Consider the following 70,252-nt stretch of genomic DNA (forward strand, 5'->3'; position numbering starts at 1 on the left):
ATTTAAAATCTCAACTCGATTGATATCGACATTATTATCAATACACTCATTAAGTATAACAACTCTCCTTATTTGCGAACCCCCATCATCATTAGACATTAGATCTTCCGTATCAATCCAAATTCTATTATGTTCTAAGGGGCATAAATGGCTGCCACAACTGATACAAATTAACGCCTCTGCCATATAACCGTAATAATCCCAGTACATTTAATATCCTATCATCATCACCCTTCTCCTCATTAGCTCCAACCGACAGTACTAAATTCTTAACTGCTTGGAGAATTCTATCCACCTCTTTGGTACCAGCTTCCTTATTACCACTGAATGTATCCATGGAAGAATTCATATCTGTATCACAGCCACAGTATTGATTAATCTCACTGGATCGAATTCATTAACATAGACACTGTACCGCTCATTCCCAACTTGTATAATCTCATCAATACGATAAGAACAATTTGTTATAATTTGTATATTGGCTTTCATAAAAGAACTAGGTTGCAAAGTCCCTTAATCAACAGGGACGAATTCATCCCACCTTGCCTAAATATTCTGGAATGTAAAAACATTCCAAGCATGAATAGGAACGCCCCTACAGGCAAGCCACACTCTTCGACTCTCTACCTTAATTTTATCCGACCACCACTGCTTATGCATGCAGCAACTATCTAGGATGTCCCACTGATTTGGTTTGACAAACTCCAACATCTCCACACTCTCGAACACCACCAGGATCATAGACCCAGATAGTCTCAAAATCGTTGCTCCCCTAATACCTTTTTCATTTATATCTTTCTCTAATCCTATAGAAATGTCTGCAACACCCAGTCATACTTCTATGGAAAACATGAAGTTTCTCCACATCTATCACACTTAGAATGATCTTTTCGTCATCAGCTATAAATTCATACACCTGGAATGATCTTTTCTTCGATGTGGAGTATCCTTGCGATATTCATGACTTTGTAATTGTAACACCCCAAACCTGGCTTATACGTTATGGCCGAATCCAGAGATGTTACAAGGTAGGGTTTTGAAAATAGAATCATTTCATCAAGTCATTCAAGTTTCATAATTCATATATGTTTATAACTATTTTCAAAAGTGTTATTCAATTTATTTATTTATCAAAACATAATTTACAGCGGACCCTTAAAACCGTTATATTTTAGAAATTTAGTTCATTTTTGGGAAAACCTTTATTTTCGCAAAACGGTATTTTCCATCATGCATCGCAATGAAAGAGTAAATAATAAACTCCAACAGTCCGGATAATCCTAAAAATTACAAACTCACAAATGAAGCCAGAATTATAAATAAATAAGAAAAACGTAATTTACTAAGTAAAATAGTTCTCAATCAAGTGGTCACTGTTAAGCCTCCATCACACCGACCCGTCTAAGTCTGTCAATTACCTGAACAAAACAGACAAATAGATGTGAGTTTTCGTAAACTCAGTGTGTAACCTAACAGAAATAGACATGCAATACATACAGTGAACTCATACATAGTCAGATACAGATTCAGGTTCGGACCTGAGCCCTTTACAGATTCAGATAACAGAATATATATGTAGATTGGAAATACAGAATCCTACCTCCATCCTCTACACACAAAATCTGATCATCCCATCACACCATATAAGGTTAAAAACACCCACTCATCCCTACACACCATATCGTGCCATTACAACACATGTCAGATAATATATAGCCAAGCTGCCAGAATATAGGCGAAAGTCGCCATATAGATCACTTCCTCCATGTATACAATCTCACTCCAAATACAGATACAGAATACAGATATAGCAAATAAACATGCTTATCATGCTTGTGTATAAATATCAGATATACTTATAGCAGAATAATCAGACATGCATAACAGTGTCCTACTCAGAGCATACTATCAGAATAACAGATCACATAATCTAGGGTTTGGTTAGCCCTTACCGAACCTACGGTAGGCCTACAGTCGATCGGAACGACCCGTGCGATCCTAGGGAAAATTTCAAAATTTTTGGCCTATATGCCCGTGTGGGCCCACACGCTCAGAGCGGCCTTGCCCGTGAAACCCACATGGCCTAGCCCAAAAATCCACACGCCCGTGTGCCCTACACGATTAATCTTGGCCTAGCCCGTGTGGCCCACATGGCCACACCCACAACATCACACGGCCATGTCTCGTGCATGGCTGCACCTTTGTCAGACACATGGTCGTGTCTTGCACATGGCCATCCACACGGCTGGCCACACGCCCATGTGGCGTCAACAGTAAGCATTTTTGGCATTCACTAAAACTCGATTTTTCACGTTTTGGGGACACACCTGGTACGGTTTGGATGCAAAAACAATCTCAAGCCCTTTGAAACCTAAAAATAGTGTAACGCCCCCGTACCCGAGACCATCGCCGGAGTCGAGCACGAGGTGTTAACGGACTTAATTCATTAATTAAACAGCTCAAACAATTTATTTTTAAAATTTCCAGACAAGCTATCTAATTGTATCACATTCGCTTAAAAATTCATATCTCGAGTTCCAAAACTCGAAATTAAGATCCGTAAATTTTTCCTGAAACTAGACTCATATATCTATCTACTAATTTTTTTATAGAATTTTTGGTCAGGCCAATAGTACATTTTATTAGTTAAAGTCTCCCCTGTTTCAGGGTTTGGCTACTCTGACCCCTGTGTATTACAGATCAGATATATCCCTGTCCATAGTTTCAATGACTATGCTGTTTATTTATCATAAAACTAGACTCAATAAGGATTTCATACATGTAAGTTAAAACTCCTAATTGTTCTTGTACAATTTATGGTGAATTTTTAAATTTAGAACAGGGGATTCAGAAATTACTCTGACCCTGTTTCAGAAAAACGTAAATACTTCATAAAATGCAACTCTTTTACATATTTTGTTTCTTCCACATGAAAATAGGTTCATTTAGATTCAATTCAATATTTTATTCATCATCTAATTCTATCTATACTATTTTTAGTGATTTTTTAAATTCACGTCACTGCTGCTGTGTGATTCTATTTTATAGCCAATTTCACCATTTTATGGATTTCCATAGATTAGTTAGCACATAAAGCATACATGTTATCAAATATAATCTCGATTAGCCACTCCAATAGTTAATCATTCTCAAACATTTTCATGCCATCCATGAGCTATATCATAAGATTATATACACAAAAGGATTATAATGCTATACATGCCATATTCTCAAAATATGCAAGCCACCATACCGAGATGGTCCGTTGATAGTGTGAGCGTGCCTCCGACCGTCCTGATCTCCAAACCGGCTTGTCAAAACTACAAGGAATGGAAGGGAAGGAGTAAGCATAAATGCTTAGTAAGTTCACATGCAAATAACAAATAACTTAACAAAGCAATTATACCAACCAACATTAGCATAATATCACCAATACATATTTCACATTTCTATTCATCATTCATCGTCTTACTACATTATTGTTGTCGTATCAAGTCTCAACCCGAGGGTTAAGTACATACCTGTCCAAAGTGCCCATTCCACAACACTTACCAATACGTCACTTGCATCTTAAGTATTCTTCCATTTCACTAGAATTTTACCCGTTGAACATATCGGAATATAACTCGGATACATGGAAAGTTTGCACATAAGTGCCACATATGTAGCCAAGCTACCATGTAACCCGCCCATAAGGCAACTCGGACTCAACTCAATGAGCTCGGGCGTTCGCATCCATAAGTGAACTCGGACTCAACTCAACGAGCTCGGATGCCTAGTTACATCTCACGAACTCGGACTCAACTCAAAGAGTTCGGACGTTCGCATCCATAAGTGAACTCGGACTCAACTCAACGAGTTCGGATGTTCGCATCCATAAGTGAACTCGGACTCAACTCAACGAGTTCGAATACCTAAATATCCGAATCTATTCCTAAGGTTCAACGAGACTTTCCTCGTTCGTACTCCTTTACCATTCTCCTTGGAATACCAATAACGATACTTCGGTAGTCCGTCACATTTTTCACATAATTCATAAAATTTTTGCATGTTGTCCAACAATGACCACAAAGCATAGAATTGCATGATAACAATCATAATATCGTATAAATAACATTAAATGATTTAAAATAATGATTATATTACAATATTTACATATGAACTTACCTTGTATGCGAAAATGGTCATTTTTACCATTTTGTCCACAACTTGGTATTTTGCTGATTTTAGCCCGAATTTCGATTTTCCTTGCTCTATCATTTCAAATATAGCCTAATTACGACTCATATTATTCAAATCAACCCAAAATCATATTTTGGAAAATTTATAATTTTACCCCTAAACTTTCACATATTTACACTTTGCCCCAAATCTCGTAAATTAAACTTCATCCTATTTTCTTATGTTTTATGATATGCTGATCATTTTTCCCTTCTACAGCAACATACAATTCTCACTCTAACATGTACTTATGAACATTAGGTATTTTTACCGATTATGTCATTTTAGTCGTTTTTACGTAAAATCACTTAGCAAAAGTTGTTTAACACAATCTCAAGCTTCATATTCTACCATAAAACATCAAAATTCATGCATATCATTCATGGGTAAATTTTTAAATATAAACCCTAGCTCAAAATATTGGTAGAAATAGGTAAACCGAGCTACGGGGATTTTAAAAATGTAAAGAACTTTAAAAACGGACATAGAAATCACTTACAATCAAGGCTTAAAAGTGTTGAAACCCTAGCTATGGTGGAGAGAAAAATTTGGCAGCAACTTATGGAGAAGATGATCATTTTTGTGTTATTTTTCCATTTTATTTCATTTAATATTCAAATGACCAAAATGCCCTTATTTATTAAACTTTCAAAAATTCCATCCATGTCCAATTTTCCATAAACATAGAAATTGGTCAAATTGCTATTTAAGACCTCCTAATTAATATTTCAAAGCAATTTCATACTAGAAACTTCTAGAATGCAAGTTTTGTAACTTATTCAATTTAGTCCCTAACTTCAAATTAAGCACTTTATGCGTAGAATTTCGTTACGAAATTTTCACACAATCATGCAATCATATCATAGACCTCAAAATAATCATAAAATAATTCTTTTTATCTCAGAATTGTGGTCCCGAAACCACTATTCCGATTAGGCCTAATTCGGGATATCACAAACAGAGTACCCAACACTGATTTAATAGATTGATTAATGAATGCAACATAAGAATCAACATGGAACTGACTTACCACCAATGAAAAACCACCCCTAACGCGTATTAAACAGTTGAAGTGCAATTCTCTGCTCCACAATCTACTCCTAAACACGAATTACCACTAATCAATCACTACAGAATGTTATCGCTAAAATCCCAAAAGTTAACGACAACAGTGTTCTACTTACCAAACCAAAAGGAGAACCTGACAATTCCAATAGCACGATCGAACAACGGATTCACGAGTCGAATCGAAAGAGAAATAAAATAGAGGGATGCCAGAAAAAGAGAAGAAAATGTCAAGAAGGGGAAAAACAAAAGAAATTAGACGTTAGATTTCTTTAGAGGAGAGAGAATTTTTTAGCAAAAAGAAATAAAAATAAGAGATATCCCACATATCTCTTATTTTACTTCCACTAACCCACTACTCATAACTCTCTCAAAATTTTAGCTCTACCGAAACTCTATCAAACAACCAAGCAAAAATTAACATCCATACTTGCAAAGAGATTCAAACACAGAACCTCCAACACACTAACTCACCACTCGAACAAGCAGGCTTATTCTAAAATGAATTAACAAAAAATTCTATGTAAGCCCACTCCACAAGGGTAAAGGCTTGAACCAAAAATAACAAAAATTATCAAAAGTGAAACTTGAACCTAAGACCTCAAACACACACTCAAAACCCTTAGCCACTAAAGCAAATATATATTCATGTCAAATATTTACAAAAATAGAAATAAATTATTTAAGGCATTACAGTAATTGGTGATTCTTCTTAATACGGTGTAGTGATTTTTTCGAGCCAATTTTATATAAAAAAAATTTTCCAACACATACGCATCTAATAAAAATTTTAAGTTATTTAAAAGAATTAAAATTATATTTTTATTTAAATATCATATTACTAGTTATATACTCATCCTAATCACCAATTCTTATTTATAAGCTAAAAGTGTCCACGATTAGGCTAAGGGCTTCTATACATTAAACATAGTAACATATTAAATTTTATTGTATAAAAAATATTAAATTTTAATCTAATTTGAGCTATACAAAATATCAAATTATTAATTTGATATTTTAATAATAAATATAAAATATATAAAATTGAATAATTATATAAAATATTCAACAAATTTTTTTTAAAAAAAACCCCGCAATACGTGGGCGAAGTTGCTGTGGTGGAAATGAAAGTGATTTAAGACCACTAGAAAAACAATAAATGTGGGATTCATCCTTTTTCCTCGATAACTACTACAACCTCAATGCTTATATAAATGTATCTTAATTATTCCATTGCATCAAAAACTCTCAGGGTGCGTTTGGTTCGCTGTATTGGATTAGAGGTGTATTGGGATTAGAGGTGTATTGGATTAGAGGTGTAATAGCTAATCCACTGTTTGGTTGAATGTAATGGAATAGAGGCGTAATAGTAATCTTGTGTTTGGTTGAATGGAATAGAGGTGTAATAGCATAATGAAAAAAACTAAAATGACTAGAATACCCTTAGCATAAAATTGTTTTGGTAAATGATTATTGTTATTGTTATTTAAATTTTAATAAGATTATTATTATCAGTAATAAATAATTTAATCATATTTTAACATAATTATTATTAAATATATTTTAATTAAAATATATAATTTATAATAAAATTCTTAATAATCAATATTCTTATATGAATTTACTCAAATCATAATATATGATACTATAAAATATAATTTGAAATAATTAATATTAAATATATTTTAATTAAAATATATGATTTAATAAAATTCTTAATATTAAATATTCTTATATGAATTTTCTAAAATCATAATATATAATACTATAAAATATAATTTAACATAATTATTATTAAATATAAGTTAATAAAAATATATAATTTATCATCATACTATAGATAAATATTGAAATTTGTCACTGTACTTTATTTTTATTTATATTTGCCGTTATTTTTTTAAAAAATGAGTAAATTTGTAACTTAATTTTTATGTTATTGAATTTTACCACTAAAATTTAAATTTTATTAATTTTTGCCACTAACTCTTATTTTTTAGTTAAACTCTTATTTTAAATTTATATTGAATTTTTATTTTTTAAATTACAAATATCTTCATTTAACTTAACGAGTAAATATAATTCTTGACTTTTCTTTCTCATCATCTAAACAAAAGTACAATAAACAAATTGTCAAAAAGAAACCCAAATCCAATAGTTGGGAGATTCAAAAGCTTTCTCCAATAATGTGTTTCTTCTATAAGAAACAATGCTTATAAGCAGCTTGTCAAAGCTCAAAATCTATTTAGTCCTATGTCATACATCCAATGTCATTTGTATATATGCTCCCTCACATCAGCACAAAACACAAGACTCAATATGAAGCATACATGAGAAGAAAACAGTTGGATTGAGTTAATGAAGTACATGCATCTTATGTGTTTTTCTTTCTCAGGGAAAACCTTTCGAGAAAAAAGAAAGTAGAAAAGGAATTAAAAAAATGTTGGTGAAACATTTGAGGAACATGCAAACAAGGTATCCTACAGCTAGTAGTGGTGATGAAATACTCTGCAACAAAATCAGCGCATCTTATAGAATTGAACTCTCGAAACCACACAACGTCGTCCGCTCAATGAATATTTAACCATTATATCAACGTCTCGGGGATTCTTCTTGTTTGGTGCAACAGTCATGCTCCCAATTATTATCTCCCCTTCACAGATGGTTAACACATCCTCTAGATATAGGACTGTTTGCTTCCAATGGGTAGCTCGCGATCTTGGTCCTGCATTTTGTATTTGCCATTAGCCAAGTACCAGTCCAACCCTTTAACCTACAGCTTAATTGCAGAAACCTTATGAGCCCTCAAACTGATATATATTGCCGAATCTTGATAAGAAGAAGCAAAGGAGAGAAAAGGGGTTTTCCAGGAATAAAAGAAAATGAAAATGAATACCTTGAAAACGGCATAATTAGAAAACAACATGCTCAGTTAGTAAGCAATAAAGAATATTTAGTTTAAATGACAGGAAGGAAGTCTAATTCATTATGCACTCCTTTGTGCTAATAGGAACCATTTCATAGTCGAGCATACCAACAATCAGAAACAGAAACTTATATAATATCCAAGGCAACACCAATGTTCGTGAAGAGAATTCAGAATTATGAACAGCCAAAAACAAAACTTGAAAATAACCTACATAAAAGCGTTCAATGTTATATTTCATATTTACTCCAGGCTAATGTTATTTTCTCCACCAATTTGAACATAAAGCCAATTTGATTAGGAAACTACTTTGGAGGAAGATTGGTAGTAAGTTGCTCAACTCAAGACTGGGAAACGGATCTCTAGATTCAATTTTGTAACACATGCAAGTTTACCAAGTCTACCACTCATTTCACTACACAAAGACACCCTGAAAATATTGCATTCGATCATTTCACAAGAAAATAGATTGATAATCTAAACATCCATCAGTATTGCAAATGATAAGCTAGAATTGGCAGAGATTTACAGGTCCATGATAGAAAGTAAAGCAATCCAGTATAATAGAACCATAAAGCCTCACATAGAAAAGAACATATATGATATTAAAATCAATAAAAACCTGGGAAGAGTTTGTCCCAGCGAAGCATGTCCTCTTCATCACCAGTTGAGTACAAATTAGTAAAATTTGACTCGAACTCTTCATCATCCACATCGTCTCGTGGTTGCACCTCCAATTCATCCATCAATTCATCATCGGTCTCCTCATGCTTCCCAGCCAACTTTAAAAATTGACATCTTTGTTTCCTGTGTTCAGTCAATGGAGTTTTAGGATCCGCAGAAGTATTCTTGGTTTTGTTATCAACAACAGCTAGGATCTGTCTTGCAAATTGATTTGCTTGAAGCATTTCACCCACTGTTTCCCCTACTAACATTGCTGGTAATGACATTCTCCTACATTCACCTGCATCAAAAAGGTTGGATAAATCCAATTATTTGCCATCTTAGCTTGCTCAACGAAGTTGAACTTTGAAAAAGATCATTTCATAAAAAATTAGCTTATAAAGGAAAGCTAGTTTAATTGGGTTTAGGGTATATATGTATCTAACCACACTCAAGTGCAAGAGAGTACAAGAGGTAGACAAATATGGCATTCTAAAAGTTACCTTGTAGTGGATATTTATATAGGAAATTCAAAATGAATGATAAATTCAAGAAACAATGCTCAAGAGAGGGACAGGACTTGCTTGTGGACTAATATAAAAAAGATAATTTAGATTAAAATATCATATCTATAGTCGACTAACTACTGCAGTAGAAATTAGGGGTGTAATTGAGTTGAGCCAAGCTCCAATGTTGATAAGTTTGAGTTTAAATTCGACTTGAAATTCGAAACTTGATACTTGATACTTGATTTCCACATATGCTAATTTTCAATCAAACCCCAGTATTAGGGGACTGCTTCAACGAGACAAGGATGTAGAAAATGAGCATTAGCATATGTACAAATGTAATAAGAAAATGGACTTTGGTCTCCCCTGCAACAACTCTTTTTTTTAAGTAACATCAACGAATGGGCATCAAGGTGGTTTTTTTTCATAAGAAAATGTAATTAGAAGGGAGAAGAGATTTACAAATACAAATATTAAACCTCATATCATCAAATACAGATTCGAAGGTTAGGGCAGACAAGGTTAGGGAGAAGAGATTCAATTTCTACAAATGTTGAATCTTTCGTCATAAAAAAACATAAAAGGGAAAACATGTTGAAAGAATGTTAGGGCAGACAATGTTTACCTTGATTGAATTGGGATTCACTGCATTTGAAGTCACTGCATTTGGAGATAATTGGCAGACAATTTCAAGAGACTTCCCTACTCACTGCATTTGAAGAAAACAAAAAAACAAAAATAAAGAAACAATATTTCAAGAACAGATCATTAAATTCATGGTATATATAAAGAAATTTAATTGAAATCAAAGGAATAGAAGAAGGGAGAAGCATACTTGGGAACCATTGCTGCTATTCTCTGTTACTCTGTTACCTCATACGATTCGTAATTGAAGGCCTTGTTGAGGGTTGTTAGGGTTTGTTAAAGGGTTGGTCAGGATAGAAGCATGAAAAGGAGGGAGAAGGTTGGAAGGAAATGGAAAGAAAAATGAAAAAAAGAAGAAGATGTTTCAGACGTGAGAAAGAAATGAGAAATGAGAAAGAAATGAGAAGACGGTTGGGGAGGGTAAAACAGACTCTGATTAGCTAATCCTTACTTTTGGAAGGTATTAGAAATCAGCGTTGAAGCAGAGAAAATAAGGAATACCTCCGTAATGTAATAGGCCCGTATTAGGGCAATACATTGAACCAAACAAGGGATTAAGTGGGCCCACGGAATAGGGGTGTAATGGCTAATCCATTACATCAAAAACTCTCAATCTCTCTGATTAGCTAATCCATTACACAAAATGTGGGATTCATCCTTTTTCCTCGATAACTACTACAATCTCAATGCTTATATAAATGTATCTTAATTATTCCATTGCATCAAAAACTCTCAATCTCTCTCTCACACACATATTCACACTTTTAATAATATTTAAAATGGAGAAATCTTCTCGTTTGGTGTCATCTTTAGTCCTTCTTATGTTGATTCTCCTAGCAATAGGTTTCTCTTTAATTTTTTTTTTCAAATTCTTGTTAATTTATTATTTAATTCGCTACAAATTCCAAATTTTTCATACAAAATATTTGTATTTAACATTCTCAGATGACCACAAATTTAAGCATGTCAACTCTTAAATTATATATATACATATAAATTTGATATTCACTCTTCGACAAAATAGTAACCGGTGACAATTAGTATGAAGTTACCACATTAACTATATAAGTTGGCTATGGCCCATTTTTCTTTGAGTAGTTTTATTATTAATTCTTTATTTAATATATGTGCATATATTAAAGCTAACCATCCCATATGCTTAAATATATTTTTTATTTATTTGACATTCACTCTTATAATACTTATGCATCATTATGAAATAAAACAGAGGTGGGACCTATGGCAGTGGAAGGTAGAACATGCGAGACTAAAAGTAGTGAATACAAGGGGATATGCTTATTTGATGCTAATTGTGATAGTATTTGCAAAGTAGAGCCGAGTTTCGATGGTGGGCATTGCCATGGCTTTTTTCGCAGATGCTACTGCACTAAACCTTGTTAAACAAGCAATCTATTAGGATTTCTTTATACTTAAAAAATTTGCTTTATTTACTCTTGTTATGTGTGTGCTTGAGAGTTGAGAGAATAAGATCAACAACATATTGGTGTACATTGAATTCTATTACTATTGAATATATCTATAATTTTTATGTTCCATATGAATTAACTTCTAAATTAATTCTCTTTAATTCTAATCTTTCTATTTCTTCTTGGACTATTTGTTTTAAAATGTATATAAGTAAGACTATATGCTTGAATTTGAGACTTATAACTTCTAAATTAATTCTCTTTAATTCTAATCTTTCTATTTCTTCTTGGACTATTTGTTTTAAAATGTATATAAGTAAGACTATATGCTTGAATTTGAGACTTACTTATGAACCATGCCAAATTTGATGAAATTTATATAATAATTTTTTTATATTGAATTTCATGGTATGTGATAAGCTAGTTAATTACGTATCTTTAAAAGACAAAACAAGCCACTACCTTCTTGAAGCTCAATTCAATCGGTAAAATTACAATAATTCATTATTGCATATTGATAGAGTATCACTGATAGAGTAGTTGTATATTGGTAGTTGTGGTTTGTTATCCAAGTGGTTAGTCTGTTACTCAGAGCAGTTACTAAGCTCTCTTCTATAAATAACAATCTTGATGTACAGAATAGGAAGGAATGAATTTACAAAAGCAATTCAAGGTTAGTTCATTCATAAAGTGTTTAGTCTAGTTTACCTTCTATCATGGTATCAATCGCCTAAGATCTTGGTGGTCGCTTCCGCTCCGTGTTCATAGATCCGTTGGTTGATCAGCCTACTGGTGCTTAGCTTCCTACTTCTGCTTCGCACTCTCGCCTGGTCTATAGCTTCCCTCGTCATGAGATTGCTAAGCTAGATGAGTCTAATTTCGTCCAGTGGCAGCATCAAGTCCGACTTATTGTTGATGGCTACGGTCTTCAAGGGTTCTTGGATGGCTCAGTCACTGAATTGCCGAAGGTGGTGGCCACAAACGATGGTTGTCTTGCTCCAAATCCAGATGTGGTTTGGTTCACGCAGCACGATAAGCTGCTTGCCTCGTGGCTTCTATCCACGGTGAGCTCGTCTCTTCTCTCTTATTTCATTTCGACTAAATCTGCTTGTGATATTTGGAGTGTAGCAAGTCACCTCTTCGTCGCAACCTCAGTTGAGAAAGTTTCTCAGATCCGTCATGATTTACACGCGGTTCGGAAGGGCAGATCTACCGTCAAAGAATATGCGTCCAAAATCAACACTCTTTGTGCCTTGCTTGTGGCGTCGGGATCGGCCGTTTCAGAGGCGGAGAAGGTGGAAGTTCTTCTCGAAGGTCTCACCTCTGATTTTGATTTGGTCTTTATGGTGGTTTCGGCCTCGTCGGAGCCCTTGACCTTTTCGAAATTGGTGGACATTCTTATGGCCTTCGAGCGTCGCCAGTCCCGGGTAGTGCGTGATGTGCCGTTGGTTGCACATATGGCTCAGGTTCCTAGTGCAGTGCCTGATTATGATTCGCGTGGTGCTCGTGGTGGTCGGATGCCGACTGGGTCACGTGGTGGCTGAGCTTTTCGTTCGTGGGTGCAGTGTCAGATTTGCAATCGGCTTGGGCATGTTGCCCAGCGGTGCTATTATCGCTTTGATCGCGACTATGATGGACTATCGGAGGCCGGTGCTACTGGTGGTGGTAAACCCGTCCGTCTGCATCCTCTTGCACAACTACTTGAAGGAGGGCAGTGGGTTTGGCAACAGAACCCGATTGCTGGTGATAATGGTCAGCCCAATTGGGCTTCATACTCTATTGGACCGACTAGTGGGTTTTATGCGCCTAGGCCGTCTGTGTATGACCATGTTAGCAGACCACCCGTAGCAAAAAGGATGCATCCGGATTTGGGCTTGCATTAAGGGCGTGATTTTTTTGATTGACATGGGCCGAATGGTGCAGGCCGAATATTTAAGCCAGCTGGGCCTAGTGGTCCGTCTTCAGCTCCTCGGGCTCCCTATGTGTCTCAGCAGTCCCCTGGGTCTCCGGTTGTGCACTGTGTTGGTGTTAATGGCTCCGTTCCGAATGCTCCTCCTGAGGCTCCGTGGCGTACAAAACCTCGTGCTCTAGTTTTTGATGTTGATAATTCTCGGCGTATTGGCTTGCCTCGAATACCGGACTTTTATGCTTCTGATTTTTTCGATCCGTCTCGATACGATTCTAGCTATGGTAGTGTTGACCCGTATGGTACTACGCCTACTGGAACTGCTTCGTGGTACTCGAATTCTGGAGCGTCCAATCATGTTTGTTAGAGTACTGCAGACTTGAATGCTTCAACACCGTATTCAGGTACATCTAACCTTTTAATGGGTAATGAGGCTCCTACCAAAATTTTATCTATTGGGGACACAGTTATTTCTGCTAATGACAAATTATTACGGTTGTCTAATGTGTTGTGTGTTCCGACCATTCGCAAGAATCTTTTATCTATCTCGCAGTTCGCTCGGGATAACAATGTGTTTTTTGAGTTTCACCCTTCCTATTGTGTCGTTAAGGACATCCAGACGGGGGAAACTTTATTGCGGGGCCAAGTTCGTGACGGGCTTTATCAGTTTTCAGTTGACTCATCTCTTTCCTCACCACCGGTGTCTATAGTTCACAATGTTGATTTTCCAACCAGTTCGCCATGTGATGATAAGTTCACTTTGTGGCATAATAAACTTGGTCACCCATCATCCTTAGTTGTTAATGATGTTTTGACTAAATGTGGTATTGTTACCAATAAAAAGTCTCTTTCTGATATGTGTATTGCTTGTAAAAAAGGGAAATCTCATAAACTCCCGTTTTCTCCGTCAACTACTGAATATAAGGAGTTGTTTGAGTTAGTTGTTTCTGATCTGTGGGGCCTGGCCTCAGTTGCTTGTGACAGACATTTGTACTATGTTTCGTTTATCGACATGTACAGTTGGTTCACCTGGGTTTATTTGATTAAACGTAAATCACAGGCTGTTGAGTGTTTTTCTCAATTTCAGAAAATGGTCGTCACTCAGTTTGGGAAGCCTATTAAGACCTTCCAGAGTGATTGGGGAGGTGAGTTTCGGGCGTTTGCCTCTATCCTTGCTGATCATGGTATTCTTCATCGGCTTTCTTGCCCACACACTTTTGAACAGAATGGGTTGCTGAACGTAAGCGTCGGCATATCGTGGAAACTGGTCTCACCTTGTTAGCTCAGGGTAATCTACCTATGCAACACTGGGGTTATGCTTTTCGCAGTGCTGTTCATCTTATCAACAGGCTTCCTACCCTGGTTCTTCAGGGACAGTCTCTATATTAGAAACTTTATGGGAGTGCCCCAACATTTGATCATTTTTTGGTTTTTGGCTGCTGTTGTTTTCCGTATCTCCGCCCTTTTCAGCGTTATAAGCTTGATTTTCGCTCTCAACCCTGTACTTTTTAGGGTACAGCTCTCAACACAAAGGATATTATTGTCTCACTCCAGTAGGGTCGGTGATCCTTTCCCGTCATGTGGTGTTTGATGAAAATCGATTCTTATTCTCTTCTCCTACGGTGTTTGATGCGGCTACTCCATCGACCAGTATTACATATGTTCCGCTTGTCTGTCCACCCTCTATTCGTCGTGATTCTTATTCTATGTCTGAACCCAGTCGCAAGGTTATCACTCGAGAGGTGGTTCGTGCTGAGTCTCTTTCTCCATCTGATACTGAGTCTACCCCTTGTTGTCTACCACCGGATGTTCCTGTTGCTTTCCCACCGGGTATTTCTGATGTTTCCCAGTCTGATTCCAGTAGGTCCTCCTCTACTCCCACGTCCTCTGTAGTCTCGTTACCAGGTCCTTGTAAGAATACGCACGCTATGGTTACCCGGTCCAAGACTGGCATTTTTAAGCCCAAGGTATTGGCGGTTGAAACTGTTGAGTTTGAGCCCTGTTCTGTTGATAAGGCAATTGCTCATCCAGAGTGAAAATTAGTTGTTCAAGCAGAGTATGATGCGCTCCTTGCTAATTCTACATGGGAGCTCGTGTCGCTACCTCCTGGACGGAAATCAATAGGGTGCAAATGGTTGTTCAAGATTAAGAGAAAGCCTGATGGGTCTGTTGATCGACGAAAGGCTCGGTTGGTTGCTAAGGGTTGTGCTCAGGTACCGGGGTGCGATTTTAAGGAAACTTTTAGTCCAGTGGTTAAACCGGCCACTATTCGAGTCATCTTGTCAATTGCAGTATCGAGGGGATGGCCACTTCGTCAAGTCGATGTCAATAATGCGTTCTTAAATGGTGATTTGGATACTGAAGTTTTTATGCACCAACTTCCGGGATTTGTTCGTTTTGGGGCAGATGGAAAACCTCTTGTCTGTCGATTGCAAAAGGCTCTGTATGGTCTTCAACAAGCACCTCGAGCATGGTTTGACAAATTAAAGCAGTTTTTATTGTCTGTGGGCTTCACTATGTCTCGGTCTGATGTATCATTATTTGTTTGGTTTGCTTCAGGTACTACGCTGTATGTTCTAGTTTATGTCAATGATATCATCATTACTGGTAATGCGTCGATAACTATTACTAGTTTCGTTGACCAGTTACATGTTCTTACTAAAAGATATGGGGGATCTGCATTACTTTCTTGGGGTTGAGGTTACACGATCTTCCTCCGGTAGTGTTCATTTGTGTCAGAGGAAAGATATTCGGGATTTGCTTGCTCGAAGCTTACTTCTTCATGCGAAGCCCATCCACACTCCTATGATTAGCTCGACTCAGTTGTCTAAAGATGATGGTGACTGCTTGAGTGATCCTACTGAGTATCGAAGTTTGGCTGGTGCTTTACAATATGTGGTACTTACAAGTCCTGACATTTCGTATGCTGTGAATCGTATATGTCAATTCATGCATAGTCCAACAACTACACATCTGGTTGCTTTAAAAAGGATCTTGCGGTATCTATGTGGGACACTTAACTATAGTCTTGTTATTCGTTCTTCTTCGCGTTTGTCTCTTGTGGGATATGAAGATGCGAATTGGGGGCTCGATTTTAATGATCGTCGCTCCACTTCCGGCTTCTGTGTCTATTTTGGTGATGCTCCAGTCTCTTGGTATTCCAAGAAACAGCTGGTGGTGTCTCGTTCTACGGCTAAGGCAGAATATCGTGGTCTTGCTATGGCTATTAGTGATGTAACCTGGCTCGTTTCCCTTCTTCGTGAGCTTCAGGTTCCGTCCTCTGATCCACCTACCATCTGGTGTGATAGTTCTAGTTTTGTTGCCGTTGCTGCTAACCCTGTTCTTCATTCTAAATTCAAGCATGTAGAGCTTGACTTATTTTTTGTTCGAGAAAAGGTCGCCAGGGGTGATCTTCTGGTTGGCGAAGTTCCTGCTTGTGATCAGGTTGCCGATGTTTTTACCAAGCCTCTCTCTGTCACCTCTTTCACTTATTTTCGAACTTCTCTTCGAGTCTTTCCGGTGGAGAAGATGGATGCATGATAGAGTATCCCTGATAGAGTAGTTGTATATTGGTAGTTGTGGTTTGTTATCCAAGTGGTTAGTCTGTTACTCAGAGCAGTTACTAAGCTCTCTTCTATAAATAACAATCTTGATGTACAGAATAGGAAGGAATGAATTTACAAAAGCAATTCAAGGTTAGTTCATTCATAAAGTGTTTAGTCTAGTTTACCTTCTATCACATATCCAAAGGTTAAGATAGAGGAAAAGGTCTGATGGAACTAAATCTTTTTCCTGATCAACTCCTTTTGCGTGGCATGAAAGCATCCAACACCTTTCCATGATATCCAAACAATTGCTTCAACCAACGCCAATTCATCCTATCTTGAAGATTACTAACAAAGATCGTAACACAACCCATCATCCCTAAGATCATCCATCTAGTTTTATCTCACTTCCTTCACCGCCTCCTATTCTTTTCCTCTTTAGTTCATGCTTTTGGCTGAGTTTCAGCGACTCGTTCTTTAGCTTAGCTTTGTTGCAGGTATTAGAGGTTGGCTTTCTTGACAGTCCTGTCATTGTCCATTGATATGCTACTATTTTTCATTGACCCAACGAGATAACTCAAAGACAACTCCATCCTACCCAAATAATATTTGATACATATTTTACTCTTCAATTAAATCTAAACATATATCTTATCACTAGTCTCACTTGTTCGCTCCATTAATTAGTACAAAATGTACTCTCGTTCAGTTTCAATTGCTGTTCTATTCCTGTTGGTGCTTCTTGAAACAGGTCAAATAAAAAATACATTTATATTTAATAATCACTTATTCGAATAATATATATATCACGCGGTTTGATGATAAAATTATGTGAAATGAAATAGAGATGGTACCTATTGCTGTGGAGCGTGGGACATGCAAGACTCCAAGCACTAAATTCGAAGGCATGTGCCTAAGTTTTGCTAACTGTGCTAATATTTGCAAGTTGGAATGAGCAAAATCCGATTCGATTCGAAAATTTTAATAAAATTTTCAAATTTTGAATTAAATAGTTTGAGTTATTTGAGTTAATCAAGTTATTTGGATTAACTCGAATAAAAAAATAAGTTTTTCGGTTTAACTCGAATGTGAATTACACAATTCGAGTTATCCGAAAATCCGAGTAAGAAAAGGCAAAACTATGTCATTTTGATAAATGTTTACCTTTTCTAAAGTTTAAAGTCAAAACCATTAAGTTAAAAGGTAAAATTATGTTGTTTTGATAAATATTTACTAATTAAGTTAAAATGCAAAACCATTATATTGTTTATGTTTTAAAATAATTTTATACTTCGTTTCCTAGTTAAATAATCGATTCATGTAAGCGCAACATTGAGTACAAATAATAAGATTCGTTAACTCGACTCGACTTGACTTAAAATTTTTTTGACTCGATTCGATCCGATTCGAAAAAAATTCAAATTGAGTTCAGTTGCTAAAATAGGATTCGTCAACTCGACTAATTCGAAATTTTTTAACTCGATCCGACTCGACTGGATCGAATGCTCACCCCTATTTGCAAGGGGGAGCTAGGTTTCAGCGGTGGACATTGCCAAGGCTTCCGTCGTCAATGTTTTTGTACCAAGTCTTCTTAGATGTGCAACCACTTATATTTCATTGTGCTTATTATGTGTGTGCTTGAGAGTTAGAGAGGATTGAGATGTCTTCAACATATTTTGTATATTAATGTTAAATGATCTTTTATAATGTTTTTGTTTCATATTGAAATAAATTTTAAATTAATTCTCTTAATCTTTTTTATTCCTTTTAAAAATTAATACCTGTTTTTGGTCGATTAGCGTCAAAAGTTGTGATTTGTTTATGAATAATATCGAATTTGATGAAACTCAAACAATAATTGCAAATTGTTTGTTTAAAGTTTGATTCGTCTACTTAAATTATAATTTTACAATCAATCAAGTCAAATTTAATGAAATTTAAATTAAAGAGATATTTAGTTTAAAGTTGTTTCCTCAAAAATTGAAGAAATATATTTTGTTAATTATTTTTATTTAAATTTTTAAATAAAAACTTTAATTAATTAAATATTAAAATTAATACATTTTGATAATTAAATTAGTAAAATATTAAACTTACCACTTAACAAATTATGCATATGTAAATTAAAAATTATTAAAATGAAAGTTTGGTTAACTCCATGAGTTGTATATATTATAATATTATTGGTTGAGTTAGTTTCACAAGTTAACTCGACATCAACTTAAAATTGATGATAACACTATAATAAACAACTATAATCATTTAGTATGCTTAATTTGATGTATTTATACTCACAATTTAATTTAAATTTTTTTATATTTTAATATCATACATATTTCATTTGTTATTTTTAATTAGTTTCAAATTATACGTTTCATTATTTATTATATGTTATTTTTAAACACACCTCTATTCTATTTATGTGGTTTTCAAACACATACGCATCTAATAAAATTTTTAATTTATTTAAAAGTATTAAAATTATATTTTTATTTAAATATCATATTACTAGTTATATATTCATCCTAACCACCAATTCTTATTTATAAGCTAAAAGTGTCCACGATTAGGCTAAGGGCTTCTATACATTAAACATAGTAACATATAAAAAAAATATTAAATTTTAATCTAATTTGAGCTATACAAAATATCAAATTATTAATTTGGTATTTTAATAATAAATATAAAATAAATAAACTTGAATAATTATATAAAATTTTTAATAAAATTTAAAAAAAAAAACCGCGGCTAAGTTGTGGTGTAAATGAAAGTGACTTAAGACCACTAGAAAAACAACAAACCTGGGATTCATCCTTTTTTCTCGATAACTATTACAATCTCAATGCTTATATAAATGTATCTTAATGATATGCTTTCATTGCATCAAAAACTCTCAATCTGTCTCTCACACATATTCACACTTTTAATAATATTTAAAATGGAGAAATTTTCCCGTTCAGTGTTATCTTTAGTCCTTTTTATGTTGGTTCTCTTAGTAACAGGTTTTCTCTTTAATTTTTTTAAATTCTTATCATTTAATTTATTATTTAATTCACTACAAATTCAAAATTTTCCGTACAAAATATTTGTATTTAACATGCTCAGATGACCATAAATCTAAGCATGTCAACTCTTAAATTATATATATATACAAACAAATTTAATATTCACTCTTCGACAAAATAATAACTAGTGACAATTAGTATGAAGTTACCACATTTTTCTTTGAGTAGTTTTATTATTAATTCTTTATTTAATATATATGCATATGTTAAAGCTAATCATCCCATATGCTTAAATATATTTTTATTTATTTGACATTCACCCTAGTAATATGTATACATTATTATGAAATGAAACAGAGATGAGACCAATGGCAGTGGAAGGTAGAACATGTGAGACCAAAAGTAGTGAATACAAGGGTATATGCTTATTTGATGCTAATTGTGATAGTGTTTGCAAAGTAGAGCCGGGTTTCGATGGTGGGCATTGCCATGGCTTCTTTCGCAGATGCTACTGCACTAAACCTTCTTAAATGAGCAATCTATTAGGATTTCATTATACTTGAAAGATTGTCTCATTTCCTCTTGTTATGTGTGTGCTTGAGAGTTGAGAGAATAAGATCAACAACATATTGATGTACATTGAATTCTATTACTATTAAATATATCTATAATTTTTATGTTCCATATGAATTAATTTCTAAATTAGTTCTCTTAATTCTAATCTTTCGATTTCTTCTTGCATTATTTGTCTTAAAATGTATATAATTAAAGACTGTAGGCTTGAATTTGAGATTTACTTATGAACAATGCCAAATTTGATTAAATTTATATAATAATTTTTTTTATATTGAATTTCATGGTATGTGATAAACTAGTTAATTACATATCTTTAAAAGACAAAACAAACCACTACTTTCTTGAAGCTCAATTCAATTGGTAAAATTACAATAATTCATTATTGCATATCCAAAGGTTAAGATAGAGGAAAAGGTCTGACCTCTATTTGAGGATTTGATTCATGAGCGACCTTGATCGGTGCTGGCGTAAAAGTTGCATCAACAAATCATCATTTATTGTGAATCAGTATTTACAACAAAGGTTTCCATAAGGATTAATGTTGGCCCATCAAAGAGGTTGTCAATCAAATTTTGTCCAAACAGATTCACAAAATAAAATCATAATTTTATAAAGAGATAATATAATGGAGAACAAGATTAGAGTAGCTCCATGTGTAACTTAATGGCTTGGATTATGAAATGGAGACGCGTGGAGAAGAAATGAAGAAGAAGAATAAGAGCGGGAAATAAAGAAATAAAAAGGAAAAGATAGGAGGGAAGTTAAATTAAATTAAATTTAAAAAAATTAGACTCCTCATAAAGAAAAAATATAGAGATTAGGTGTATAAATTGATCTAAAATTTTTATTTGAAACTATAATTTAACGTGCCATATTCACTTGTTAGTATTCCATTAACGGTTCATTGAAAAAAATATAACAAATTAATAGTGTTAATAATCTTATTGTAATTTTTTAAAATTTAATGTTGAAATTATACTAAATATATAATGGTCGATGGTGATGTGGAGGACAAAGCAAGAGCAAGAGCTTTGGAACACAATGAATATGGCTGTGTTGAGACTTGGAGGGGAAAACTTGAACTCAAACATTCTTGAAGATATGGAAGTGATCGACAGTGGTTTTGAAAATGAAAATATCCGTTGGTTGGAACGCAGCTTGGTAGGGTGGACTGTGGAATACAAAGCATTGCAAGAAATAGCCAGTATTATGAATGAGATGATTGACTTGCTTTGGCGTTCCTTTGCATGCTTGGAACCTTGGGACTTTTTAGAACATAGCTCAATAGTATGGTGAGTGGTTAGGACTTAGAAGTGACTTAGACACGAGAAGCTTTAACACTTTTGTGAGTGGTAATATCCATGTTCTAATAACCCAATGGTTAGAATTTATGATATTTTACTACTGAAATGTTGAAACCAGATTTACAAGGTTATAGTTGTTATTCCAATAGGGTTGGAAGCGTGTAAATTATTGTACTAAAAAATCACACAAAGTTCATCAATTCCCAAGAAAGAGAGGTGGATCACAAGGATCTCTTAAGTACCAAGTCTTTCCTTAGTCAGAATATCCCTTCTATCGCAATTTAATAGCACAATTAAATACTACTATTATACCCTCAATTATTGAAAGAAAAATAGGACAAAAAAGAACACAAGAGTTTTAACGAGGTTCGGTAAATTATACTACGTCCTCGGGCACTAACACCAGATGATAACTTCACTATCTCCAAAATATTACAAACAAATAGAATTCCTCAAGAATTCTCAAATGGGAGAAGAGAGAAAACTAAGTGAGAAAGAATAGTGGGATAATTTGAAATGAGAAATGAGAAGGCCTATTTATAGTTGAGGTTCAAGGACCAAATAATAAATAGCCAATTATCTCAAGGACCAAAAAAAGATATTATCCCATGCCAGAATTTCAAGTCAATTTTAGGTGCAAAATCTGCACCTCCTATTCTTGACATTTTAGTCAAAATTGATGGCTACCATTTAATCTTCATGCAATTTGTCATGCAATTTGTCAATAATCTCCCATGCAATTTAATGCTGCAAAACCATGCAATTTTCAACAATCTCCACCTTGAAGATTTGATTAGTATAAGCACATCTTCACATACTTCCTTCAAGTCCCCAAATCCAATAAAGCTATCTTTTGTAGTGCCTCCAAATGCGCTCATGAGCGCCATACACCTGAAGGTGCTCAAATTCTCAGGATGTTAATCAAGTTCAAACAATGATTGAACTTGATTGTTGTTACCACATTGGTCATCATATCTGCGGGATTATCTGCTGTCGGAATCTTCTAAAGTAGAATTTTTCCTTTTTCAAAGACTTCTCGCACAAAGTGATATCTTACGTCGATATGCTTGGTTCTTGAATAATAGACTTGATTTTTCGCTAAATGAATAGCGCTCTGACTGTCACAATATAGACTAATGTGACTTTGAACAACTCCCAAGTCTTCCAACAATCCATTAAGCCAAATAGCCTCCTTAACAGCTTCTGTAACTGCCATATATTCTACCTCTGTAGTAGACACAGCTACTGTAGACTGTAAGGTAGACTTCCAACTCACTGGGCTTTAGCAAGAGTAAACAAATACCCCGTAGTTGAACGACGTTTATTTAAATCACCAGCAAAGTCGGAATCAACATATCCAACTACAAACTGACCAAGTGCTTCATCCTGCTCAAAAACTAAACCAACGTCTATGATTTTTCGAAGATACCGTAGAATCCATTTCACAGCTTGCCAATATCTTTTTCCAGGATCATGCATATACATGCTCACAACTCCAACAGCTTATGAAATGTCAGGCCTCGTACACACCATCGCATACATCAAACTCCCAACTGCATTAGCATATGGGACTTTCGCCATATATTCTCTTTCGTCTTCAGTCTTCGGAGATAATTGAGCACTGAGTTTCAAATGAGAAGCAAGTGGGGGTACTTACATGTTTTGTGTTTTCATTTACACCAAAACATTGTAATACCTTTTTCAGATATTGCTTCTGATTCAAACAAAGCTTGCCTCTCTGTCTATCTCTACTTATCTCCATGCCGAGAATCTTCTTGGCCTCACCTAGATCTTTCATCTCGAACTCTCGATTCAACTGAGCCTTCAGCTTATCTATCTCTTTTTGGCTCTTCGAAGCGATTAACATATCACCAACATACAAGAGAAGATAAATGAAAGATCTGTCATGCAACTTTTGCAAATACACACAATTGTCATATTTGCTTCTTGTGTACTTCTACCTTCGCATAAAGCTATCAATTGCTTGTACCACTGCCTCGGGGATTGATTCAATCCATATAGTGATTTGTTCAGTTTACAAACCCAATTTCTACCACCAGCATATTTGTATCCTTCGGGCTGAGTCATATAGATCTCTTTTTCTAACTCACCATGTAAGAAAGCTGTTTTTACATCCAGTTGAGCTAGCTCCAAATTCAACTGTGTTACCAAGGCCAACAAAATTCTAATGGAGGAATGCTTCACAACAGGGGAAAATACATCATTATAGTCAATTCCCTCCTTCTAAGCGTAGCCTTTAGCTACCAATCTTGCCTTGTAGCGAACATCTTTCTTGCTAGGAAATCCATCTTTCTTAGCAAATACCCACTTGCATCCGATTGCCCTTTTACCTTTCGGTAATTGCGCCAACTCCCAAGAATTATTCTTCCGGAGAGACTGCATTTCTTCATCCATGACGCTTTTCCATTTGCCACTTTCTAAGCTTTGCATTGCTTCTTGATAAGTGACAGGAATATCATCATCAACAACGGGAAAGGCGTAGGCTACCATATCAGTAAATCGAGCAGGTCTACGAATTTCTCTCCGTGGCCTTGCAACTGCAACTGGTTCTGGTATACTCAACGGTTCTTGGGTCAGAACCTCTTCATCCTCTAATTCCTCCATTGTGGCTGGAGAATTAGACTTATTAACTGGGCAAATCCTCACCTACTCAAACTCCACCTGTTTTGGAGTACACTCTACCTGTTGTGGAGTATCGCTTGTCTGAATATCTTCATCTGCTACCTTTTTCAATGTGGCAGATTCATCAAAGGTAACATCTCTGCTACATATAATTTTCTTTGTGTCTAAGCACCAAAGACAAAATCTCTTTACTCCAGAGGTGATTCCCATAAATAGAGCTTTCTTTGACCTCAGATTTAATTTTGACTCCTTCACATGGTAATATGCAGTGGATTCAAACACATGTAAGGAATCATAATCTGTAGCCGGTTTTCTAGACCATACCTCCATAGGAGTTTTTCTTTCTAATGTAGATGATGGTAAACGATTAACAAGATGGCCAGCATATGTTACAGCCTAAAATTATATTTTTATTTAAAAATCATATTATTAGTTATATATTCATTCTAACCACCAATTCTTATTTACAAGCTAAAATTGTCCATGTTTATGTTAAGTGCTTCTATGCATTAAATTTAGTAACATATTAAATTTTATTGTTTAAAAAAACGTATTAAAATTTTAATTTAATTTGAGCTGTACGAAATATCAAATTATTAATTTGGTATTTTAATAATAAATATAAAATAAATCAACTTAAACAATTATTTAAAATATTTATGAAAATTAAAAAAAAAAGTCACAATACGTGGGATGGTGTGAATGAATGTGATTTAAGACCACTAGAGAAAACAACAAATGTGTGATTCATCCGCTGTTCTCGATAACTACCACGATCTCAAGCTTATATAAAGGTATTTTAATGATTCATTTTCATCACATCAAAAATTATCAATCTCTCTCTCTTTCACATATTCATACTTTTAATAATATTTAAAATGGAGCGATCCTCCCGTTCAGCTTCAGCTTTGATCCTTCTTATGTTGGTTCTTATAACAACAGGTTTTTTCTTTAATATATTTTTAATTTTTTGTCATTTAAATTTATCACTTGATTCACTACAAATTCAAAATGTGAGCATGTCAAGTGTATTTGTATTTAACAATTCTTAAATTATATATATATACAAAATTGACATTCGCTCTTCAACAAAATAGTAACTAGTGAGAGTTAGTATGAACTTACCACACTAACTACAAAATCATGATGGGTGCCTATGGCCCCATTTTTCTTTCAATAGTTTTGCTATTCTTTATTTAATATATGTGCATATATTAAAGCTAATCATCCCATTTATTACAAAACTAGCCACCCCGTATGCTTAAATTGTTTTTTTATTTGACATTTACTAACATAATACATATATATCATTATGAAATGAAACAGAGATAGGAACTATGGCAATGGAAGATAGAATATGTCAGAGCAGAAGTACTGAATACAGGGGGATGTGCTTATTTGATGTTAATTGTGATAATATTTGCAAGACAGAGCCGGGTTTCACTGGTGGGCATTGCCATAGCTTCTTTCGCAGTTGCTACTGTACTAAACCTTGTTAGATGAGCAATCTATTATGATTTCATTATACTTAAAAGATTGCCTGATTTCCTCTTATTATGTGTGTGCTTGAGAGTTGAGAGAATAAGATACCACCAACATATTGGTGTACGTTGAATTATATTACTATTGAATACATCTATGATTTTTATGTTGCATATGAATTTAACTTTTAAATTAATTCTCTTAATTTTAATCTTTCAACTTCTTCTTTTATTATTTATCTTAAAATGTATATAATTATGACTATATGCTTGGATTTGAGACCTATGAACCATTCCAAGTTCGATGAAATTTCTATAATAAAATTTTGTTTGCTCAAATAGCACCGACTGCCATCCCTATAGAAGAGGGAGCGAGGATGGGGGGAGAGCATTCGGCTTCAACATTTAACTGACACCATCATGACATCTAATAGTTTAAAGAAAAGAAAACAGCGTTATATTGAATTTCATGCTATGTGATAAGCTAGTTAATTATGTAACTTTAAAAGACAAAACAAACCACTACTTTCCTGAAGCTCAATTCAATTGGCAAAGTTACAATAATTCATTGTTACAAATCCAAAAGCTAAGATAGAGGAAAAGGTCTGCCGTGTGTTTGAGGACTTGATTCATGAGCCATCTTGGTTGGTGTAACACTCCATACTCGGTCCGGTCACCAGATCCAAGTTACGAGATACTACCATAGAAAACAGAGAACACCACATGGAATTCAGACTTAAAAATCAATTAATCATTTCATAATCCACACAAAACATGATTTACGAACTAATTTGATTTCTAATTGAACTTATAAAAGCTCTAAAACAAGTTTAGAATTGAATGACGATCAAATTGAAACTTTTAAAACAAAGAAGGGCAAACATGGAAATTGAGGTCATACGGCCATGTGAAAGATTGTGCTTGTGTGTACAATAGTCACACAGTGACTATGTGTCTAGATCGTGTAACTAATTATGGCCATATAGTTTAAAAATTACCAAATCTACAGTACCCACATGGGCGTGTGTCCATGCTATGTGGAACAATCATATGCCATTTTAAGTGTTCATCATATATCAAGCAAGACTATAATTCAAGTAATGACTAAATGGCCACACAACTTGTATAAGAACCAACCAACAATCATGCCAAAACATGAACTAACCAATTATAATACTAATTATCCATATCATATAGAATTTCCTCTCACCAAGTTTAATAAACTAAACATTAAACATTATTACAAACAAGTCACATATTTCATTATTATTGGATCTGGTGCCTTAAGTGTAGTATTTTTGTCTAAGTACACTTGTAATTTTTTCTAATAGATTGATTAATGTTAATAAATTACATTAATAATTTTTATATTGTCTTGAAATGGTTTTTGCATGCAAAGCAAAATAGAAGCAAATGTTCCTCATTGGTTGTCCAATGTTTAACTAAGACTAAACGGTATTACGTGGTAAGATCGTAATGCGAAAAGATAACTTGTATTAGTAGATGAACCTAAAAATGTCCTTATTCTAATCAGAGATGAGCAAACCGATTGAAAGACTAATATGTTGTTTATCAAGTCCAATTAAGGAGATGTCTTATCTTGGGTATTGGAGTAGATGACTCCCAAAAGATAGAGACATAGATGCAACTGACTAGATTGACAGTTCATTAGACTGGACCCTAAGTAGAATAGATTCTGAATTTGTTTATGGATCTATTTGCTTGTGACGTTCATAGTGTGGCATACCAAAATCCTGAGTGGATGGCGGACTGTGTATGTATGACTCGTACACTTTGATGTAAGTAAAAGCATAAGTTTGAATAGATAAAGAACTGAAAGCTAGTGCATTGGGTGTAACAATGGAATTCATAGCTCGAGACATGGGTAAATGATATTCTTTCTTAGGCATTACATGATTGATGAAAAGTAAACGTGGCCACGAGTCGCTCGTCTATGTGATGGATGACTTGATCACTATTTGATAGTGATTGACTTTTCATTAAGGAAGATGTAATGGTTACCATGATATAGAATAGGATCATATTGGGAGAGTGAATATTACCTCAAAGAGATTAATGATATCCTATAAGGGAAATACACTTATGACAAAGTCATTAGTTGAGCATTGAATAGATGTTTTCATAACGGTATGTTGTTAGGGAGAGTTTAGTCATGATACTATAGTGAAATGACTTCGTGTGAAATGACTTTGTGACTAAATGAATTTATAATTAATATGCGAAAATTTAGGACTTAATTATAAATCATCTGAGTCCTAATCACATATGTCCAATCAATCTCTCTGCTAGCTACTTGAAACCAGAAATGAATTGTGTGTTGAATAAAAAATGTACATAATGAATAGAAATAGAGAAATGGAAAAAAAGTTTAGAACTGATTATGATTTTCTTCAAAATGGAGAAATGAAATCATTTGAAAATGAATTTGGATTTTTTAAAATGGAAATGGAAATGGAAATGAAAATGAAAATAAAAATGAGAAATAATTCATTTGCAAATATATACGGATTACTTAAAAATGATTGGAAGAATGAGTTTATGTTATTGAGAAATTATAAAGCTTGAAAATGAAAATAAATCATTTGGTCATAGTGAACAAGCTGAGTTGTGAAATATTGAATATAATTTTTTGGAAATTTTACTAGGAGTATAATCATCATAATTTTACCGAGGGTAAAATTGAGATTAGAAAATTATTTAATTGGAAAATTAATATTTATTTTAGAAATAGAAAAATATGTATTGGGTTGGATTAAATTATAAAGTGTTGGGTTAAAAGTTTAGAAAACACATATACTTGGGTCCGATACAATAAGAGGCTCGAATCCCTATCATAATACATATGAGGGGAAGCACACCCTACTAGCCCCTCTCTCTCTCCTAGTTGAACTAGGAAGATTTTTTTTTCTATTTTAAATAAACCTCTACAACTCAACATGGGGTTCTATCTTCTCTCCTTATAAATAGATGGCATCGATAGAATTATTTATATAACTTGGAGAGATTGTTACTTTGCCAAAAAATAGAGAGAATTTATTCTCAATTATTAAATATATTTTTTTAAAATAAAAAATTTACTGATTTCTTTTAAAGAGAATTTTTGTTTTCACCCTAAAAAGAAAATAATTTTTTTTCCAGTTTTGTGTTTTGTTTCAAGCCCACACTTGAAGCAGTTTGTAGTACAAGAATAGCAAAGAAGATTGTTTGGTTAAAAGTCAAAAAACATCAAGGATCCACTTATCTGAAAATACATGTATGATTTCAGTTTAAGCTTTATTGCCATAAATATCATAAACAAGGTTGATTTTCAAAATTTTAAATTTCCATTGTGCAAGAAAATCGTTTTCAAATCAAGTTTTTTCCAACAATTGGTATCAGAACCAACTCAACTCAAAACATATCATATATCCATTTCTCAATCTTCTAACTAATATGTCTCAAGGCAACATCACAAACATAAATTAAAATCAAAGTTCAACTCCTTTCTTGCTGATAAACCATGATATATACATATTTTTACCCCATGCTTGGCATATTTTTGGAAGGGTTATTATAAGATTTAAATGAATTTGATGCTCCTAATCCGTTAATTTCATGTTTTATATTCAGGAGAGCTAAAGATAGCAAAAAAAGCAAGAAATGGGCCAAAAATGGACAAAATGAGCCTAATTCAGTGTTTCACACGGTCTAGGCACTTCCACACGGGTAGGCAACATGCCCGTGTGTCATGACCGTGGCGACTACAAACCAACTCAGAATTACACACAGCTTGAGCACCTTCACACGGGTGTGGCACACGGCCGTGTCCCTATCGAGCCCAAGTCTAATTCTATTCAGAAAAGGCTAATTTTGGACTATTTTTGGACTATTTTGGGCATTCCAAAGGCTATAAAAACACCCTAAAAGAGGATCAAAAGGGGGCACGCTGAGTAGAAAGCAGAAAATACTCGAAGACAGCCATCGAAATCAGCTCGAAGCAGGATTTACTTTAAGACTGAAGATCTCCATTAAATTTCTACTAAAGTTTTTGGGTTTTTTTATGTTTTGTTATTTTCCCAATTTTGAGATGTTTTCCTCTATTGTTATGAACTAAATTCCTTAAATACCTAGGGAAGTTGGAACCTAAAGACGGATCTTATTACTGTTTGAATTATATGATAAATACTTGTTCTTATTCTTAATTATGAGTTTTAATCTTTGCTTTAATATTCCAGGATATCAATACAGGTTTTGATATGCTTATTCAGTAGAGCAAAAGCCTCTGTTTAAGAGTAGATCTTCCATAATTAAGCGGAGTTGCGTGCAATCCTAGAGATAGGACAAATCTACCGGATTAGAGTACAAATCTGCCGGATTAGAGTCAAATCTAATAAGGGAATCCATAGATCGAGTTAATGCGATAATAGAGGTTTTAATTAGAAAGAGATTTCAATTAATCAACCTAGAATCAGTTGTTTTTAGTCTAGAGAGAGATAATAACATAAATTAGGGATTTCTACGAATTAAGTCAAGTGAATAAATTGTCTAATTTAGAAGTAATAAGTGAAGTCTAGGTGGATTCTTCCTTGGGTATTGTTTTCTCCATCGGTTTTCCAAAATTATTTTTCAACTTTCATCTCTGTCGCGTTCTTAGTTAATTAAATAATTAAATTTAGTTTAGAAAACATCCCTTAATTTCTTAGGCTAGATAATAAAAAGATAGTAATTACTAGTACTTTTAGTCATTTTGGATACAATATTTCTAGTCTCACCTTAACTATACTACTGTTCGATAAGTGCGCTTGCCTTAGTTGAATTTTTAGTTAGTTTAGCATCCATCGCATGCTAAAATAGAAAGTAAGAATACATGTACCCTATACACAAATGATGGTCACTAAACTAACTATAAATACGACGAAGGCAAGCGCACCTATCAAATAATAGTATAGCTATGGTAAGTAGGGAATATCGTATCCACGAGGACTAAAAGTACTAGAAATTACCCTTTTTCTATTAAATGTATTTTATGCATCACAAATCACATTTACTTTTACAAAACACTTATATACAACCCAACTCCTGTTACATGTCACATAACCAAAATGAACATTTAAAAGCCTACTAAAATGGAGGTTGGATAATGTGATCTTCAAGATAATCCGACCACCGAGTTCTATAAAATGAAAACTACAGAAAACAAAAAATGAACTAGATTACGCTTCAAATAAACTTAGGAAGTTCATAAGTTCAAAACATATAACTTACTTGTCAAGGAGTAATCTAAGTTATACAGAAAACATATAACATATTAATTTTTATGGTATAAAAAACATATTAAATTTAATTTAATTTGTGATATACAAAATATAAAATTATTAATTTGGTATTTTAATAACAAATATAAAATCAATCAACTTGAATATGTACTTAAAATATTTACAAAAATTCTAAAAAAATAAGTGGCAATACGTGGGCTAAATTGTTATGTTGCAAATGAATGTGATTTAAAATTACTAGGGAAAACAAAAAATGTCGGATTCATCCTTTTTTCTCAATAACAACTACAATCTCAAGCTTATATAAAGGCATCTTAATGATTCGTTTTCATTGCATCAGAAACTCTCAATCTCTCTCTTTCACATATTCACAGTTTTAATAAAATTTAAAATGGAAGGACCATCTCGTTCAATTTCAGCTTTGGTCCTTCTTATGTTAGTTCTCCTGACAATAGGTTTTCTCTTTAATAAATTTTCAATTTCTTATCATTTTAATTTATTTTTTGATTCACTATAAATTCAATTTTTTTTCTTACCAAATATTTGTATTTAACGTGCTCAAATGGACATAAATCTAAGCATGTCCAGGCTTAAATTATATATATACACAAATTTAATATTCACTCTTTCACAAAATAATAAGAGGTGATAATATGAAGTTACCACATTAACTATATAATCATCATAGATGCCTATGGTCTCATTTCTCTTTGAGTGGTTTTGTTATTAATTCTTTATTTAATATATGTGCATATAGTAAAGCTAGTCGTCCCATTTAGTATAAAATTAATCACCTCTATTATTTTTTGTTTCTTTGACATTCACTAGCATAATGTATATATCATTATGAAATGAAACAGAGATAGAAACTATGGCAGAGGAGGAACATAGAATATATGAGAGCAAAAGTAGTGAATACAGGGGGGTGTGCTTACTTGATGCTAATTGTGATAATATTTGCAAGGCAGAGCCGAGTTTAACTGGTGGGCATTGCCATGGCTTTTTTCACAATTGCTACTGCACTAAACCTTGTTAGATGAGCAATTTATTAAGATATCATTATACTTAAAAGATTGTCTCATTTCCTTTTGTTATGTGTGCGCTTGAGAGTTGAAAGAATAAGATATCAACATTATATTGATCTACGTTGAATTCTATTACTATTGAATACATTTATAATTTTTATGTTGCCACTACAAGAAAACAAACTTTTAGAGGCGTTTTTTTTAGCCTTTAACGGCGCTTTTAAGCGCCACAAATCTATTAGCGGCGTTTTTTAAGCACCGCAAAAAATGCCGCTATAGAAGATGTAGCTAAATTTTGCGGCGTTTATCTGAAAAAAATGCCATAAAAGATCAAGACTTTTAACGACATTTGTGAGAAAAACGCCGCTAATTTTGGCAGATTTGAAATGCACATTTTTCACAAATATCCAACCCTTCCTACATTAAATCCAACCAAAAACAGCGAATATAGCATGAAATCCAACCAAAAACAGCAAATGTAGATAAAAAAAATACAACCAAAAATATTAAATCTAAATGATACTTCAAATTCAACGAAAGATCTATGATGTAAATTAATAAATTAAATATAACTTAAAATATTATTACAATAATGTTAAATGTGACAATGTTAAAAACGTTCTTACAAGGAAAAAACTAATGTCTAAGACGGCGGCTTTTGCGACTGCTGAAACATCTGCATCATTTGCTGAAGCTGTAGCTGGAGCTCATCGTACTTTCTGCTCTGCTCTACTGCCATCGCTGCTGCCTTTACCTCCCTCGCTGCTGCCGCTGCCTCCCTCTCTACTGCCTCCGCTCTAAGTTGTTGCTGGAGTTCTTCATATTTTCTTTGAACCTCGGCAATTTGCTCAACTGTGATTGCTAGTATCTGAGCTATCTGGTCTCTTAACCTCTGAACTTCAGCTTGAGCTTGACTCCCGGAAGGCATGTATTGTTGGGAGCCGGATCCAAAATATTGGGTCGGGGTAACACCAGATCCTTGAAATCGAATCCGACCGTACCTTTCAGGACCCAAAACTTTAGTGATAATTCTGTTATCAATGTTTTCAAGATTAACAGAACTATCAGTCGAAGCAATCGCTTTATACTCCGCCTTCTTCTCCTTTAGTTTCTCCCAAAAAATCAATTAAAGAGTTAGAAACGAAATATATAATAAAAAGAAATGCAACATAACTTAACATTATGTAAAACTACTAATGACGAATTAAACCATTATAGTTAAATTTTATAAATATTTATAATAAATCAAATTTTATTAAGTAAATATACCATAATTTCTCCAGCTTCGGATGTCATAGGAGATCCATCTTTCTTCCTATGCGTAATTTCAAAAAGCTGAAGGCGTCCAACTTTTTGAGCAGACGAGACTTCCTACAATGTAGTAGTAAAAATATTATTTAATAATAGAAAATCATTAATATTTGAAAGAATTAATAAATTAATAATACCTCAGCCTCAGCTACAGAAGTAAAACTTCTTGACTCTGCTGTGTGCGTGAATTTTTGTTTTTGCCTGCTGCTTGTTCCAACTCGCTCACGATCCTACATAATGAAATCATTATTACGTATATAGTAAACACTATATATAAGAGTTTGGAAATACATAATACCTCTCCTTTCTTTGAATTCCATAATTTAACCGCATCTTCCAATTGGTACCTCAGCATTCCCGGCGGGACATTTTTAAATTTTTTCTCGAAGCTTATGTCTTTATTAAAATATTGTTTTTTCAAAGTGTTTTTATGGTTTCTCCATTTTTTTCCTAATGTCTTATTGATATAGTCATCAGAGACCTCTAAAGCAAATCTCTCCTAAAAAAACACAAGTTTAGAATGTAAATAGAAATGAAACTTAAACCAAAGTATTATAAATTACATTCACGTTTGTTACCTTAATATTATCGAGAGCTTGATTTTTGTTGCTATCAGACTTGTGATGCCATGATTCGTAGTTGATGGGCAACATATTGGCATTTCGTGATATAATGCCCAAATAGCCTGCTAAAAGTCGAGCTTCAGATCCAACAGGCTGACCATGACTATTTCTACTTACTTTAACACGCTCGACAGGATTTAAGTCGTAAAAATCTTTAAGCAGCATACGTTTTCGACCTCTGCGCGTCCCACCACTTTCAGCTGAAAAATAGTATATTATTATATTAAAATTGACAAATAAATCAATAATAAAAGTCAACACATATAAAATGAACTTAACATTACTTTGAAATTCTGCAGGCTCGTCAAGTGTCTCCGGCACATTCGAAGATCCAACAACTGTCTGCTGTTCACTATTTCCTTCTTCTGAATTTGGAGTATTCTGGACAATACTTAAATCTCTTAATCTTCTTCTACGCATTTTTCCTACAATACACATAAAATAGTTGAAGTTTTAGTAACAAATTACAACAATAATAGTACATATAAAATAGTTAAATTATATAACATGACAAGATTAAAATTATAATATTACATATAATTAAAAAATTGTAAGATCTTACTACATCATTATTAGTAAATATCTTCATCCACATCATGTCGAACCCATTGATGTTGTGTACTAGTACTAGGGATATTTTCATCTAAGTTTTGTTATGGAAAATGTAATGTTTCTGTTCGTTCGACGATGTCATCTCTACTTATATTACCCATGTCAAACAAGTCTCTAGGGGTGTTCTGGAGTACAAGATACCAACCCTCATCAGTTGGATCTTTCGAATAAAAAACTTGTTTCACTTGAGAAGAAAATACATATGGCTCGTCCATCAATTGTTGTCCAGTGTGAATCAAGCGAGAGAAATTAATCATTGTAAAACCAAATTGATCTTTTTTAATTCCGCGAGCAGTATTAACATCAACCCAATCACACCGAAATAAGACAACTTTCCATCTGCCATAGTAATCCAACTCAATGATGTCGGTAAGAAGTCCGTCATACTCCACATTACCCTCAACCGGATTACTGTTCTTAGCACTAGCATAACTTGTAATTGAATAATTAATAACAATTCCACAATTTTGAGTTTTCCTCATTCTCTCGCGATATTTTGTATGAAATCTGTATCCATTGATGATGAAGGCACTATATCTTTTTATTACTCTATTCGGACCTTGAGAAAGCCATTCAATTTCGTTATTAACGTCCTTCCACTCCAAACATATTGAATCGAAAGTAAATTGAGTAATTATAAATGTATTATGTAAAAACATTCTTATTTGATTAACTAAATTTGGCGATTATATGTAACTTATTAACTTCGATTACATACCATTTGGCTTAACCATTCATGAAAAGATTCTATGAATAACTTATTGATCTCTCGATGTTGTAATCTTCGAGAGTGTGCACAAGATCTCAAAATTTGTTTGTACTCTCTATGTTAAAAACAAGTTTAATTAATTAGAAGATAAACAAATCAAAATGACGAATATGTGAGAAAATTTTAGAACTTACTTGCGTAATGGTTCAACTGAATCGTGGTGAAAAAGTACATATCAATGTGCTTGTATCCACGATATATCATCTATTTCTACAATTTCAACTTTGTCGATTGGCTCTCCATAATTTTGGAATAAATAAGTTTCAGCTAAGTAATGATTATTGAGCCTAGCATTTCTACTTGGTCTATTCAATCATGTTTCAACATCTTCTAAATATCTAGAACAAAAGGTCATGCACTCCTCTGCCAAGTAGCCTTCAACAATTGATCCTTTTAGATAACGCTTATTACGACAATAAGACTTCAATTTGCTTAGGAACCTAAACACGATATACAATATTTATCAAAAGTTGTAACTAAATGTATAGAGGCGAATGAATGAATACTTGACAAATAAATTGGCACCTTTCTATAGGATACATCCATCAATAAAAAATTGGTCCACCAAATATTGCTTTTGAGGGAGATGGATTACCAAGTGCACCATAATAGTGAAGAATAGAGGTGGAAAGATCTTCTCCAAATTGTATAAAGTCAAAGCGGCTCGATCCTGTACTTTCTTAAGTTCTTCAACATTCAAAACTTTGCCACAAATAGCTTTCATTATATTGGATAGTTCAATTATACAGGACGTCGCATTTTTTGACATACAGCACCGTAAAGCAACTGGGAGTAAATCTTGCATCAAGATGTGGTAATCATGTGATTTTAATGAATATAATCTTCGATCTTTAAGACTTACACATCGAGATATATTTGACGCATACGCATCTGGAACCTTTATATCCTTCAACACCATGCAGAACACCTCTTTCTCTTTTTTTGACATTAAAAAAATAGAAGGCGGCAACCGATATTTCCCATTCAGAAGTACTTGAGGATGAAGATCACACTGAATTCTCATGTCAACTAAATCAAGTCGACTCTGAAGATTATCTTTTAATTTCCCATCGATATTCAAAATTTTCCCAATATGTTCTCGCAGACATTCTTCTCAATATGCATGACATCAAGATTGTGGCATAAAATATTGTGCTCCCAATAAGGCAACTAAAAAAAATACTCCTTTTTTTCCACAAGTCCACCTCATTAGGATCATCCTCTTCGTCATATTCATCATCAGATTTATCCCTCGATCTTTTCTTGTTTGCATATTAGGTGGTTGATTCATCTTCCTATGACTAAAGTTGATATCTTTTAACATAAACAAGATTTCAAATCCAACTGTCTGCTCAGGAGCTCCTCTATACTCTTTAGGACCGTCAAATAGAGTCTTCTGAAATCTAAATTTATGATTTCCATCTAATCACCGACGGTGGCCTATGTAAGAGAACTTCTTCCCATTATACAACCACTTCGAACAAGTTTGCGCAGCACAACTACTCGATAAATTAGCATAAGCCGAGAAATCATTAATTTTCCACAAAAAAGCTACACGTAAATTAAAGTTCTCCTTTCTCAATACATCATATGTCTCAACACCCGACCATAATTATTTTAACTCTTCAATAAGTAGCTGTAAATAGATGTCAATATCATTTCCAGTACCTTTCTCTCCAGGGATAATTATTGATAAAGTAAATGAAGATTGCTTCATGCAAATCTATGGAGGCAAATTGTACGGAACAAGCACTACAGGCCAAATACTGTATGAAGTACTCATGATTTTAAAAGGATTAAAGCCGTCAACTACTAGCCCAAGCCTCACATTCTGAGGATCGCTTGCAAAGCTTGGAAATTTACTGTCAAACGATTTCCAAGCTAAAGAATCAGCAGAATGCCTTAATAATCCATCATCGGTTCGTTGATCATTATGCTACCTCATAGAATCGACCGTCTTTGACGACATGAAAAGCCTTTAAAGTCTTGGTATTAGGGGAAAATATCGCAAAACCTTAACTGGCTTCTTTCTTAACTGTGTCCCATTTTCATCCGCATTCACATCTTCTGTATTCTCATTCATCCAATTAGACTTACCGCAAACATGACAAGACTGTTGATTCTTCTGATCACCCCAGTACAACATGCAGTAATTTGGGCAACTATGAATTTTATCTTACCCAAGGCCCAAATCTTTTTTTAGTCTCTTCATATCTTGACAAAACTGGGGATTTTTGCAAACGGAAACATCTCTCTCAGAAATTCTAGCAGCATTGTAAAACAGATTCAGTCCACCCTCCCAAACATTTTAAGTGAAAAATATTTCCACCAATTTCGAATATTTTGATCCCTCGTAAAGTTATTCGTTCATTTCATTAAGTAAATTGTAGAACTTCGTCGCTTCTTCATTCAGCTCCTCATCAAGCGCACTTGTTCCCGTTTCGCAAAAAATATTTCCACCAATATTACAATCATCGGATGCAATAAAGTCAGGTGGAAACGATTGCTCACCATGACCGTACATATTGAATGCATCTCGCAGCATACCTTCCATGTCATCTTATCTAGCATACTGATGGTAAGCAGTATCAGGATAAGTCGGATTAATCGTTAAAGAAGTTCCACTAGATGTACACTCTTCATGAAAAATCCATTTTTTATACCCCTGAATAAAGCCATCAAGAATTAGATGTCCATAAACAACTTCACGAAAATGCCAATTGATGTTGCCACACCTCTTACACGGGCAAAGAATCATATTCTCTTGGCTTGCATTTTGAAATGCGAAATTTAGAAAAGTTTGTACTCCATTTTGATAGACGTTGCTTACCCTTGACAAATTCATCCAACTTCTATCCATTTCGTAGTTCTTGAAATCTAAAGTTCACAATAATTTACACGGGTAAGTTGTTTATTTATAAGTATAATTAAGTTATAGAAGTTATGATATGATATATGTTTATGTATTATGTAAGTTACGTAAATTATGTAAGTTAATTAGGTTTATGTAAATTATGTAAGATATGATATATATATATATATTAATGTATTATGTGAGTTTTTATGGAATAGATGATTTGCCGCATCGTTGAATAGCAACACCTTTCTTATTACAGCAAAAAGTTATGTAAATTATGTAAGTTGTTTATCTTATGTAAATTATGTAACATGTGATATATATTTATGTAATTGGTAAGTTATGTAAATTATGTAAATTATGTAAGATATGATATATATATATTTATGTTGATGGGATTGTGATTGTGTTGATGGGAAAACACAAGGTTAGTGAAGAATTGGTTATTAGATTAAATTTACAAGTTTAGGGTTAATTATTTATTTTGAATTAAGTCAATCATGTGTGCTCAATTATGGTTATTTTTATTTGAGTCACATGAATGCTAAATCAACTCAGGAATGAATGGACTAATTCCTTAAAATAAATTAAAAAAATTATTTTCCAAGTAAGTCAAGTCTAATTTGTTGAACAATTAATTTAATTAGGTTATTTAACAAAAAAATAAAAGTAAACAAAATATTTTTTGTAATTAAAATAAAATAAAAAAATATTTAAAAAAACTTCAAATATAATGTAATTTAACTAGGTAATTTAAAAATAAAATAAGAGTAGACATAATATTTTTTGTTATTAAAATAAAATACAATAAAATATTTAAAAAAATTTAAATACAATTTAACTTAATTAGGTAATTTAAAAATAAAATAAGAGTAGACATAATATTTTTTGTGATTAAAATAAAATGCAATAAAATATTTAAAAAACTTTAAATACAATTTAATTTAATTTGGTAATTTAAAAATAAAATAAAAGTAGACAAAATATTTTTTGTGATTAAAATAAAATAAAATAACATATTCAAAATAAAACTATGTCGTTGAAGAAGGATCAAACTATCAAAGATACCCATTAATTTAATTTAATTGAGTTTAATTGTATGGAGGAGGGTAAAAATGAAAACATAAAAAAGGGATTGAATTAATCAAGCACAAAAGATGAAGGACTAAGAAAAGGCAGAACAAGAATCAAATAATTAAATCTTAACTTAGATTGTAAATCACATGTTAAGTATAGGTTGTTTGTTTCAAGGTGTGGTAAAGATTAAGCATTATGATGTTAATTATTAGCTGTCTGAGATGTGCAAATCTTGGAACAAGCTTTTCCAGCAGCTGGACATTATCATATATACCAATGGTGAATTATTCTTAATGACAAAAATACCCTTTCATTGATGAAAAATTAACTAATCCAGATTTCACATGGCTAATATTTACTTTCATGTGTTATTATCCAATTTACGCTTGTATGAAAAATAAGAATAACAGTAATTGATATTAAAAATAAAATAACATAATCAAATCTTTACTAGGTAATTGAAACAAATTTATAGGTGAAAGACGTATTGTTTAGTTAATGAAATGATTTCTATGGCATCAAATTCAGTTTTGCTTCCATATTTCATTTCAAAACTTTTTATTATCTTGTTCATAACTAATTTTTACAAAAGAACATTGCAATAAAATTTTACCAAAAAAGGAACATGGCAAATCGAATGGCAGATAACAAAAAACATAAGGCAGAAAACTAGATGGCAAATGTAAAGTAAGTAAAATGATCCAATATTTGAAAGGAAAATCAGCAATTAAATCTATACAAAATCGGAGCCCCGGAAGATTAATTTTTCCAAAATCATCATGATAAAACTATTATTGATGAGAATTTTGAATTGAAACGTATCTTAGTAATTTCAACAAGCTGGTCTACTCCACTCTCACTAGGAAACAGAGGCTGGAGTCAGAAAAATAGTATTTGTTAAATAACTTAAAGGGAAAATGCATATAAATAAGCAAAAAAAGTATGCAATGAAACATGTACCTGCCCAAGCAATAGCTTAGCCAAAACATAGCCAGCAGACCAGATGTCAATGGCTGTGCTGTATTCAGCTGCACCAAATATTAATTCAGGAGCTCGATAGTACCTAGAACAGATCTAAGATATGTTTGGTTCTCCTTTCACCTGACAAAGTTAAAATCAAAATTAGGCTCATGAACAATAAGGTAGTGACTGAAGAAGTGACTAGACAAATAATTATAAACAAATAAAACTTCAACTATTCAAGAAAGTCCACAAAATCGACGGTTATGATAGTTTGATAAACCTTTCTCGGCTATGATAATAAGATATGGCTTTTTCGGCTCAAATATGAACTATGTTGCTTGGATTTGATGGGTACGGTTATAATCAAATTTCACAAGTTTCTTCTTACCATAAATGTTGATAAAACTATGGGCTGGAATCTTAAAAATAAAGTCAACTAAGCCACTGGGTTAGAACCAAATGGTCAACCAAACTAGCGTGTCTAATAAGTTAATTTACTTGATAATATGAAGGCCTTTAAATACCAAATGTTCAGAACCAATTGAACAAAAGTAGATTAAATCTTTCATCATAAGAGGGGCAATTATTGAGAAACTATGTGCACATGGAAGGAGATTTGAGCAGAGGATATGCTTTATTCTAAGACTGGAATGTTAAAACCATACAATAACATTACAAACACATTACTGATTCTATTGGAATTTCAAAACAAAATATTGAAAGGCTAAAAAGAAAGGGGCAAAAAAAAGATGCTAATTCAGGAATATAAAGATTTATTAATCACTTCTAAAAATGATGAAAACCTAACATATATAGGCTGTTTCGGACAGCCATAAATAAGAGACCTTAAATACTTGATATTATGATGGAAACTTCCCATGCACAAACTGTTTCGGACAGCATTAAGAAGACAATTCATGACATTTCAACATGCACATTCTATCATCAATTTGTCAAGACTTTACACAGCATTTAACATGGTACAACACAAAACTTATTAAGCTAATTTCACCTTCAATGTGTCTAAATTTGGACAGCATTAACATAGAAATTCCCCATGCAAAAACATGTTTAATCTGTCCAAAAATTGGACAGCAGAAATGCAGCCATTATGCATGCCTTCATTCTTAAAAAACACACAAACAGAGTCAAATCATCAGCTGATTATGATACGAGGTTCATGTCTTAAAAAGCCTACAAACAGAGTCAAGTCATCAGCCAATCACACATTTCATTTCAGCCCCCCAGTCTAATAACGACAAAAATCCTTCAAAGATAAAAGCCTTAGCCTTCTCTTCGTAAACATTTTAAACACCCTTCTTTCCCTCTGCCTTTCCCTCCTTCCTAGTATCCTTATCGATTTATTTTAGCTTTAATTAACTTAATACATTCCTCCTTTTTTTTCTCTCCCATTAACTTGGATTAGAAGGAACTAAATGGACAGAAACACCAGTTCCAAGTCTGACCTTCCTCCTGGTTTCAGATTCCACCCTACAGATGAAGAATTAATCATGTTTTACCTCAAAAACCAGGCCAAATCAAAGCCATGCCCTGTTTCAATAATCCCAGAAGTTGATATTTACAAATTTGATCCATGGCAACTGCCTGGTTAGTTTTTCTCTTTATTAATATTATCACCCAAATTAATATAATTTATGTTCCACGCACTTTGATGCTAAGCTGAATTTATACAGTTGGTTTTTTGTGTAGACAAAGCAGAGTTCGGTGAAAATGAATAGTATTTTTTTCAGCCCTCGAGATCGAAAGTACCCGAATGGGGTTCGTCCGAATAAGGCCATGTTTAAACAATGATGCAAAAAATAAAGACAATAAGAAGAATTGGTAAAGTTGATTGATACAGTGCAAAAGAATGAAGTAGTAAGGATAATTCAATGTCAAAAGTCACACAAACCTCAATAGCATTAGAAAGTCCTACAATAGTTGATATGTCACCACCAATGACTTTTAGAATGAAATCTAATTTTTTTCTGCAAGCAAAAAAAAGTACATTAACCTAACTATATCAACTTATTAAAACGTTGCCAAACTATTTAATGTCAAATTCTCTGACAATATTTAAAAACTAAGTATTAGTGGTTTCTTATTCCCTCAACAAATATAATGAAGCTTAACAAATATATTTAACTCAATATAATTGGCTATACTGCTAGAGTTTTCATACTGTGATAATCAAACTGTGAGCACTGTTAAACAATTAATTATAAAACATGCTTTATTTTCTTGAGTAATAATCAAACTCTCGTCACATCACACTTTATGGTTATTTAATTATTATTTTTAAACTATTAAAATATAATATCTAAAATTATTTTAATTTTGCACAAGTAAATCCTCCTAAAAGTAATGCACTACATATATAAATATGTATTTCTGTAAGTATTCATATTCAAATATATTTGTTTTATTTTAAAATACTATTTTCTTTTTTTAACAATGATTTTTGCTATGACTATTTAAAAGACCATCACAGCCTATTACCGACAGTGAATACTTTCAACAAAGAAAAAATGAAAAGAAAAGAAAACATCCCGAAACATAAAATAACTATCGTAACCGTTTTTCGGTAAAACGACGGGAATCGATTTGGATTTTGAAAATGAAAACAAAAAAACGGGAGTCGCCACCGATCCTTTTTGACGAGGTGTGATCGGGTCACCTCGTAAAAGTGGTTGTTTTTAATAAATGGTTTGATTTATTTAAACAACAATTTTGGTCTACGCAAATCAAGAAAACAGGTTCGGGAGTTGATTACGCACGAGGAAGGATTAGCACCCTCGATACGCCCAAAATTGGTACCTAGTTGATTAATTAGTGTCTTAGTGTCGAAGATTGAAAACTTGAAAGACATTGAAATACGATCCCTCTTTATAAAGAAAATGTTCAAATATTAAGGACCTTCTCGTCTCAAAATATAAAATGTCACATCCAGTGAGTTAGGACACGACATCTTGAATTTCCGAGAGCGAGCTTGCCTTTTATAAAATCTGTGTATTTTATTAAAAGGGTATTCGATTATTTAGAATAAACGAGAGAAATCGAAACCCAGTAAGTTAGGGCACATTTTCTTGAATTCTCAAACACCGAATATTGCATTTATTTCAAAACAAATTCTTATTTTGAGACGACAAAATGTCATACCCGGTAAGTTAGGGCACAACACTTCGCATCTCCAAGAATAAGCATTTTTCAAAGCTCGTATAGCGATTTAAAAGCGTATTCCGTTGTCTAGGTTAAATGAGGAAAATCGAAACCCAGTAAGTTAGGGCACGATTGTCTCGAATTACCAAATACGGAATATCACTTTTATGAAAGAATTATTTTAAGGTATCGAGTGGAAAATATAATGTGATTTATCATAAAACGTAAAACCAAATCATGGTGCTAATACACGATAATAAGTGCGACAGTATCAATAACAATGATATAAGCGATTATAAAAAAATGAAAACAAGGCTAGCAATATAAAAACATAAAACACAAGCATAAGGCAAATGATCGAATAAAAATAAATAAAACATGGCAAAATAAAAATGACAATGATAACGAAAACGATAACAAAAATAATAATATAAATAATAATAGCATAGAATGATAATAATATATATGGTATTAAAATATATACGTAATAATAGAAATAAAAGTATAACATTAAAAATATATGTACGGAATACATATGTGAAATAAGCACATAATAGTTATAAAAATCTGAATAATATGATATTTACAATATATATACATAAAAAACATAATGACAAATGATGTGCATGATATTAATATACATGATATAGTTTAAAACATAAACGTAAGATAATATAAGAAATGAAAATATATAAATGATATACTATTAAGGTATATGTATAACAATAAAAATACAATATTAAAATATATATATACACGCAATATATAAAAAATGTATCCGTATATGTATACATAATAAAATGCAATATTTAAAATATTTACATAGTATATACATGGTAAAACATAATATGATATTTAAAATATATAAAACTATAATAAAATGATATACATGATATAATATTAATTTACATGGACATAATGTGAAGTATAATATATAAATATATATTAAAAGTATGTATATATGACACAAATGTATTAACAAAACAATAATATCAAAACTAATAATAACAATAATATATAAATGTATACGTATATATATTAAAGATATATAATAAATATTAATAATATAGAGGTAAAAATAGATATAACAAAATGTACATAATAGAATATTTGAATATGTATACATAAACATATATTAGGAACAATAATAATATATAAAACAACTATAAAAATAATATAATATGTATATATATAGTATTAATTTAAAAGGGCTTTTAAAATAAAACAAAGTTTACCTGAAATATTACACTTAGATCAGGCAAACAAGAAAAGCGTTTGATTATACGAATTTGTTGTTGGGAGTAATATTCAAAACCTACTACACAGAAAAGCGATTCAAATCAGATATTAATTCAGAGTTAACAAATATACTTAGCTACTGAGGAAAATGTATGTTACCTTGGCGTTGCTTCACCGCGTCTGCTGTTTTTTTTTCCTTTAATATAAACTCTGGAACTGTTTGCCTAAATGATGAGAAATATACTGGTATTTCAGCAGCCAATGTTGAACAAGAAAAGGGACATCAGCTTGACTTGAGTTTGATTTGTTTAGATGATTGCAGGGCAATCTCGGAATTTTAAATTCCCCATGATAAAATATTATAGGCCATTAGGTTGGGCTCACATCTTCTAATTATTCGTTTGTTTGAATATGTTGAAATGTTTTGCGGACGCATTATAGAAAGTTTTAAATATTATATAAAAATAGATATTATAAGAATTTTTAATGAGGTTAATGTTAAAAGAAAATTATTGTCTCTTATTTTTTTTTCATCCAACTAGATGAAATTATTTTTTATATATCTTTATTAAGTGCTATTAAATTTTTGACAAGAAGGTGACATGATAATTAAAAATGAGTATAATAATAAATTGGTTTTAAATTGGAAATCATGAGAATTCACTTTTTATCAACCTAGTTAAATACATTTACATAATTCTTAAAATTGAAACAAAGATGATAATTTAAGCTACAAGATTCCCTTTTTCTCGAAGGAATTACAATATGTAAAGCGGCTTAAACCACACCAATGTCCAGTCATAAGCTTAGGCTAGTCATAAATGCAGTCAGCATAACCTGCACAAACATCAAAAACAACACAAAATTTAGCACATCCAACATATATATTAAGAACAAATCACACCAATTAATCAAAGAAACATAAACAAAATCCACTTACTTGGATTAGTGATGACAATAAGACCTGAGCCTCTGAAATCACAGTTCCACTTGTTTCTACCCTTGGCTTGGTAGTAAAGATTCATAGCAATGGAAGCATGGTTCATCAGATTATCAGGGCTGAAACAAGGACAACCCTTTTGCATTACACGGCAATCCACTTGAGAACAAGCGAAATTAATGTTTGCCAGTAGAGTTGCCTGATCCGATGATGGCTTAGCCACACACCAACTTTTCTGCAAAAAATTTTCCCATTTTCAAAAGCTTTAACACAATTATTTTCACCATCAACTAGTTTCTGAGTTCACAATGAATTTACCTGTCCATTTACCATCATCAAAGTTCCACCTAAAAATAAAATTAGAAAAACCAAGTAAAAACCCAAGGTAGAACTGAACTAGCTAGATTCATGAAAAGCATGCAAAGAAAGAAAAAGATCCACAAAAGAAAGTACAGAAAAAGAAAAGACAAGTGTTTTTTTACTTGGTACTTTGTAATGAAAGTGTGAAACCTAGGATTACTAATTAAAACTACCTGGAATGAAGGAAAAGATGAGGAAAGAGAGAGAGAGAGCTGCTGCTACTTTAGCCATTGACACCTGCTGTTGTACTTGAGAATATGAAATGACGACTGTGAACTGCAAATCAAAATGATGGTTTTTCTTTATTGAGAGAAAACAGAAAAAGGCAAAGGGGGGATTTTAAAGGGTTATAGATAAAAGAGAAGGAAAAGTCAGTGTAACGGCTAGTTAGTGGGCTACAATACATTGCATTGAATGAAGAGCCGTTGGGGAATCGTTTAAGGATCTCTTTTTGAAGAAAATGGATAAAGGGAAAAAGACTTGCACTTTGATGGCCTACTTTATTGCCGACCTTTCCTCATTCTACACTCTAATTGGTTTACACCTTCATTCTTAAATTTATTTGATTTTCAATCCCTATTTTTTATCAAATTTGAAAAATTAGTCTCTTTGTTTTAATTTTTTCATATTTTAGTTCAATTGTTGGTAAACACTTTAATAATTTTTTTTTTGTTAATTTGTAGCATATAGATTGTTTTACTGCTGACTTTTGTTAAGTTTTGCATATATATATATATATAAATATATTATTGAATGGTTAATCTTCAAAGTTAGTGATTTAACAAAAAGGTTTTATAGCAAGTTTATTAATAAGACTAATTTCTTAGTTTTTATAAAATAAAATAATTAAATTTTGATAAAATAAAATAGAATGATTAATTTCTCTATTTTCCTAAAGTAAGGAGATAGTATCCAGGGCTGAAATCAAAAAATTTTTTTTAGGAGGTTAAAATTAAATTGTAATTTTTATAATAATAAAATGTAATTGTACCATTTTAATAATTTATATCTTTATAATTTTTAAAGGATTAAATTAAATTTTTATCACTTTTAAGGATTCAAAGTATAATTTTACATTTACTAATTTAATTTTTTTTTAAAAAATTTAAATTTTAGGAGGATCGGGGCACATCCACTCCTGAGTACGCCCCTGATATTATCCAAAATTAGGGCATTAATTTTCAAAATTTTAAAATATAAAAACAAATTCCAATTTTATTTATTTATGTACTTTTATTGGTACATGATATGAGTATATTTATAATATATATTTACTTATTTTTAAATAAATATAGTTGTAAAAAATAAATAAATAGAAGATAAGTTTTATTAAAAAAATTATGTAACATCTTATATATAAAAAGAACGTCTTTTGGACTTTCCTTCTTCTGCCACGTGGCAACCCAATGCTTTTAGTATTATTTACAAAAATAGTTAAATATCAGATGTAGTCCCTTTAATATGCTTGATTTTAAAATTTAATCTATATATTTTAATTTTTAATATAATTTGGTTTCTATACTTTAATAATATTTTTAATTTGTTCAAATAGTTAATATTGTTAACTCTTTTATTAAAACATTAAGTGATTATATATAATTTCAACACTTAAAAGTTTTACACGTGCTTCTAAGATTCCTCTTTGGTATTTGATCTGAACTCTTATCTTTGCATTCGAGTTTACTGTTTCTTGTACCACCTCAGCAAGCTCAAGCATGGTGAATTCACCTAGGTTTCCAAGATTTAAAGGTCCAACATCTTCTCCATGAGGCCCACCAAATCAAAAACATATTGGAAACTCTCTGCCTTCTCCACATCACCATACTATAGAGAAATACGAGCTGTTATTTTGTTGTTTACTCCATCATCTGTTTACTTGAATAAGATCACTTAAAGCATAACATTTCAATTCAACTCAAAATTTAATTGATCTAAACTCAAAATAGTCTAAACTTTAAATGATTCGATTAGAATGAACTCAAATAAAATGATTGATAACAAAATAATTCATACTTGAAGATAATCCAAATCCGAATTACTTCACACTAAACTTGAAGTAATTCCATTCAAACAAACCTAATCCAAAATTTATCAGCTCCAGGAGTGATGTTTCATATTTTTGAGTTGGCCCAGATCCACCCAACATGCTCGTAAATGAGACTTGAAACGGACACATGGTTATGCAATGGAACAAAGCATTTTACACAGAGATGTTAATAAAAAAACCTGTCCAGTTTCACCTCTGTTGTGACCATTTCAATCAAAAAGGGGGGGGGGGAGATAAAAAAAAGGATGAGTAAAACTAAGAACAGCATTAAAAATCAGTTACAGTTTTCTCTGACATTGATCTGCTCCAACATCTTGACAACCTCAGCCATTGTTGGTCTCTTGGAAGGATCTGTTTGAAGGCACATCAATGCTATATCGAATGTAGTTTTAATCTCAACCACTGGATAGCAACAGCCTAAGTTACTGTCAACCACATATTCTTGCTTCCTTTCTTCAACAACTACCTTTACCTGTCGTAATATTTGCACTATCATTAATATTCTCATGGTAATTTATGAAGCTATCACAAATGTTACAGAAATCAGACCGGATATATTAAATCGGGAACTAATAACCTATCTGGTCTAGCACATTCCAAGAATCAAGGTGTTAATAAATCGGTTCAATTGATTCAATCTGTTGAATTAATGTGTCACACTAGTTTGACACTCTGATCAGTTTTTTTTTTTTAATTATAAAGTTTTGAATTAAATATTGATGAAACAATGAATAAGTTACCCATGTAACAAGCTTTGTTCCTTCTTCAAGAAATGCTTCATCCATGGGTTTCTTTCCAGTTAAAAGTTCAAGCAAAACAACTCCGAAGCTATAAACATCGCCCTTCGCCGTTGCTCTTCCGGTATCGAAATATTCTGCATAAAAAAGTACCAAGTTTTAACTTAATTATCAAACAATCAAACAGATCAGATGAAAAAAGATGTCTGCAAATGTTGTTTTTTCATAAACCTGGGGCTAAATATCCAAAGGTTCCAGCCACAAACGTTGAAACATGAGTCTTGTCTGGTTCCATCAATGTGGCTAACCCGAAATCCGAGACTCGAGCCTCCATGTTCTGGTCCAGTAATATGTTGCTTGACTTAATATCTCTATGGATTATATGAGGGATACAATCATGGTGAAGATATGCTATTCCTCTTGCAGAACCTAAAGCTATTTTAGATCTTGTTGGCCAATCCAAAACCTTGTCGTCCATTGATTTTCCTGTATCACAATTTAATCTAACAGTAGCATCAAAGTCAAGACTCATATGTTACTCGGACTCGTATGTGAGTATTTATGCATACCATGGAGAAAAGAATCCAAGCTTCCATTAGGCATTAGTTCATAGATAAGAAGATTGTAGTGAGGATTGGTGTAATATCCATGGAGAGTTACAATGTTGCGGTGTTTGATATCGGCCATGGCTTCCAATTCTCGTTCGAATCCTTTATCTCTATCTGCAGTTCCTCTGTTAAGCCTTTTTACAGCGAAGACCATGGTTTCATTTATCATTAATTTGTAAACTGTACCATACCCTCCAGCACCAATGATGTCTTTGTTGCTTAATTTCAATGTGTTTTTTAAGAACACATCAGATGATAGTGATTGCAATAATGGAGATCTGAACATCACCATTTTCCCCCCTTTAAAAAAAAATCATCAAATTCTACGGAAAAAAATAATCAATTTATATTCATTTAGAAGGCTTAAATATATACCTGAGAAATCGTGTTCATAAATGGTATTCTTTCTTTTCCATCGCTTGTAAAGGAGGATCATAAGAATGGTCTTCGATATGATGAAGAATATGCAGCATATGGTGATGTAAAATGCTATTCCCAGATCATTTGCCATTTTTAATTTCTGCAACAACTTGAAAAAGGAAAAAACTCAGACAAAAAAACTCCAATTGGCTGCCATTGATAGATTTCTTACAGCAAACACAGATTTTGGAAGCTGTAACTTTTGATTTTAAAACCACCATTGACAGCAACTAAGGTGCCATTAAGAAACAACATCTCCCAATTATTAGGAGCTTACCTGGTTAGCAGCTTATTAATTAAGAAACCCTTACATTCAATCATTGTTTCTTAGACCAAAACTCTCTCTCTATATCTTTTCATGCATAAGAAATAATTACTACAAGACAGCAAACTGGGACCTGCCATGGGACACTAAAATTCAATTTTCTTCAGTTTTGACCATACCAAAAAAGTGTAAACAAACAGAGATCTTAAATTCTGTACTAAAAAAAACAACGGAAAATGTGAAGTATATGAACTTGCCAGTTGCCAGAAGAGTCTTGAAAAAGCTCGAAACAGTCTTGTAATGTAGGTATCAGCTGAAGACAAAAAAAAAGGGGTTTAATTTGTTGATTATTCAACATTTTTCTGTATGCTTTCTTTGACATTTAAGTTTGGTGCATGTCAACCCCCTTTCACTTTCTGGCGGAGGAGAAGGCAATTTTTCTCGAGAATCTTGGATGGCCACGTCATCTGCATATGTGGCAGTCGGTGTATGATCTGACACCTGTCTGAACCTTTATATGATTCATGTGTGGAGACAGATTTTTGGGCCAACTTTTTTGTTGTACAAAATTCTAACCAGTTTTCATGCTTCTAATCATTTCTGATATTGAATTCCCTTGCTCTATTTTTTCTGTAGAATTTATTCAAGAAATACATATATATTAAAATATGATTACAAAATTACGATTTCTGAAAGAACTTATCAAATACTCATAAAAAGTTTTGTTTTCACCCATATCGAATACGTATTCTAATATCCGACACTCACATCAGAAGTTCATCATGTGAAAAGTGGATGCTGTGACCATAAATTTTCCACCATCTGTCCTTTCCTATTTATGTGGGGGAGATGGAATTTCCTTTTTAAGCCAATAGGATGTTATCTATTTGTTTTGATGAAGCAAATTAAGTGTAAAAGCTGTGAAGGCAAATTGGTTAGGTACTCTTTTGTTGTTGAACTTTTTTTAATCCATTAAAGTCTGCCTTTCACATTTGGTGTCTGATACAAATGGTTGGTTTGGATAAGGATCACAGCTGAGCTGGTTACATATATGCAAATTTTTTAATTTGAATTTATATAATTATTTTAAAATTTATATTTTTTATATGATTGGAAAGAGTGGGAGTAGACTTCTTTTCTAATCATTCCAATAAGTTTAAATCCTAAAATCATTGTCGGAGGACTTTACTTGAACTTGATCGTTGGCAATGGATGCATCCTTTGGAAGATCAGGTTCGATGTTCTGCAATGACATGAGACATTTTGCATCCATCATGTAGTGTAACCATAAGAAATAAAACTGCAAAAAAAAAAAATTAAGAATAAAAGAAGGGTGCTGCAGCAGCAGGTAATCTCTTGCATTGCATGGAAAGTGTTCTTGCTAGAGCTGCAGAAAACTCCATAGTAGTACAAGGTACTTGATTTCTCCCAACAATTCGTTCTGCTACTCTTTGCTGAGCTATTTGGCAACCCATCAATTGCTTTGTAAAATGATGGATAATAAGCAATCTTTTAGATACAAAATGGCATGGTAATGAGTTCAAGCATGGCATGGTCAAGAGATCGAAGTTACATTGCTATTGGAACTAAGAATGAAAGACGAATGAAGTTAACAGAAACTTGAGCTTCAAGGCTCGAGACTTGCTGAGCAAACACACAGAATCGGGCTTGAAGAACAAATGAAAGCAAAGAATTAAGAAAAAAAATTGATGAAGAATTCTAATGAATTTTCATTAACCTTGAAAGATGGCATAGTGCGAATACATATACTAGACATAAGCTGGTAAAAAATGAGCAAATTGTCACCTAAATATTACCTACTACCACTAAGTTACATTGAAACTCATAAAACATGACTTGTACACTTTATAAAGCTGATTTATCAGCTCAAACTTCACCTAATTACATCAAATATGTTACCTACTTAGTTCAAATCTGACTAAATTACAAAACAACAATTAAAATAACAAAATAAAATGAAATACAATAGTAGCAATGTGCTTCAGCAGTTGTATACATGGCTCGAGCGGCTTGTTCTGCTTCTTGATGCTTCATGTGCTGTATGCAGGGCAACTTCAACACCCTTCCTTGGCTTGCATGCTGCAAACTCCTATTTTGCCTCTTAAATCCATGAATCTTGACACACTTAAGGCCTTTGTCAAGATATCAGCAAGCTGATCCTCAGAACTGCAATGAATCAGTTTCACTTCTTGAGCTTGTTCCATTTCCCTAACAAAATGAAACTTTATCTTGAAATGATTGGTTCTCCCATGGAACATTGGATTCTTTGCAATTGCAACAGCAGACTAGTTGTCACATTTGATCTTTATTGTTTCCCTTTGGTGTAGATTCAAGTTTGCCATGATTTTTCTTAGCCATATAGCTTGATTAACAGCTCCTGCAGCAGCCACATATTCTGCTTCAGCATTTGATTGAGAAACAACATTTTGCTTCTTCGAACTCCAACAAAAAATGGCTGAGTAAACAGATACCCTGTGGTGCTTTTCATACCATCCATTGATCCAGCCCAATCATTATCAGCATAACCAAGTAGCTTTATGCTATCAACCTTCGTGAACATCATTTCAAAGCTCAGTGTACCTTTGATGTACTTGAGAACTCTTTTGGCAACTTGAAAATAACTTGCATTGTAACAATAAATGAACCTGGATAGGAGATGTAATACCCCTAACCCATATTTGTCACCGAAACAAGGTTACGGAACATTACCAACAATTTCAAAACAATTACAAATAATTCAAATAAATTACTATTCATTTTTCGAGATCATTCATAACGCCCCTTAAATGGGCCCTCGAGGCCCAATATAAGTATTAGAATCGAGTCGAGACTAAATCAGGGGCTCAAAGAATTTTTCACAAAATTTCAAAATTTTTTCAAAATGTAGGGTTCACACGCCCGTGTGGTCCAAGGGACATAGGACATGCCCATGCTACAGGCCGTGTTCAAAACTATGTAGCTATCTGACATGTGCCACACGGCTAGCCACACGCCCATGTGCTAGGCCGTGTGGGAAATTAAATTTTCCAAAATTAGGTGAAGGTTTCACACAACCAAGACACACGTCTGTGTTTTAGGTCGTGTAGCACACACGATCGAGACACATGCTCGTGTCTCTACCTGTGTGCTCAATTCTGGGTATTCTGTTTCTCAAATTTAAGTTGCAGAGGACACATGACCAAACCACATGCCTATGTGCCAGGCAATGCATCACACACGGTCAAGACACACACCCGTGTGGACGAAAATAGGACATTTTAAAGCCACTTTTCTCACCCTTTACACAACCAACCTGCACACAATACTTTTATTTACCAATATACTCCAATCCAACAACCAATACAAGTTAAAAGTCATATTTTTCCATAGAATGTACTATCATAAAATTCATTTTTGCCAAACTTATCAAAATAACCTCATTCATCATTCTATCATAATCATCAACTAAATATATGTATACTAACATGCATTATATACATGTACATCTCTCGCACTCTTAACTTAGGTTTAACCTTTTTCCATTCAACCCTATACATGTCATAAAAACCATAAGTTGTAAATCAAAAGTTCTACCGATGAAATCTGGATAGTGTGCTCCGATGTGTTGATCTGATCCACCGATCTTACGTCAATCTACACAAAACATCAAACACACAGGAGTAAGCTTATGGAAGCTTAGTAAGTTCATAGGTCTATAGGTATATCTTACCAAAATGAGTTATAATTAAAACAATAAACGAAGCATTTCACTAATATTCCCTGCCAATCATAATATCAAATGATGAATTCACTTGATTGAGCTCAATATCAAAACTGATTGAGTTCTATCACTTTAATTCATATAACACTTACCATTTCTTGTCAAATTAGAGAATGTCTTACGAATTTGAGTATATCGCTTGCTTAATGCCATAGTCCAACTATGGTCTTACACATATGTTGTCATGACCCAACCATGGTCTTGCACTTTATTACAATGTCATAGCCCAGCTATGGTCTTACACTTTATTACTGTAACACCCCCTACCCGTATCCATTGCCGGAATAGGTACGAGGCATTACCGGAGTTTACTGAACATTTTTCAGATAATTCTAAGTCATTTATTATTCATATTTTGAAAATAATCATAACGTCTCTCTATTGGGCCCTCGAAGCCCCAAACATACATTAAAAACCAACCGAAATTAAATCGGGATCATAAAAAATTTCGCAAAATCTTAAATTTTATTTTCATCTAAGTACTTAGCATTTCAATGCTTCTGATAATTAAACATGTTACCATTCAATCAATAGCTTGACACTTGTCTAAGCGTCAAACAACATCATTGTTAGTATACTTGCACATATTTCATATAAATTCAATATTGATATACTTATTTTCTCGACATGTCACACTTGAGTTTAATAATTGTCTTTACTTACATAATTTCCTTGTATCAACATATCAAAGTTAATCATATATGTACATGTCATGAAACATATGATTCTCTTACCACTTCTTCATAAGAATATATCAATCATTTCATTATATCAATATTTCATGCTCTATCATTTCCATATATTTTATGTATATTTATTCCGGTAAAGTTTATATCAAACTTAACATAAATTATATTTCATGTACTTATTCTTATTTCGTTTATCTATCTTCATAATTATTTCATACAACTATTTTGTACATATATTTTCATATGACAAGTTCTTGTAAACATTTCACACAACCATTTTATATAACCATTCGTCATCTGATACATATTACCTGAATATCAATTATTCAATAGATTTCATCGCGTCTCCCATCCACGGTCTTATTTATCTTTGACATGATGCCATAGTGTCTTTCAACTATGGTCTTACTCATTTTCTGTCATGTTGCCATGGTATCTTTCAACCATGGTCTTGTTCATTTCATATCACGTTGCCATGGTATCTTTCAACCATGGTCTTATTCATTTCCTGTCATGTTGCCATGGTATCTTTCAACCATGGTCTTACACATTTCATATCAAGTTGCCATGGTATCTTTCAACCATGGTCTTACACATTTCATATCAAGTTGCCATGGTATCTTTCAACCATGGTCTTACACATTTCATGTCAGAGAGCACACTCCCGCGAACCTCATCCTTACAGTGGGATTACCAGTTCAGGCTAAATCCCCTGTAATATAAACTCATAGAGTATTGTCGGGATTACCAGTCCATGCTAAATCCCCTGCAACGACAATTACTCAAACGAGCTTGGATCTGAATTACCAGTCCAGGCTAAATTCAGACCCTAATTCGGATTACCGTCTGGGCTAAATCCATTTTCCACATATTCTTCGGGAGGGCTATATCAGGATAAGATCACCCGTCCGGGCTAGATCCTTTTTACTATCAATTCCTTTTCAGAGATCCATCAAATTTTCCTTTCATTCAACCGGGATTTCTTCCCCTTTTTATCAAATATGTTAATGTTTCATCAATTTTTATACAATGAACATTCAAATCATATTCACATAAATAACATACATTTCAAGCATTTAAGAATATGATTCAAGTTATATGAACTTACCTAGCGAAATTGCAAAAATATCAAGATTCAGGGACATTTTGGTAATTTACCATTTTCCCAATTTTCACCCGATGCAAATTAGCCATGCTAGCTGAATATTCATATATATTTTCCTCCTCCTCCTCTCCATTCCATATCCTTAAAGTATATAACACACTTGTAAGTAATATCATCTATAATTTTTATTATTTACTTTTATGAATATTCAAGCTGTCCATCTGTGTCATAGTCACTAAATTATTTATATCTGGAGCTATAGAACTCAAAATTAAGATCTGATAATTTTTCCTGAAACTAGACTCATATATATTCTTACCATAAAATTTTCAGAATTTTTGGTTTAGCCAATAAGTACAGTTTATTTTTTAAAGTTACCCCTGTTCTGCTGTCTGAAAGTTCTAGCCCTTCTTCACTAAAAATTAATTATCTCCTTGTACAGAATTCAAATGATATTCCCGTTTATTTTTCTTGAAACTAGACTCAGAATTATAAACATATAAATTTATACCCATAATTATTTTTATCCAGTTTTTGATGATTTTCCAAAGTCAGAACAGGGGAACCCGAATTCATTCTGAACTTGTCTCACAAAATTCATTAGATCTCATGATTCGCAAATCCATTGTTTACATCGTTTCTTCTATGAGAAACTAGATTCAATAAGCTTTAATTTCATATTTTTTTCATCTTCTAATTCGATTTCTACAATTTATGGTGATTTTTCAAATTTAGTCTACTGCTGCTGTCCAATATTGTTTTAGTGCAAGCTGTTTATTACCATTCTTCCCCCGAACTTTAATAAATAACAATTTCGTCCCTACTCAATTAGCCTCTCAATCGAGCTGATTTTTCTCAATTAACACTTTATTCTATCACTTTAAACTACTTTAAAACTTTTAGAAATCATAACTTCAGCATTAGACTTCAATTCCAAATATTTTCACAATTAGGTGCTAAAATCAATTTCCATTAATTTTACTTGATAAAATTATCATATATCAAAATTAAAGCTTCAATTATATGTTTATTCATCATATGTTTCCAGTACTCATCCATAATAACTTTAAAAATTAGCCCTTCAACATAAAACTTATGAATTACTTTACAATTCAATCCTTATTTCATTTCTAACTTGAAATTTCTATCAATTAAACCCTTATTTCATCATTTTACTAAACATGAACTTTATCTAGAAATCTAATAACTTTCAAAATATCAACTTAATTTCATCAAAGTCTTGTTCAAAAGCTTCTAAAACATCAAAATTAAGTAAAAAGGGCTAAATTGACTTACCTATTAAACTTCCAAGCTTCATACCTTGAATTTTCCATTTTCTCCTTTCTTTTCTCTTTTTCTTTCTTTCCTTCTCCTGCTCCCTGTTTCGTTTGCTTCGTTTCTTTTCTTTCTATTCTCTCCCTTCTTTTTTTTTTCTCTTTTCATATATATATATATATATATACACATGTATTTATACTTAAATAGTAAGTATTATTTATTTATTCATGTATATATTATTAGTACATTTGTATTCATTTATGACCATACATTTGTCATTATTTAATATATTTATCATATAAAATCTAATAATATAATTATTTAATTAATAAATATCTTTTATAAAATAATAAATAACTATTTAATATCTAATACATGTTTTACAAATGTATGTATTTTTATCCATACACTTGTATATTTTATTTACTATACATTTGTCATTGTACTAATTTATTTATCATATAAATATCTGATAATATAATTATAATAAATTAATTTAATATAATTTATTACTAATAAATATATATATTTTACAATTTGAAACCTAAGTAAAAATCTTAGATTTTTACTTTATATGCCGCCTCATTTATGCTAAATGGCAAAATTCTCATTTTTGTCCTTTTTATTTTCTTTTAATTTATAATTAAACTTTTACACTTTATTCAATTTAATCCTTGTATCAATTATCCTTAATTAAGCTAAATTCACTTAATTAAACTCTAATTAACCACTCGATTAACTTTTTAAATATTTTTGATAATTATTTACGGATCTATTTTTCAGTAACGGAGACTCGAAAATACATTTTTTTTATAATCGTAAAATTTGGATTATTACAATTACGATGCCATAGCCTACTTATGGTCTTACACATATATACATATAATGCCATGGTTCAACCATGGTTTTACATTTATGATGCCATAACCCAGTTATGGTCTTTTCACTGAAATGTCATAGCCCAGCTATGGTCTTACATTCACACAATGTCATGGTTCAACCATAGTCTTATCCATCAATCATCACTATAGCACGAAACAATTGTACTCAATACAGCGTTCTGCTGAATTTGAACTTTTTCTTCGATTTTCATATTATCACAATAATCATAATCCCTAACAAAGATATGAAATAATACATTATATAATCTCTAATTTTAAAAATAAATCATAAAATTCAACCACATGAACTTACCTGTGTTTATCTTTAGATTCTAGATTTATAATATAAAATTTTCAATTCATTAGTATCTAGTTCAATTATAATTCACTTCACACTTTATGCCCTTCAATTTTTGAAATTACACTTTTACCTCAAATTTTACAATTTTTACAATTTAATCCCTAATCAATTAACCCATCAATTGAGCTTATTTTTCTCAATTAACACTTTATCTAATCATTTTAAGCTATTATACAGCCTTTGGTATTCAAAATTTCAGCATCAAACCCTAATTCTCAACTTTTCACAATTAAGTCCTAAAAATTAATTTCTGTTAAAATCACTTAATAAAATCATCATATAATTAAATTAAAGCTTCAAATACATGATTATTCATCATAAACTTCCAGCACTCATTCATAGTAACTTTCAAACTCACACATAGAATCAAAAACTAATGAATTCAGTAGTTGGACCTAATTGTAAAAGTCACAAAAACATAAAAATTACAAAGTAAAAGCAAGAATTGAACTCACATGGTGTAAAAAATGAAAAACCAGCTTGAAAGACTCTCCTATGGCGTTTTGGCTGAAGAACAATGAAGAAATATCTAGAATTTCAATTTAGTGTTTATTTTATTTAGTTAATGTTAAAATCACTTAATAAAATCATCATATAATTAAATTAAAGCTTCAAATACATGATTATTCATCATAAAATTCCAGCACTCATTCATAGTAACTTTCAAACTCACACATAGAATCAAAAACTAATGAATTCAGTAGTTGGACCTAATTGTAAAAGTCACAAAAACATAAAAATTACAAAGTAAAAGCAAGAATTGAACTCACATGGTGTAAAAAATGAAAAACCAGCTTGAAAGACTCTCCTATGGCGTTTTGGCTGAAGAACAATGAAGAAATATCTAGAATTTTCAATTTAGTCTTTATTTTATTTAGTTAATTTGCAAAATTTCTAATTTTGCCCTTATTTCACATTGTTTTCTTGCTTATTTCTTTGTCCTTGCCGTCCAGCCTATGTAAATTTAGGCCCAATTGCTCTTTAAATCCTTCTTATTTATTATTTGAGAAATTTAATCATTTAAATAAACTTTGCACCTTTTTCAAATTAGTACTTTTTATTAAATTGACTATCAAAATGTTAAATTTTTTTAACGAAACTTTATTACTAACTCAATTACACTCAATAAATATTTGTAAAATATTTATGGCTCGGTTTATGAATTCGAGGTGTCGATACCTCTTTTTTGACCTAATTTACCTCATAAATTCTTCTAATTCTCAAAATTCACTAATTCAAAAATACTTTTAATGTCACATTTGACTCATTATTTTAATTTTATTAAATTTTCAAACTCACCCGTCAGATTTAGTGATCTCAAATCACTGTTTTCGACACTACTGAAAATTAGGATGTTACAAGAGACTTACACAAACATGATGTTTGGTCTTATGGCTGTTAAATACAGCAAACATCCCACCAGGCTTTTATAAGTTGACTCAGCTACTCTCTCGAAATCACCTTGGCTGGTCAAATTTTCTCCAACAACAACTAGTGTGCTTGCTGCTTTACAATTCAACATGGAGAACTTGTTCAGAATCTTCAAGGCAAATGCCTTCTGGCTTAGGAAAACACCTTGCTGAGTTTGAGACAATTCCATGCCAAGGAAGTAGGACATTTTTCCCAAATCTGACATCTCGAACATCCTTTCTATTTTTCCTTTGAAATCAGCCATTATGGCATTATTGCCTCCTGTCACTAGTAGATCATCCACATACAAGGAGACTATGAGCTGTGTTTCATCATCTTCCTTCTTCATATATAAGGTTGGCTCACTGATGTTTCTCTCGAACCCCAAGCTAGCTAGATAGCTATCAATTCTATCATACCAGGCTCTTGGTGCCTGTTTTAAGCCATACAAGGCTTTCTCTAGCTTGTATACATTGTCTTCCTTACCTGCTACTTTAAAACCTTCAAGCTACTCAACATATATCTCTTCATCAGGAAAACTATTGAAAAAGGCAGATTTTACATTGAGTTGATGTATCTTCCATTGCTTCTGTACAGACAAAGCAACCAGCAGCCTGATTGTGTTAAGTCTGGCCACTGGTGCAAATGTTTCAAAGTAATCAATGCCATACTTCTAACTAAATCCCTTTACTACCAGCCTTGCTTTCAGCTTATTCAGAGTTCCATCAGCATTGTGCTTGGCTCAAAACACCCATTTCACTCCTATGAACTTTCTGTTGACTGGTCTTGCAACTAGCTACCAGGTCTAATTCTTGTCAATCATGCTCATTTCATCAAGCATGGCCTGTTTCCAAATTTGTTGAGCTTCAGCTTCTTCAAAAAAACTTGGTTCAATAGCAGCCACATTGGCCCTCTTATATATTTCAGCCAATGGTTTGGTTCCCCTGATTGGTTCATTATCAATGTCTATTTCAGGATCATCTTGATCACATTCAGTCTGATCTATCACTAAGTCTTCAGCAACACATTTTTGCCATGTCTACCTAAGTCAACGGAAGCACATATGGCCTACTTAAAAATTATTAACCGTGTACCAAAGGGAGAGCTTAAATCCCTTAATAATGCCAACTCCCTCTGTGATACATGTGTAAGCTCCTTCTAACAATTAATCTTCAAATCTTTGACTTTTACCGTTCTTGGAAACAACTTCTCTGTGAAAGTGGAAAACTTTAAAATGTTTCAAAGAGAGACTCTTTTCAATGAGAGAAAATCTGCGTGCTAGCTAACCATTAACTTTGTGCCCCTATATATTTTTAAGTTGTACAGCATTGAAAGGCTTGAAACTGAACCCATCAATTGTGCACACTTATGAATTACAAGCTTAGATAAGAATGAAGGTGTTTGGGCAACTTTCTTGACAATTGGGGGAAATACATTATAGAAAGCTTTTTGAGTCTTGGGAACCTCACAACTTGCTCATTGACTTCAAGAATGTCCCATCCATCCCATTTTGCCATGCCCACAAAGCACAATATCTCCAATGATGAAAATGCATTTGCCTGATTTTCTCTTGTAAACTTAATGCCAACTTTTTGCACCTCATCCTCCTTTTCTCAAATGTTTCAAATCTTTTCACTCCATCATACTGATCAACAATATAAGAGAAATGATGAGTACTATCTGAGCATTTTTGAGGTTTATCACCTTCCAATTTCAAGCATATTTCTTCAACTGGTGGAGCTAAATCATAGACAAGGTCATGCATTACAAATCTAGATTTATTAGTACTAAATGTGCAGTAGATCTCGAAATTATTAGTTACCTAAACCTTCAATATGACTTGCAGCTCTTGTTTACTGTAGAAAACCTTTTCCCCTCCATAACGAGATTATATCATTTTCTTCCAATTCATAATCTTTAGGAAGTAAAGGGCAAAAACATCGTTTCAAATGTGAAGGAGCATGATTATAACTCAATTATGAAGTATGCCACATTAATCGTTTGGCAAATCCCATATCTCATTCTGAGATATGTTCTTCCAAGCATGCAAATCCACAACAGTGACCACATCACTTTTTTACTATGTTCTCTCTAGCTTCTTTCGATTCTGGATGTCCACTGTAATCTCTAACCCCTAACGCATGTTGGGAAAATGTAGATAAATAATGATCATATAATAACTGATCAGGGCTAAACCTAAGTTGCCTTTGCGATGATGCTTTGACGATCAATAATAACACCAAGAATTTGGGATATCTTCAACCACTCTGCTCTATCATTCATTATGAATTGCACTATTAGTGTTATATGACACCTCCAAATATATAATTTCCAAACTGAAACAAGTACATCTTTTTCCAGAAGAGATTCGAGTTCGGGGCAATCAAGTATCCACAATTCTCGAAGAGAGTCAACATTTTGAAACCCATTGTGGATAAGCTTCTCAGGTTTCCTAATCTGCTCATGGTGATGGTAGTGAGAGTGGGAGGCAACATGCATCCTTCTAGTGGAAATGTCACCACATGTGGACATTCTTCACCGTTGATGAAGAGATCTTTAAGGGAGGTAAGTTTTGGCAGTCCCCATTGAAGCAGTACGTGACAGGGATTTAAATTGCGGTTTCGGCCGCATTTTCGGTTGCGTTGTGTTTATCACGGTTACGGACATAACAAATGCTATTGCGGTCATGCAGGTATCGCGGTCGTGAATTTTTTTTAAAATTCGCACAACATATTCTAAAACATAATAATTATAATTATAATTATAAAAAATAACTTTTAATGATTTTTAGAGTATTTTTTAACACTTAATTTTTTTTGAAGCAAAATTAATGATGCATTAAAAATGGGGAAAACCAAAAGGAAAACAAAACAATAGGCCATAAGAAAATACTACTGCTCCCCCTTTCACATTAATAACACATGTCATTCAAAGAAATGGATGAAATGGGCGGTGCACTGGGAAACTAAAACACTAGCACTGTACCTTAAGACTAAAAATAAAATCTTGAAAACAACATAAATCTATTTGAAAATTTAAAAAACATTAAAGCCCTTTGGTTTACCCTTGAAAACATAACTCCCTTTATTCTATTAGAGAAAACTTTCAGAGTGACCTTGACCTTTCAGAAAAAATTTGCTGGCTCTTCTTTCAATCAACATCCCCTCTAAGATCTTGAGTTTCACCGGAGCCTTTTATAATCCTTCGGACTTAGGTACAACTAAATCTAAACTTTTTATCCTTCACGAAAATTCTGCATGTCTTTGAGGATTTAAAATAACGAGAATAGTGACCCGTTATTGCTGCAATTGACTGTTACCCATTAAATTACGACCGCGATCCACCGCTATTGGTGTGAATCCACTTCATACCGTTATTTTCAGCAATAGTGGTTTCAGACGGCGCCATTACCACTATATAACGGCCGCTATACCGGTATTGGACTGCTATTTAAATCCTCTTTTGGAAATGGCATATGGTGTGAACAATAAGATAGTGACAGTTCCTTTAGAGCAGTGAGGTTCTGCATGTTGAGAAGGTCTCCTAAACCTTGACAGTCTCTAATACAAAGCGACTCGAGTTTTTCGGCCGGCAAGCCACTTACTGTCAATGAAACTAGACTTTGACACTACAAAATATTGATCTTCTCAACATGGTTGAGCTTGTTTAATCCTTGAGGTAAAGATTTAATATTTCTGCAGCTCCAGATTTCAAGAATTCCAAGATAAGATGTTTCATGGATTATGTGCACAATGGGCAAGACAATCCTTTATCACTGGCTGTTTAGGCCCCACAGGTAACTCCTCACTTGATGATAAGGAGGCAAGCTTTAAGCACTATGAAACTATGAGAAGTTGAAACCTAATGGGACAGTCAATAATTTCCATGTGCTCAAGAAGAAACCCGTTATCACCTAACTGAAGTTAAACAAACATATTAAGATAACGGTTTGATGAAATTTATTATGTGCAAATTTATACATCACCATGTTATTCGAAATATTTAATTATTTAAATTAACTAACAATATTATCAAAATAAATAACAACATTATGTCATAAGGATTAACTTTTGAATTTAATATCACCAAATTTGACCTCTCTATCAATATAATTATAAAATGTAGGCCAAATCCAACGGCCTATAATAATTTATCATGCTGGGAAATAAAATTCCAACATTGCCCTGCAATCGTTTAAATATAAGGGCTAGTTTAGCATTGCTTTTAAAAAGTACTTTTAAAAAGTATTGTGGAAAAGTGATTTTGAGAAGTACTTTTGAAAAGTTTAGTTTAAGATTTAAGTATTTAGTATTACTGTCAAAAAGTACTTATGATTAGAGGTGTGCATGGGCCGGGCCGGGCCGGGTTCGGGCTGGGCTCACCAAAAATTTCAGGCCAATTTTCTAGGCTCGGGCCAGGCTCGGCCCGAAATATAGGCCTAAAAATTTTTCCCAAGCCCGGCCTGAAATAAAATTGTTAAGCCCGAGCCCGGCCCGGCCCGGCCCATATTAAAATTTTTTAACTTATTTTATTAAATAAAAAATTTTAAAATATATTAAATAATCAAATACATTTAAAACAAATATTAAAACAAGAAACAAATAAAAAATATATTAAAACAATTCTTAAAACAATACACAAATTGAAAAATATAATAAAAATTGATTATATTAAAATTAAAATTAAAATATAAATATAAATAAAAATATATATTTATTATATAATTCGGGCCGGGCCGGGCAGGGCCCGGGCCAAAAAAAATTTACCCGAGCCAGGCCCATTTTCTAAACGGGCCTCGTTTTTGTGCCCAAACCCATATTTCGGGCCTATATTTTTACCCAAACCCTCCTATTTTTCTGGCGGGCCTTCGGGCCGGGCCAGGTAGCCCGGCCCATGCACACCTCTACTTATGATAAACAAAATGTGCATTTTAGATATTGTGTTATAAAGTAATAAATATGCATTTAAATAATGTTCAAATTAGTTAATATTATTATATCTTAATAAGAATATAAAAAAAACTTATTATAAATTGTTGTTAATATATTAATATATGAAATATAAATTTTAAATATTTTTAAGCAATTAATAGTAATTATTCATAAAATTTAATTCGAATATAATATCTTTAAGATTAAATATTCTATGGCACAAAAAAATTCCAAACATTCTCAATATAATATCTTTAAGATTAAATATGTGTAAGCTTTTATGATGTTTGTATATTTTAATTTTAATTTTTTACTTAAGGAATTTTTATTGCAATTTTATTTCTTTTGTTACATGTTTATTTTATTTTAAAATTTAAGACCAATAAATTTAATAAAAAATTAACAGTTAAATCTGAAATTGAAAAATAGAAAGGACTACTAAATTCCAAATGTACTAAAATACAAGGACTTTATGTATATTTTGACCTATCTATTATCTTTTATATATCAAGACTGAGTCAAAAAAGTTTTTATTTGTCTTTTGAACAGCATTTAATTTTTAATAATATATCAAACAATTTTAAACAGAGGACAAAGGACTGAATGTATAATTTAAGTATAATAGGAAAACCAAAATCAGAGTATGAACTCTCTATTAATATAACAAAATCCATGTTTCGTCACACTGATCTGCAATCATTTAACCAAATGTCAACTGAAGCAGATCACCTCTTTTATCTTCAACATTGGTTGGTACTTCTCTCATCTTTAGCCAACAATTCAAGAATTTATGTTGTAGAAAAAGGGAAAGGTAACATCGTCTTCCACAGTAGCTAATTTTGAATAATTTTCCATTTAATTATCTGATTTGAATCGCTTTTCTGTTCATTAGGTTTTGAATATTACTGCCAGCAAATTCGTAACTTTTGTCAGCTGGTAAGCTTAGGCTATTTGAGATTATTCTGAGTTCATCATTTGTTTCAGCTATGGGGTTTGAGGGAAATCCAAATCTCACTTCACCTCTTTTGAGTTTCCTATCACAATAATCTTACCTTTTATACCTTTTGTTTCAGCTAATGGTATTTCACTTGATTTCATCCCATCAATAATTCTAACACAAAACTAAAACTTTTAACGCGATACCAATATTTTTAATAGATATAAAAAAATTTTAAAAGATATTTTGATATATCAAAATTTGTAATATAATATTAATTTTTTTTAAAATATCAATAATTCTAAAATTCTACCAAATTTTCTAAAAATATACTAATATTTTTTAGTGCTTAACCTTCCAAATCTAATTTTGGTTATTCTTTAAAAATCTTTTCTCTTTAAAAATATTTGTATTATATAAAAATTTGATCTATAGTAATAAATTTTGGTGTTATATATTTTCATGATAAATTGTAATATATATAGCAAAATTTCTAACACGATATTAATATTTGTAAGAGAGATTGTTAGTTATTTTGATATACAAATTTTTTAATAAAATACTAAATTATATAAGACAATATTAATGCTGGGATCAATACACTATTTTTGTTGGTGCTCTTTTTCTTACTCGCTTGTGCCACATAATAACGTTCACTATACCTATAATTTGTAAGATATAAAAATTTGTAATACCGCATCAATACCAAAATTCTTAAGAGCAGCTCGTTAAATATTTTGGTATATCAAAAAATTTAATATACTTTCAATAGTGTTGGTATTGTTTCAAAAAATTTGGTACATTATAGGAAATTTCAATACCCTTTGAAGTTTTCGATATTTATTCACATATTTTGATTTTATATTCCTTTGGTAATATTGGTATCTTTTCAAAAATTTAGTATAGAATATAGAAATCAAAATTTAATCCATATTAACAAATATGGTTATACTAACAACCATATTAGATTAGATTATATCAATGATTTAGAACCATAACGATTAAAATATAAAGTAGTTTAATATATATTTTTTTATTTATTCTTATAAATTCAATTATTAAAAGTCTTTTAGTAGAAGCAAAATTCTTATTTATAAGTAAAGTTGTTTAACCAAACAATTTAATAAAATTAAAATTCTTTTTTTATAAATATGATTAATCTTATAAATAATAAAAATATTTAAAATGATAAATTTAATAACATAATGAACAATAAAAATTATATTGGTTAGTTCTAAAGTTTCTTCAAATTATGTTTTTGTATATTCTAGTATTTGTTATCACGTTCAACATTTATATTTTTATTTTTTTATAATATTAAAAAAGTAAATATGTTTGTTTAAAAGATGGACATATAGCAAATCTTTACTTTTGATCTTTACAGAATTTATTAAAATAAAATAATTTAATATAACATATGTATTTAATTAAATAAATATGTGAAGATAATGAATGAAGATTGTAATTTTGCAATTAATTAAAATGATGTTTCATCTCTTTATAGTCCCATTGTCTTTTGACTATAACATATTTCTTATAAGCAAATTATAAAAATATTCAGTAATTGTTGGTCTAACCAAAACAATTTAGGAGTTTAAAAAAACATATTTTAATTTAAAATTTATAAGAAAAACACTTTTTAATAATGAAAAAGGAAAATAAAAATAATTAAATGGTATAAGAAAAATAATTTTTAATAATAAAAAGAATTCACAAAGAATACTGTAATACAAGTTCAATCCTCGTCTTGGGTGGAACAACTTTAAAATTCGTAACTAGTATCTACTCCTTAATGTACTTATAGAATGTGAAGGATTAGTTAGTAGGCTTGCGTTAGTAGATACCTTGGAAAATAAAAATAAAAAAAAAGAAAAAGAAAAATTATAATTTCATATTATTTTAAAAAAAATTATAAAAATAATTAAACATTTTAGAAATTCAAAAGTGTCTTATTTAGATTTTATAAGAAAAGAATATTTTTAAATAAATAAAAAGAACAAAAGAAATTTTTTAAGTATAATTAGAAAAATATGTTTCTCGTAAAAAGAGGAAAAAATAAAAGAATTATTGGGAAATTAATTAAATACTTTATAATATTATTTTAAAAGAGCTCATAAAAATAATTAAATTTTATTTAAATATTTTTATGGGTATTTTAAAAGATTTTATATAGCGATATAAATAAATAAATATTTTTCTTAATACTTTTTGGAATTGACTCATAATTTATATATGGATAGATATATAATCATACACTGAAAATCTATCCTTTATAAAGAACTAAATGTAGTTGTTATTATTACCTCACAGAAAACTTGAACGAAGGTTGAATGATCTTCTGGCAAAACAACGCCAACTAAATGCTATCAAGAGTGATGTGGAAATGAAAATAAAAATAGAGCTTCGATTGGGAAGATGTGTAAGGCAAGAAGTAGAGAACTGGCTTCTAGATGTGCAAACCATCAATGGCAAAATACAAAGCATTGATGAAAGAACGCAAAATCTGTCTTGTTTTTCACGTGGGCACCTTGGGAAACAAGTTTCCCAAACAGTTGAAGAAGTGAAGGAAATTATTGAACAAGGCAGGTTCACTGGAGCTCTTGTAATTGATGATCCATCTACTGCTGGAGTGCCTTTTCAGTTGGAACATTTGGAAGGTGAAACCGCGGTGATTGCAGACATTTGGAAGCATTTGATGAGTGATGAAATTGGAATGGTTGGTGTATGTGGAATGGGCGAGATCGGGAAAACCACTATAATGAAGCACATACATAATAAACTATTGGAGGAGACTAAAACTAAACCCTTGTTTGAGAAAATCATTTGGTTCACTGTTTCACAGGACTTCAACATCACCAGGTTACAACAAGACATTGCAGATGCTATGAATATTGAAGATCTTCCGAAACCTGAACAAAAGCGTGCAGCTGTGTTAAGGAATGAATTGCGACAAATAAGACACGTGTTGATCTTAGATGATGTTTGGGAAGGGTTCGTTCTCGAAAAGGTAGGGATCTCTATACCAATATTCAGCAATGGGAGTAGGTTGGTATTAACTAGTAGATCGAAAGTGGTTTGTAGATCTATAAGTTGTTGTGAGATAATCGAAGTGTCTCCACTTTCCAATGAGGAGTCCATGAATTTATTCTTGGCGCATACCGGGCGTGGGATTTTAAAGGTTCCATCTTTGGAAGAAATTTTGGGCGATATTATTGAAGAGTGTGATGGGTTACCCCTTGCCATAGCAGTAATAGCCGGGAGCATGAAGGGAATATATGATGTTGTTGATTGGAGGAATGCATTAACAGAGTTAGGTGACCATATAACAAGTGTGAAGGGCACAGATAAAGAAATATACGGGCCATTAAAGTTCAGTTTTGACCGTTTGGAGGATTCAAATATCCAAAATTGTTTCCTTTATTGCTCACTGTACCCAGAAGACTGTAGAATTCCAAGGGTGGAATTAATAGAATACTGGATAGATGAGGGATTTCTTGAAAGGGGGAGTCGACAACAATTGCATGATAGGGGTCATACTATATTAAATAGGCTGGTAAACAACTATTTGTTGGAAATGGCTGGAGATGATGTTAAGATGCATGATTTGATGAGGGATATGGCATTGTATATCAAACACCCTTATTTTATGGTAAAAGCTGGCACCGGATTGAAAGATTTACCAAGCAAGCAAAAATGGAAAGATGTTAAAAAGGTTTCATTCATGATGAATATGGTATCAGAAATTCCTCCAAGCTTGTCACCCAATTGTCAAAATCTTTCGACCTTGTTATTACAAAACAATGAGTCCTTGAAAAGGATTTCAGAATCATTCTTTCAGCACATGCATAGTCTCAGCGTTCTTAACCTTTCTTATACTAGTATTGAGCAATTGCCCAATTCCGTATCAAACTTGGAAACACTCAACGCATTGGTGCTTCGTGGATGCAAGGAGTTGAGATATGTGCCTTCACTAGAAAAGCTTAAGGCTTTACGAAAGCTAGACCTTCAGGTACAGGTATTGAAAAGGTGCCTAAAGGTTGGAAATGTTGGCAAATCTAACGTATCTCAACTTATGTACTGAAAGCTTAAACGTGCTGCCAATAGCAATTTACCTAGGCTTCTGTTGCAATGTTGTATATACGTTAAATCACTAGCGTAAAATGAATGGATTGGAAGCTACCAGATTAAGGAAGTTAGAGGTATTTGAAGGGAGATTTAATGAGTTGATAGACTTTAATGCCTACATAAAGTCTATACAAGGTCGAGAGCTTACTTCTTATTTGCTTGTCATGGCATCGCCTAAAGCTAAGTTTGACACCAGACCACTTGTAAAAGGGTTAAACAATGCTTTCTTTTTCAACTTCGACTTGCTTGGGGATTGCGACGTCAGGAATGTATTCAAAATTGTGGCAGGACACCAAGGTACGGATGCAATCAAATCTATTAAATTTCAGTAGAGTAGGGCCCATTTGGAAGGCCGATTAATGTCAGTGCGGGTAAGTTGGTAGTCCCAACTGTGCTGAAGCCCCATTTGTGTCTCATCCTGTGGCGCGGTGGAGAATACTGTATCTCCACCCTGCCCTTATAGCTCCAATGGCACTACTGCAGTCCCCTTCCCATTATACCTTCTAATGCTTTATTTCTTTATTTTTTGGGGCTTAAGCTAAGTTGTCCATCT

General features: G+C 32.5%; 5 protein-coding genes and 3 long non-coding RNA genes across 8 annotated transcripts; 3 read left to right on the forward strand and 5 right to left on the reverse strand.

The window, feature by feature from the left end:
- Positions 1-8,831: 8,831 nt before the first annotated feature.
- LOC121204497 (uncharacterized) lies at positions 8,832-10,629 on the reverse strand. The gene is made up of 3 exons (XR_005899424.1): positions 10,217-10,629; positions 10,007-10,090; positions 8,832-9,173 (listed from the first exon to the last, which is right to left on the reverse strand). It is a non-coding gene; the product is annotated as an uncharacterized lncRNA (long non-coding RNA).
- Positions 10,630-19,787: 9,158 nt separating this feature from the next.
- LOC121204498 (defensin Ec-AMP-D1) lies at positions 19,788-20,591 on the forward strand. The gene is made up of 2 exons (XM_041074367.1): positions 19,788-19,906; positions 20,267-20,591. The coding sequence occupies exons 1-2, from the start codon at positions 19,843-19,845 to the stop codon at positions 20,437-20,439; spliced, it is 237 nt and encodes a 78-aa protein (XP_040930301.1). The 5' UTR covers positions 19,788-19,842; the 3' UTR covers positions 20,440-20,591.
- Positions 20,592-25,241: 4,650 nt separating this feature from the next.
- LOC107933908 (uncharacterized) lies at positions 25,242-26,087 on the forward strand. The gene is made up of 2 exons (XR_001693737.2): positions 25,242-25,374; positions 25,759-26,087. It is a non-coding gene; the product is annotated as an uncharacterized lncRNA (long non-coding RNA).
- A 14,059-nt stretch (positions 26,088-40,146) lies between these two features.
- On the reverse strand, positions 40,147-42,420 carry LOC121204499 (uncharacterized). The gene is made up of 3 exons (XR_005899426.1): positions 42,339-42,420; positions 40,424-40,564; positions 40,147-40,336 (listed from the first exon to the last, which is right to left on the reverse strand). It is a non-coding gene; the product is annotated as an uncharacterized lncRNA (long non-coding RNA).
- A 3,040-nt stretch (positions 42,421-45,460) lies between these two features.
- On the reverse strand, positions 45,461-46,632 carry LOC107933900 (glucan endo-1,3-beta-glucosidase). Its single transcript, XM_016866204.2, has 4 exons — positions 46,298-46,632; positions 46,083-46,111; positions 45,765-45,999; positions 45,461-45,661 (listed from the first exon to the last, which is right to left on the reverse strand). Exons 1-4 carry the CDS (start codon positions 46,353-46,355, stop codon positions 45,636-45,638), a joined length of 348 nt encoding a protein of 115 aa, XP_016721693.1. The 5' UTR covers positions 46,356-46,632; the 3' UTR covers positions 45,461-45,635.
- Positions 46,633-48,083: 1,451 nt separating this feature from the next.
- Positions 48,084-50,809, reverse strand: LOC107933877 (receptor-like serine/threonine-protein kinase At1g78530). The gene is made up of 6 exons (XM_041074375.1): positions 50,214-50,809; positions 49,892-50,036; positions 49,478-49,816; positions 49,140-49,394; positions 48,912-49,045; positions 48,084-48,643 (listed from the first exon to the last, which is right to left on the reverse strand). Exons 2-6 carry the CDS (start codon positions 50,025-50,027, stop codon positions 48,446-48,448), a joined length of 1,062 nt encoding a protein of 353 aa, XP_040930309.1. The 5' UTR covers positions 50,028-50,036; positions 50,214-50,809; the 3' UTR covers positions 48,084-48,445.
- A 1,763-nt stretch (positions 50,810-52,572) lies between these two features.
- On the reverse strand, positions 52,573-60,055 carry LOC107933887 (uncharacterized mitochondrial protein AtMg00810-like). The gene is made up of 2 exons (XM_016866193.1): positions 59,703-60,055; positions 52,573-52,867 (listed from the first exon to the last, which is right to left on the reverse strand). The coding sequence occupies exons 1-2, from the start codon at positions 60,053-60,055 to the stop codon at positions 52,573-52,575; spliced, it is 648 nt and encodes a 215-aa protein (XP_016721682.1).
- A 2,120-nt stretch (positions 60,056-62,175) lies between these two features.
- LOC107933888 (disease resistance protein SUMM2-like) lies at positions 62,176-69,655 on the forward strand. Its single transcript, XM_041116519.1, has 2 exons — positions 62,176-62,271; positions 67,865-69,655. Exons 1-2 carry the CDS (start codon positions 62,176-62,178, stop codon positions 69,653-69,655), a joined length of 1,887 nt encoding a protein of 628 aa, XP_040972453.1.
- The last annotated feature ends 597 nt before the right edge of the window (positions 69,656-70,252 follow it).

Source organism: Gossypium hirsutum, chromosome A01 (assembly GCF_007990345.1).
Source record: "Gossypium hirsutum isolate 1008001.06 chromosome A01, Gossypium_hirsutum_v2.1, whole genome shotgun sequence".
NCBI classification, from domain to species: Eukaryota; Viridiplantae; Streptophyta; class Magnoliopsida; order Malvales; family Malvaceae; genus Gossypium; species Gossypium hirsutum.

Bases quoted from the DNA above. Each gene is read 5' to 3' on its own strand.
- LOC121204498 (XM_041074367.1), top strand. From the start codon at position 19,843: ATGGAGAAATTTTCCCGTTCAGTGTTATCTTTAGTCCTTTTTATGTTG. The intron at 19,907-20,266 runs GTTTTCTCTTTA...GAAATGAAACAG, and splicing joins GTTGGTTCTCTTAGTAACAG to AGATGAGACCAATGGCAGTG.
- LOC107933900 (XM_016866204.2), bottom strand. From the start codon at position 46,355: ATGGCTAAAGTAGCAGCAGCTCTCTCTCTCTCTTTCCTCATCTTTTCC. The intron at 46,000-46,082 runs GTAAATTCATTG...AATTTTTTGCAG, and splicing joins TGATGATGGTAAATGGACAG to AAAAGTTGGTGTGTGGCTAA. The intron at 45,662-45,764 runs GTAAGTGGATTT...ATGTTTGTGCAG, and splicing joins TATTGTCATCACTAATCCAA to GTTATGCTGACTGCATTTAT.
- LOC107933877 (XM_041074375.1), bottom strand. From the start codon at position 50,027: ATGGCAAATGATCTGGGAATAGCATTTTACATCACCATATGCTGCATA. The intron at 49,817-49,891 runs GTATATATTTAA...TTTTTTTTAAAG, and splicing joins TTATGAACACGATTTCTCAG to GGGGGAAAATGGTGATGTTC. The intron at 48,644-48,911 runs GTAACTTATTCA...ATATTACGACAG, and splicing joins GAACAAAGCTTGTTACATGG to GTAAAGGTAGTTGTTGAAGA.
- LOC107933887 (XM_016866193.1), bottom strand. From the start codon at position 60,055: ATGAAGAAGGAAGATGATGAAACACAGCTCATAGTCTCCTTGTATGTG. The intron at 52,868-59,702 runs GTATTTAACAGC...TCTCCTATCCAG, and splicing joins AGCCTGGTGGGATGTTTGCT to GTTCATTTATTGTTACAATG.
- LOC107933888 (XM_041116519.1), top strand. From the start codon at position 62,176: ATGGTAGTGAGAGTGGGAGGCAACATGCATCCTTCTAGTGGAAATGTC. The intron at 62,272-67,864 runs GTAAGTTTTGGC...AACTAAATGTAG, and splicing joins TGAAGAGATCTTTAAGGGAG to TTGTTATTATTACCTCACAG.